The sequence below is a fragment of the Terrapene carolina genome, unplaced genomic scaffold (genome assembly GCF_002925995.2).
Source record: "Terrapene carolina triunguis isolate 2854851 unplaced genomic scaffold, T_m_triunguis-2.0 Scaffold629, whole genome shotgun sequence".
In the NCBI taxonomy this organism is placed as follows: domain Eukaryota; kingdom Metazoa; phylum Chordata; order Testudines; family Emydidae; genus Terrapene; species Terrapene triunguis.
In genome coordinates, this window is record NW_020664980.1 from 671,836 (window position 1) to 743,924 (window position 72,089).

Sequence of the window (72,089 nt, forward strand, 5' to 3'; positions counted from 1 at the left end):
GTTGCTCCTGATTGTATCTGAAAACTCCCCTCTCGTTCCCTGAGCAGGCTCCAGGTGGCGGTGGTGGGTAAGCGCTTTCCCGGCTGCCCTGTATGACTCCAGCGGATTTTTTTCTGCAGCACTTGCGGCCATGCACTGAAACAGCAGGTGGTGCCAGATTCCACATGGAAGCTGCTACCCTAGTATTTGTGTGTGTGTGTGCGCGCGCGCTGCGGGCTGGCGCTGCTCTCAGCACTCCACTCCCTGCTTCGCCGTCAGTAGCGTTTGGAGCCGGGCGTCTGCAGACCGAAGCGCTGTCCCTTCAGCACCACCTTCCTGCGCTGGGAAAAGCCCAGTCCTGCACAACTCGGCCCGATCCTCCCCAATAAAGCGTGGTTTGCAGTAAGTACAGGGAGATTTGTGGCTATGGGGGAGGGGAGGTGTTTGTTGCTGGTGTGTGTTGTGTGTGTTGTACAACATCCCCGGTGTGCCTGTATAGCTTCACCACCAACAGCCGACAATGAGAGCTCAGCCTGAGTTGCATTGTGCCACAGTTTGGGGGGTGTCTGTCCCGCTCTGACAGGGGCTCAAGCTTGGGGGGGTATATTGAAAATCAGAAACCCATTCTCATATAAATATTTTGTCTTCTTTAAACAAAAATAGCCTATAGGAAAGCAGCCTCCAGCCTGTAATAGCAGCCCCATCATCTGATTAACCACAGGACAAGGGGAAACATGCCAGTTTCAGCAGCATTCTTTTCTGTGCACTTTTTATGTTGTCTGCTAACAAGGATTTTCGTAGCTCTAGACACCAACAATATACGCGATGAAACAAATACTGGGCCAAGTTTATCCCTGGTAGAAGTCCATAGGCATCAGTGGATTTACAGCAGGGATGCATTTGGCCCGTGTGCGAGGGCTTTTTGCAACGCGGTCCTGATCTGCAACAATATTTGTGGTGTTAGTGGGATTGTGAGAGGTTTTTATTTGGACTCACTTTGGGCCTTTTGAGCAGTTTTTATTTGTTTAATGTACCTTAAAGTGAAGTTGTTCCAGATTTGATATGCTTTGTCTCTAGCAATCCAGTAAAAAAGCCCAAATGAGCAATGACTGATATGCAGAATTCAACAGAGCAGTGTCAGACAGAATCCTCTTCTCCATCTCCTTTCCCCTTCGCCCATCCCCATCCCCTTGTAACATCAGTCATCTTGATTTGTTTTAGGTCTGGAAAGTGAGGTCCAAGAATGGTGAAGCTGGGGAGTAATTTGAGTGACAAGAACAGCAAACAACCATCCAATGAAGATGGTTTTCAGACAGTTCCTTTGATCACACCCTTGGAAGTAAATCATCTGCAGTTCCCAGCTCCAGAAAAGGTAACCCCCTGCCCCAAACAAACACAAAAAAACCTCACAAAGAGCAACCAGGTCTCTGCTTTTCACTGCCCTGTTCCATTACTGGTCTCTAATGGGCATTAAAACGCAATCCTTCTACCTTATCAATGCAACACAATAAAAAAGGGTTTTCTTTGTTGGTGTTTTTTTTTAACACAACAGACTGACACATGCAAACTAGAAAATGTTTCCTTGTGATTGCAGGTTGGGAAAAGGCTTAATATATTTTTCCTAAAAATGGCATTAAAATTAAATAGGAAAAGGCTTAGAATGCATCTGAACAACAAAAGAGGCATCATGTGAGCAAGTGAGTCTGCACCTGCATTGAAAGTGATGAGATGATAATTGTGTAATAAACAAAAGTTGAAGGGTATCTCATTTTAATTACGCAAATCAAGATTTGTTTTCTTAACTGTGGCCTTTCAAGGTCCATTTGATTTTAATTCAATTTGATGTATCTGACTAGAACAACTGAATTCCCCTACAGAAAATGTGGTAATGGGTCATTCCATGTATTCTTTTTTCCCCATTGGCTTCTGTGAGGGAGCAGCTTTTTCTCCTAGCCAATCAACACTCACAGAATTTAAGTGCTGCACTAAAATGTTCAAAAATGGGCACCAGTGATTGGATGGTGTTTATCAGCTGGTTTCTTTTAAGGTACTGTATGTACTATGAAATCATTTTGTCTGTTTATATACAGTGATGATATATGTCAATAATGTTACAAGGAGATAATGTGGGATACCATTAGGATATTCACAATGAGATCAAATGTCCAAGAGATTCCACTGTCACTGCTCCTTTTGAAAAAAAAAAAAAAGGCTTGCTGCAGTGTGGTGCCTAGATAGCACAGCGATAAATGCCATGTCGATACAAAAGACAGAGTGAAGGAGTAAATCTCATGGGATAATGATAGCAGCAAAATTATATATAGAAAATACATAACAATGTGTGTGCATATATTTCTAGTACATACACATATGTTACATATTTATATTTGTGTGTTTATATATTTTATATACATATAAGCAGATTATTATTTATTTATTTTCTATAAAGAACCATATATATATATATATCAGAACCAAATTAATTGACACATGTTGGTGGAAACCAGATCCATGCCAAAATAGGGATAATGGTCTTGATTCTCCTTCCACTTGTGCTAGCGTCAATGCACCGGTGTCAAGTAAGAGTAACATAATTGAAATCAATAAAGTGATGCTGATCTGAACTGGTGTAAATGAGAGGATAAACTGGCTCTTTACCTCTAGTGCTGATAAACAATCTGAAAATTAATAACAAAATAACTAAAAATGATTAACATGATTTTTCAGAAATGTCTGAGAGGCATTAGGGGAAATCAAGGATGCATAAGAGCAACTCATTTTGATGCTACCACAAAGCAGCTGGTCAAGTTCAGGCACTAATTGCCATACAGTGTGGGGTTTAAATCGCTCAGGTAGTGGCTACCACCTGTAAAATTAAAAAACAACATTAAAACTGATGGATTGATAATGAAAACTCTGATGATTACCATATTAAAATTATCTGTTGGTGAAAACCCATTGTAATGTATTGGTCTAAATGGATTCCCAGGCACTCTTTCTGTTTAAATGAATGTGCCAATAATGTGTATTCATCTCCATGCACATGTAGTTACTACACTTGTTAGTTGTGGCTCATACCCCTATGTCTTTTGTCCTATCCTTGCCTGAGGGCTGGAGCACCTGCCAAAGGACAAAGGCCCTGATCCAAAGCCCATTGAAATCAATGCTATTGACTTCTATGGACCTTGAGACAGCTTTTAGGCGTATTATAGCAGGAGTTAGCAGTAACAGAAAATCTGTTATAAAAAAGGAGAAGGTGCTAAAAATCCCCAACAATCCTTGTTACTTTATTATTTATAGGACAAATCCTGAAGGGTGAAAGTCACTCCATAGCAGAGGGCCTTTGTAAGGCCCTATTAATCAGCTGAACCTAAGGTAAAGAGAGTGGGGGTTAAGTGGTAAGGGTGAATTCCACCTTACTCAGTGTTTGCGCAAGCAAAACTCTCACTAACTTCAGTGAGACATAGAGCCTGAGGAAGGACTTGGGTTGGCCTATATTTATGTTTGAATTTGTTTTGCAATCAGGGAGCAGGAATGTTTTCGATTTTATTTTAAAGGGAATTTTACTTTCTGTCTGTAACAGATGCAGTCTTGCCATCTGTGGATTATGGCTTCTGAGAGTCAGAACATGAGCCAGGCTGGCTTTTGATGCCTCTTAAATGAGTGGTCAAAGGGGTCAAAACTAGTGTGCAGTGGGGGCTTGTGCATCAACAGACAAAAAGTCACTGCTCTCCTCTTCTTAAATGTAAATCAGTTGCTGCTTATTTTTAATCACAAGGAGCAGTGTTCTAGACCTCTGCCTTCCTTTGTTTGCCCATCAGTGCCATTAATCTTGCCAGTGTAACAGAGAAGGATATGTTTCGGCATCTTTCCTTTAAGTGAAGTCCTGAAAAACTTCTTTGGTTAATAAGCTCGCCTGCTATAAGTTCTCCTTCCTGAGCTTACCTAGGGTACTATAGTTATTCTCATGTAGGGCACCACAAGTTCTAAGGCTGACCCTGAACTCAGGTCATTGTGCACAGCTTGCAGGAAATTGAGGCTATTTTCAAAGCTGATGGGATTTGGGCACCCAATCCTGTTCAGACTAAGATTGGATGTCTTCCTGGAAGACAAGCATTAGCCAAGCACAAGTTATTGGGCTCAATACAGGGCTAACTGGATGAAATTCTATGGCCTGTGTGACACAGGAGGTCAGATTTGATGATCTAATAGTCCCTTCTGGCCATGAATTTCTTTCCCTCCCAAATTCAAGGGGTATCATGGTTTTGTGGGACTACATAGGTCAGCTCTGATGCTGGAAGAAACCTTTCTCCTTGGCAGGAGCAGTACATTTTATTTATCTGTCTTGCCAATACCAAGGCCTCTCAGAGTGAGAGACTCTCCATTATTAATAATCCTGGAAAGTAGTATTTTAAATTTTCATGATTTGCACTTTGCACCACCTGAACTGTAATATATTACATGTGCCTTGGCAGTGAAGTGGGAATTACATGAGGGCTGTGTGTCCTTTTCTAAATGAATAATTTAAAGTTTTCACAATGCCAGTTATGTTAAATGTTATTACTCATTTCTTTGGGGAAAATGCAGAGCTTAAGCACAAATATAAAGTGGCAATAAATGATATTACATTTAGCCACGCAAAGAAAAGACTTAGAATTCATATCAATTCATTTTCTGAATCTCCTACTTCATCTTTTACAGGAAAATCAGATTTTTAAAAGTTACAGTAATAAATGTCATGTTTTTCCTTGTTACATTTCACATTTACCCCGCTCCTGCTTAAAACAAATGGTCAAATGGTTTTTAATTTCTTTCTTTCTTTCTCCTTCATCAATTGAACATTTGGAATTCCCAACATTCTCTCTGCTGTTTATTCCCCCCCCCCCCCCCCCCCGGATGTAGGTTATAGTTTTTAACATGCACACATAGCATCTGATCTGTTGTTCCTCACCTCAATATACCCATAATCTGCCAAAGCCAACACACCATTACGCACAAAGGGCTTGATTCTGGACTCATTGCTGACAAAGATAATTTTGCTTTTGACTCTAGTGGGATGAGGATTAGGCCCAACATAGCAGGTGCATTTAGTTATAGACCTCTGTGACTGTTTTAATACAAGACCTCATCAGCCAAAATTCTGCTTGTATGCAAGGATGAATATTACCCACAGGAAATGGAACTGCATAGCATATATGGCTCATGCCTACCTACATTGTCACTACTTTTAAAGGCCTAATAAAAACCCATTCTAGAGGGTTATTATTGATAGGTGTCACAGAAGAAATGTGTTTTAAGGAGGGATTTGAATGAAGAGTGAGAGGGTGATTGGTATTCATGCACAGTATCCAAACATGTATGCTTCATGAAAGGATGCACAAAGATAAGAGCAGGGAGAAGAGTCATTTAGGAAGGAGGTTTTGGCAGAACTTGAGTAGCAGAAAGAGGAGTAGGAGAAGCGGAGGGCAGAGATGTCTGTGGGAACTGTGTGTTGCAGGACAGGAGCAGGTGCAGGAGACATTGCAATGCTTCAACAAGGTGTGAAAGGTGATAGGAAACCAGAGAAAAAGAGCAGATTCTGAGGTGACCTAACAGAGGTTTCAGATTATTGAAGCAGTTGAGAGGTGACATTTTTCATACTGGTCAAGATGTCAAAAATTAGGGGGAAATAATTCAAATATTAGGAAATGAGATGTAAATATGGCATTTAAGATTAACTAAATTACACAAAGGTTTCTATGGAATAATGGCCATTTGTCCTCTACCTAGAAATAGGGCCTGGAAAATCAGTGAGTTTGAGCTCACAGAATTCCCTAAACAATGTTCCATTTGAGGAGCAGAATTTATTGCTTCTGGAATGGGCAGGAAACTTGGCCTTCTGAAGACACAGACTGCTTGACATCTGCAGAGAATATCCATGGATCTTGGGACATCTTTCGAGAGATGGGTCATTGGCATGGTGTCTCAGTACCCCCCACACTGCTTCTAAGCCTTCCCCGCCACACACAGAATAGATTCATTAGGAATTGTGATCCCATGAGCTTCTGTAACTCATATTGCTCAAGTGATACTCTTTGTCCCCTTCTAGAGGCTGATCTTTATAAGAGGCTAATGAGGATGCTGCAGCTGTCAGCCAGTGGACTTGGTTCTTTAGCTCAAGAGGCAGAGGTTCATGCTTTTAATGGGAGAGTTCCTGGGTTTAATCTCTGCTGGTGACCCATGGTGGGCAGTAGCCATAATCCCACCATGTCCTTGCCATAAAATCCTCCTTTATTTCAATGTGTGGAGGGTGATCTTACACTGCAGTATCCCAATCGGCTTAAGGGGGGCCATGCTATGGAGAGCCTCCGTCTCCCTGGTCTAACTTCCTAGTTCCTGATTCCACAGCATACCAAAGGCTTCCATGTGCTCAGATGGAGTGTGCCTTGGAGCCATTGCTATCCCATAATGTGCCACTGTCCAAGCTCTGCTCCACTTAGCTTTCTGTAGTGGGGGAACCTGAGAGAACATGGGGTGTTTAGAGTAGCAGTGTGGTCAAGTAGGTAGAGCATGGGCCTGAGAGTCATGAGAGCTGGTTTCTATTCCTGTCTCAACCATTGACTTGCTGGTATGACTCAGCAAACCACTTCCCCTTCTCTGTTTCTAATTCCCAATTTGTACGATAAGGAGAATGATTTATGTGCTGTTATGTAAAGCTCTATGGATGAAGAGCATGACAGGCCTGGTAAGCATTATTATTATAAATTGCTGAGTGATGGTGACTGAAGCAATAGTCTTAGGCTCTGGTCCATCAAAGCACTTAAGGATATGTTTAACTTTGTACATTTGAGTAACCCCATTGACATTAATAGGACTACTTATATGTGGTAAGCACATGCTTAAGTACTTTGCTAGAGTGGGGCCTTAAAGACTGCAAGAGATAGCTAGACTTTTTTCTGGAGAAGGGGGTGGGGTGTGGCAGACGGGATCCAAAGAAAGAGAAGTGCTTCCATGTTGGGTTTGGCAGCTTTCTCCTCTTCCTAAAATGTCTTACAACCCATTTACAAACTTCATTTTGGAAGCAGCTTTCACAGGACAGTTCTACCATGGACACGAAGTGAAGCAAATACAGAATACTTTATTTCTGTCCTCTTTATTGCCTTTGCTATAAACAGCATCGTCCCTGTTTAGATGCAAGATGGGGCCTGGCTGGGAAATGTAGTAAGGGATTTGTAAACAAGTTATAGCAGCAATATCATTTTGCCTAAAGATCCTCTGAGTTGGCATTTGTCTAGACTCCACCTAGGGCACAGAGCTTGAAAGGGTCACAAAGCCTATAGATAAAGGTATAGCCAGCAGTAAAGCTACACTCTGCAACATTTCGGTGGGATGAACACCGTGTGTGAAGTTAAGCACATTTGTAAGTCTTTGCTAGATCGGGGCCTAGGCGAACACACACAAAGGCTGACAAGTGTTAAATGGTACTTATTCAGCAATTGCAGAGGCTAAACTGATCCCACTGATTGATAGGCTGAAAATTATTTTTCAGTATGACATCGATGTGCATGTTGCTTTACAAAATGGATAAACATGGATCCTCTGCCACAAACGGCTTAAGCCCAGATCCTCAAAGGAGCTTAGGTGCCTAACTCCCATTGATTCCCATTGATTTAAATGGGAATTAAGTGCCTAAATGCCTTTGAGAATCTGGGCCTTAGTCTAAGATGCTGAGCTGCAAGCACAGACCCTCGTGACCATGCTGAATCCTACTGAAGTCGAGGCCAGAATGGCAGAAGGAAATGAGAACACAGGGAGGCATGTGAAAGAAAAATGAGAGACAGGACTGTGTGGCTTTATGGGTCACTCGGGAGACTAATGCACGTTGACAGGGTGCAGCGAAGACATTATTTATTTCTCTAGCTAAATGAGATTTTGAGTGAATGATTTTTGTGTTATAAATGCACAAAGGGCCATAGTTAAGAAACCTCCTAAAAGAGTGGTAACCCGGTGCAGGGCAATGCTCTCTAGGGAAGTTGCCTTCCTCATAACAGACCATTTCCACTGTAACTTCACCAGAAAGAAGCAAGTAGGGAGCCTGGGAATTTCTTTTGCTTCATTTTGTATTGAGATCAAATACACTTTGGGGCCCAATTCTCTATTCCTGGTGTCAGTTAGGAGTAACTGTTGGAGTCAGTGGAGTCAAACTGTTGTAAAATGAGTGAGGAAAGAATGAGGCCCTCTATATTTTCTGTGTTTTATAACAAATAACTGGTGAGATATACGGTGCCTGATTTTTAATTCAAACAATGGGATCCTGGTCTTATGATGGAACTGCTTCAAGGACATGTACAAATGAATGATCTCTGATTACTGTATTGATTGTGGAGGTTCCACTGTGGGGATTTTTTATTATTACATAGTTCTACAGCCATTCGGCTGTAGATTCTTAGAGAGTCTGCTGCCATTTAGAGAGAGAGCGAGAGAGAGAGAGAGAGTGTGTGTTCAACAAACAAAAATTATAAAAAAAAAAAATCACAAAGAATTTTGAATAAACAAAAATCACTCCATTTCTAAACCGGCAGAATGAAAATGATTTTCCATTTCTTTGTGAAAAATTGGTACCATGTTTCGACCAGCTGTAGTTTAGACCTGCTCCAAAGACATCACTATAGAGATAGATGCAGAGAGAGCCATATTAGGCAGCACTTGGTATGGTCTGTGGGAGGATTTCCCTGTGACGGGTTGGATCACAGAAACCCCTTTGGGGCTGCCAACTGATGTGCCAAGACTACTTCTGCCCCTGCTTTCCTGCCCTGGCAGCTTGGGACTTCAGTGCCCTGCCTGGTTTGAGCCAGACCCGCTAGCCTGCTGCAAACCCAGATCCAGGTCTGAACCACGTCCCCTAACAGCTGTAGGCTTAACTGAAAGCAGCTTAAGAAGTGTTCCTGTTTTTAACACTTAGATGCCCAACTCCCAATGGGGTCCAAACCCCAAATAAATCCGTTTTACCATGTATAAAGCTTATACAGGGTAAACTCATACATTGTTCGCCCTCTATAACACTGGTAGAGAGATATGCACAGCTGTTTATACCCCCCCCAGGTATAAATACATACTATGGGTTAATTAATAAGTAAAAAGTGATTTTATTAAATACATAAAGTAGGATTTAAGTAGTTCCAAGTAGTAACAGACAGAACAAAGTAAATTACTAAACAAAATAAAATAAAACATGCAAGTCTAAACCTAATACAGTAAGAAAACTGAATACAGATAAAACCTCACCCTCAGATGTTTCAATAAGCTTCTATCACAGACTGGATGTCTTCCTAGTCTGGGCACAATCCTTTCCCCTGGTACAGCCCTTGTTCCAGCTCAGGTGGTAGCTAGGGGATTTCTCATGATTGCAGTCCCCTTTGTGCTGTTCCACCCCCTTATATTGCTTTGGCACAAGGCGGGAATTTTGTCTCTCTGGGTCCCCCCCCCTTCTAAATGGAAAAGTACCAGGTTTAAGATGGATTTCAGTTCCAGGTGACATGGTCACATGTCCTGTGAGACCCCAAGCCTTCATTCCTCCCAGCCTGACTCACAGGAAGGCCTGCCTGCCAACAGAGCCATCCACAGTCAATTGTCCTGGTTGATGGGAGCCCTCAAGATTTCAAACCACCATTAATGGCCCACACTTTGCATAATTACAATAGGCCCTCAGAGTTATATTTCATATTTCTAGTTTCAAATACAAGAGTGATACATTTATACAAATAGGATGACCACACTCAGTAGATTATAAGCTTTGTAATGATACCTTACAAGAGACCTTTTGCATAAAGCATATTTTAGTTACATTATATTCACACTCATCAGCATACTTTCATAAAATCATATAGAGTGCAACGTCACATTCCCTACCACCTGATGGAGCTCATTCGTATTGCTGGATACTGCTAATCTAACCCCAACTGGGTGATTTTTTTCCCGTGTGACTGGGCACTTGGTGAACAAGGTGTTAACTTCAGCTCAACGCTCAGCACCCCTTGCATTGGCTTTAAGAATGGTTTAGGACTAGAGTGGGGAGATTACCCTTACAATGATAGGATCCACACTCAGCCTATGTCTTTTTTCTGTCTAGTCACCAGCTGCCTAATCAAGATACTTTTGGAGAGCAAATATTTTACCTTTGGAATGTACCAGGTTGTATGTAATAGAAGAGCACTCCTAAATGCCTCTGTTACAGCTCTACCACACCCCTGCGAATTAATCTGATCAGTGGAGCAATTAGGGCCCCACTCACACAAAGGTTAACTGCTAGAGCAACTAGCAAAGGGGGCTCAAATAGTTTCTCTGATAATTGAGGACTGGGATTTCTTTTCTTCCTCCTCCTGAAAAGACTGTTACAAAATGGTGCAATGGACTGTTCAGTAGGTAGTATGGGCCTGGCTAGATTTATTTTCAACATCACACTTGATTCCTGGTTGTAGCTAGCACAGTTAAACCCTTATTATGGAGAGGTCCTTGGCTGAAGTAAAGCCGTTGAGTAAGAAAACCAGGATGAATAACAAATGTGCAGGAAAAAATATAAATTATACATAGAAACAAGTAAGGTTCTTAATATTTTATTTTCTAACTTTATAGCTCTGCATTGAGGCCTACTGTCCGAGCATAAGGGAAAACCCTCTTACCTATCATTATGGAATTTATCTACACACAAAATCTACATGAAACAAGTGAAAGGAATTTGAAAGAAGTCAAAGGGATTAAATTGAAAACAAATCAGACACTATGGAAGGAAAATGAACACTGTTGCATTACTTCTGCATTGCTGTCTGCAATTACATGAAAAAATATACGCCGCTGGAAACAGCAGAGTGGAGGGGATCTGGGTATTGTGGACGGTTGGTTTAAAAATAGAACAAAAGGTATTTTCTGAGCACAGGTGTGCAGGTGCTTATAGGTAGTACTCTATAATCTACTGTAGAGGCTTTACAAAGGGTGAAAAGGAAGAGTGGGAGTTAGGGCCCAATCTGGTGTGGGTTCGAGCATTCTCAGCTCTGTTTTGGCCAAAGCCTGAGAGCCTTACTTATTTTTAACCCCATTCTTACTCAGGCACATTCACACTAACTTCAGTGGGAGTTTTGCCTGAGTGATAACTGAGTAAGGACCACACAGGATTGGACCCTTACTCTACTTAGGGTGACCAGACAGCAAGAGTGAAAAATCGGGACGGAGTGGGGGGTAATAGGCACCTATATAAGACAAGGACCCAAATATCGGGACTATTCCTATAAAATCGGGACATCTGGTCACCCTAACTCTACTCTCCACTGCATAGAAGATGCAGTGTCACTTCAAACCCACCAGGCCAAATTCACCCCTGGTGTTGCTTCACCAAAGTTCGTGTAGTGCTGCCAGGACTCAGTTTGGGCTCACTATATTCTAAAAGGCTATTTTAATATAAATGTGTTTGAATCACTTCTTCTGACTCTTCTAAAGGCTGTTGTGATTGCTACTGTAGCAAATAATATGGAAAGGGATATTATTCAAGGGTATAAATATTAGCTATTAGCTACGTGCTTTGCATTTGAACCCACAGGGTGGTTTCCTCCTTTTCCAAGTTTCACATGATTTAAGTACAGAAGGAGAATCCTAGGGACAATTCCTGGACCAAATTAGGCTTGATATTCTTCATTTTACAATTACTGGCCAACTTTCTTCAACAGCTTTTTAGGGATTGCCAAGAAATTCCCATACTTTGAATGACCAAGTTCCTCAGAGTTCCAGAATTTTGTTCCTCACATGTGTCTTTTGCCTTTTTGTGGAAGCCCTCCTTTTAGAAACTTTATGTGCCATTTCTCTCTCCAATAGTGTTTTAGGGTTTTTTTTGTTTGTTTGTTTTGTTTTGAAAGGGATGGAGATGACATCTTCTCTCAATAGCTGTCAGGTTTCAGAGTATGTCTGTCTGATCTTCTATTGGCCAACTCTAGGTACAGTCATGTGTTCAGTGTGTAACATTTATTTTGGTGAGTTTAGTACAAAATACTTTATTTATCTAGTTATTCTTCCTAGATTTATAAAAAGGTTCAATATATCTCAAAGTTGCAGTGTTATTAATTTGACATTGTCCCTTTAAAAACCTGTAGCTATAGCACCTTGGATTATGTCTCATCATTCTTAAAAGCTAAATAGGAACAGGATTGGTCAGCACTTTATGTGAGAACTTTTCAGGAGAAGGTGGAAAGTGATATTGGTGGCTCAGGGCCTAATTGTGAGTGCTCAGTGCCTCACAGATTGGGCTTTTAATAAGTTATGCTCTTTCTTTAGAGGGGCTAATGGGCTGTGCTGTTGCAAGTTCTGTCATTTGGGTGGGATATAAAAGTTATGTCTTTGGTCCTGTAGCTATTAAAGAGCAGAAGTGATAACCTCAATGTCCTAGCACAACGTAAGTGATTATATATAGTCCATTGGAACGCCTTTTGCAGATTCAATTGGATGCGGTATTCTTTACTGTTGTGTAGTGCTGCAGTTAAATAGCTAATGTTTCATCTCAGAGGTGGCTGCATTTCAATGATGGATGAAGTTATTTTATCTAATCTAATCTATTTTACCTAGTTCTCAAATTGTATTAATGTTTGTAACACATTTGAGAGTGGCCAGTGAAATGGCATATAGAAAAGCAATTTATTTAAGATAACAAAAATGCCTACTTTGCACTTAAAGCTTAAAAGCGTTGACATTTTTCAGGTGATTGTGAAAACAAGAACAGAATATCAGCCTGACCAGAAGAACAAAGGAAAACTCAGGGTGCCAAAAATTGCTGAATTCACAGTCAGTTTCACTGATGGCGTAACAGAAAGATTAAAGGTAAGAAATGGTCATTGCCTGCTACCTTAAGATGTCAGCTTTATATATTGCAGAATAACTGATACAATGCAACAGTGAAAAATCTCAAAACTTAATGCTGTACTCACTGCTGGGGGCAAAGAGAGTTTTGCCTTTATAAGGATTAGGCTTTGCAGTGTTGTTGTAGCACGTTGATCCCAGCATATTAGAGAGACAAGGTGGGTGAGATAATATCTTTTATTGGACCAACTTCTGTTGGTGAGAGAGACAAACTTTTGGCTTACACAGAGCTCTTCTGTAGGTCTAGATTTAGGCTGTTATTTTAGGAAAGAACACAGAAATAGCCTAGAGAAAGAGTTAATTTTGAGATTTCAAACATTTTTCCCCTCTTGAATCATGACCAAATGTCAAAATCTCAAAATTTTTTGCAAACTGACAACCCCAAAATGTTTTGGGTTCAGGTCAATTGAAACATTTTGGTTTTACATTTTCTAAATGTTTTGTTTCTATCTTTATCTTTTTAATTAATACTTTAAAAAACTATAATGAGCTTACATTTTGAAACAAATCACTCTGAACCAAAAAAAAAATAATTTCAATGTTTCAACACTTTTGAAACTTTTCCCCCCAAATTTGGATAAACTGAGAAATTTGTCGAAACGGACCCTTTCAGCGAATTGACATTTTCCAATGTCAAAAAAAAAGTCTTTTCAAAAAATTACCAACCAGCTCTACTCACAGCCAAAAAAGAGCCCCGTCTGGTGAGGTACTGAGTGCCCTCAACTTTCCTTGACTGCAGCTGAATTGGGGAGGCTTAGCTCCTCCTAAAATCAGACCCAAAATGTGGCACAAAAAACATTAGAGCTGCTCAGAGGAAATATTTCAATTAAGCAATACACAATATGGAACACAATCTTATAAGGTCTGATCCCGCGTCTAGTAAGGTCAATTACAATTTTGTCATTAACTTAAATTGGGAACAGGATCTGGCCCCAAAGGGAGAAGACTTGTGTCTGGTCCAACAGTCCTTGTCCCTGAAAAGCTAGGACTGGGCTTGTAATAATGTAAGACTTTGTTCAATTCCTTGCTGTAGGTTTCTGGATGTTATGTCACATGCACTCTCTGCAGTCCATTATTTTGCCCAATTGCACTTGTTTCCATAAGACACTGAGACATGAGTATCTCAGCAAAGTCTGAAACTAAGAACAATGCAGACTACAAGTAGAAACACAATTTTGTTACAGCTATCCTCACTACCTCAGGAGACAAACATCACTTTGGACATCCTGGTATGTCAAAATGTAATACACAAAAACACGATCCAATACAAATCAGTTTAATTGGTCTTTATTGCAGTTTGGGACTTGATGGTTCAGCTTTCTAGAATGTTCAATTTTTTTAACAGCATTTTTGTAAAACACTGTTGAATTGTTTAATTTCTGCTTTTAATCAACGCACCAAGTAGCACACCTGGGTAACTCCATTGATTTGATCTGGTACATTTCAATCCGTGACTCATTTTCAAGTGGTCTATGAATAAATGTTAGCGGTCTCATTTTTTCAGGAGGCATGTTGCGCTTTGATCTCAGTTAGTTACATCGGGCCATATCATGCTGTTGATTTTTACTGCATTGATATTATCAATGACACAATTGCCTAGAACTTTTCATACCCATTTTCCACCAATGGTGTCACTGCAGTGGTCCCAGCAACAGTGTAAATGCTACTATAAACAGGGCTCAGGAGATTAAAATTCCGGGTCATGGAAACCACAGCATACATATCCCAGTGTGCATTATGTAAACCAGCAGTAGAAATAGATACTGTACCCAGGAAACAGATTTATGGAGGAATAAAATACAGCATCCTGTTTTCAAGATGTGCATTGTGCTAGAGCAGTTGTTCTCAACCTGCGGCCTGTGGGCCCCTTGCAGCCCAATCAGCACAATGCTGCGGCCCATGTGACATCCTCAGGACCATACAGGTAGTATTGGATGCAGCCCACAAAACACATTGTGGGCAACATATGCGGCCCACAATGGTAAATTAGTTGAGAACCATTGTGCTAGAGGCACCTAATAAATGGAATTGTTGTCATTACTGTAAGTAACTATGTGCTACCATCTATTTAGAGCTCAATCCTGTAGTCCTCAATCTGGAAACAGACAATGCAAGATCAGATTTTAATTCCATCCAAGGATCTGGCCCTATTATTTAAAAAGAAACCAAGAACATTTGATCCTTCTGTTTTACACATGTGGGAGGTCCATGATTTATTATAATATATGGTTAAAAATATAGTCCGCCTAAGCGTATAAGTCTTGTTTCATCTTCTCCTGTTATGGGTTTCTTATTTTTCCAATTACTCAGTCCCCTGGCCTGCTTCTATAGCTCAGATCCTCCTCTTGAATTTTTTGTGCTCTCATCTTTGTATTTCTGGTCCATCTCTTTCCCTCCCCTTGCCATCTGCTCTTGACCTCTTCCCCACACATAGCGTAAGTAGCCTGGCCAAGAGACTGGCCATGGGGAAGCAGGCTGTGATACCAAAGCCCATGTCAGACACATCAATGTAAACGTTTAAACTGGCTTTCCTTTTGTTGCACTGGAGGGTTGCTGTGGACCCACAGCTTTTCCCATGCAGCCTGGCAGTGCAGCGGTTTCTTTTTAAAGCTATTTCCTTTCCCTTAAATCCATATGATTTTCATTTTGTACTTTTCACTGTCACTTATTAATCACTCAGTGGATAAGACTATAAATCTCTACCCGCCTGTTTTTCATGAGGCTTCCACGTATTGTATTAGGTTTGTGGTATTATTTCCTAACCAAAATGAGCTGAGATAATAGATTATATTTTATTGCTTTTGTACTGGATTTTTTTCTATTATGCTTCATTTTTACATGGGTGCATGTTTTAGGAAAGTTATTAAAAATACCTCCCTCTGGTTATAGGCAGGTCTATTATCTGATACTGATGAAATCATTTTGCATTTGCTTTCTGTAAGAGAAAAGCACAGTAAATGCTTAACTTTTATTATCTCAGTTTTGGCTAAATTTTTAAAAGGTTTTTTTCCTCCTTCTTCCTTCCTTTTTTTTTTTTTTTCTCCTAAAGACCATATAAGTGAGATCATCATTTTCTGTTACTGGCTAGTTGCTCTGTACAGCATTCCAGTGAGTGATGTCTTGGAAATATCATCCACATGTTCTCATTAATGGGCCAATTAAAATTAGAGTATTTGTATACACGTGAACCAGATTCTCAGTTGTAAAACTGGAGCAGAATCTGGCCATATGTTTCCTAGGCCAAATGAGTCATCCTATTGATTTCAACAGGATGAATGGGGTGGGGAAGGTGAGCGAGCTGTGGGTCAACAGCTGATGTGTGTGAGTGGGGTGAAGGTGAGGAAACAGACAAGAAGGTAACCAGGAGATTGATCTCCTAATGCTCATGTACATGTCATTTTACTGTTGGATTAGGCACTCGGTAAATCAAGCGTCAACTTTAAAGGATAAGAAATGAGGTGTCTTGCTTCTTGCTTTCCCCCCTAAGGGCAGTATTATCATCAGTTCAGCCAGAAATAAATGTTTTGATAATAAGGCAAAGTGAGACTCTATCATTAATAACCATGAGTGGAAAGAAGCTGCTGGAATTCCATGTGTATGATTGTTACCCACCTGCTGCTGCTTCTCCCTCTGCCTCTTAATGTTCCTTATCTAGTGCAGAGGTTCTCACAACAAATTTTTTGGTGGCCTCAGAGTGTGGCCACCAACACTTGCTGGTGGCTGTGCTGACAATTTTTCCTAAATACTTAATTAACTTTAGGAAAAACAAATAAATATGCACATATACATGTCCAAATCATTGTAATTTATTTATGTAGGGTTTGTTCAGACTCTGTAATAAAAATAATTTACTGTTGTCTCTATTCTTTACTGGACCTACACAGAATAGAAACACAAATAAGGCGCTTTGCATGTTGTCTTTTTGTTGTTTTTTCTTTTGCTTTGTTGGTTGCACTTTTTTTTCTTCTAAGACTTGCTAGCTGGTAAGTCTTCTGCTGTGAAAAGTGATATTTGTATGTTTGTTAATATCACTTTTCACAGCAGACTTACTCAGCCCCGGCAAGCCCTGGGACAAGTTTAAGTCCTGAATGGGGAGGTCGGCAGGGAGGCAGCGGGGCCAGGGACAATGGCAGGGGTGGTGAGCCTGGGGCCGGAGCCTGGAACCTGAGCCTACCACCACGTGGACAGAGCCTGAAGCCCCGCGGCCGAAGCCTGCCTCCCCTATCCCTGGAAAAGTGGGGAATTCACCAGCTGCCTGCACCTCCAGAGTATTTCTCTCTGGAGGGGGGCAGGGCCCAACCTGGTGGCCGTGGGAGAGGGGCCACTGCTTTGCCCCCCCACCCCATCAAAGCCCAGATGACTGTGGCCGCAAGGAAAGGCCCTGGTGGCCACATGCGGCCACAGTGGTCGCATTTGAGAAACACTGATCTAGTTTGTCAACTCCTTTCTCTGTGTTAAATTCCTCTCTGCCTTTGGTCACTTTGGTACGGGAAAGTTCACAGGGAAAGGAGGAGGTTTTCTGAAGGTTTTCATTTTTTCCGAGCCATGTAGTTACATCACACAGAACTTTTTTCCTTCTCTGGGGAAGTTTCAGGACCATATGTACATGACAGTCGAATCCTCAGATGCTCTTTATTTTGCCTTACTGGATATCTTTTATTGAAGACGCTAATAAATTATTAGACAACCCTCTAACATGAGCCTGCCAAAGTCAGAATCGAAGCTTATATATGTGTATCTTTCATCCATCTAGAACAGTACAGATCTGATCTCTTTAATTATCATAAAGTCTGACAGCAGCAACTGTCCCCAGGCGATGATTCTTATTTCAGTCTTACCTCTTCCTGGAATTTTCGATAGTTTCTGTAGCTTGTCACTTCTAATCTATGAGATTGTGTTTCTTTATAGCTCAGTACAGTGTGTCCTGGAACTTTGACCAATTAGGCTTATTCTTCGGCTACATGAGTCATCTCATCCATAGTTTGACAAATGTTTAAATAGCTATGTGTAGACAAGTTACAAGAAAATGATGTTAAAATAGCATTAAGGTAGAGCTGTCTATACACAAAAGGAATTTCTTTCCTTATTTTATCCTTTGCCCCTCCAGAGAAGAAATGACAAAATGTTTCTAAGCCAGTTGGCAGTGGTTTATGTGTCTTATCCCTTCTGGGCTGATATACGTTTATAGAGTGCCTCTCTAGGAAGTTTTTGAACTAGCTTAGGCTGCTTTCCCCTCAGTCTGTGATACTGAGGTATTCCCAGCCCTCCACGAGATCCCACAGGTCCATCAACGAGGGGTGGGGTGAGGATATAGTGATTACTTTGAAATACATAGCAATTATTTGCCACGCGGTCAGAGTTGTGCTTATTACTATCCCTTTGGTTAGGTAACAAAGCCATGGTGCAGTAGATCAGATCCAGTAGTTAAATGCATGATCATAGAGGTGCCTTACGGCCCTGCCAAGACAGTGTATTGCTTTCTGGAGAGTCAGAATGGATCCAGGCCTAGCTATATCAGGTGAGGCTCACCTCTTCTATAGCCTATGACATTGCAGATGATGGCTTCTGAGAACAAGCTGGTGATGTGCTAATATTGTACAGTAATTCTGAAGTGGCCATGTTTGCATCTTTCTACCAAACTCAGGACATGTCAAATGCTTTTCTGGTTTCAAGGCACATTATTCTTTGAAGGTTTTTGACTATTCAGAAGGGCAGTGTCTCCAGTGGTTCCTTTTGCCTTTCTACCTTTTCAACCTTCCAGTTAATATAGAAGTCTCTGATTCAGTTACTGTTTGTACCCCATCTCCTCTCTCCTTTATTACAAGCAAGTAATTTCACTGTGTGACCAGTGTGACTTCAGTAATCACTAAACTCTTTAAAAGCTGTGGAGCACTGGCCTTCATAGCTGAGTGGTTTAGTGCATCAGTTGCGGGGACGGACTGTAGATACCATCTATTGCAAGTCTTCCACATTTCTTTGCTTTTTATGGATCCTCCTCTTGAGAAAGCTAAATTCATTGGTCTCCGGACATTGAAGTAATAAAACCACACTCTTGTATCTAACAGAACAAGGTTGAGAGTGGATGGATAGGGGAGAAATTAAGATATTTCAGATGTTGTTTTCTTGTGAGCAATTTATCTAGCTGGAAAATCAGTTGCACGTATTGCTTCACTAAACAAGATTGGAAACTTCACCCTTTGCTATAAGGTAGCGAGATCCATTTTCAGAGTCACTGGCTGTGTAATCCTTTCCTTTTGAGAATGCAATCACAATGCATTTCTTATCACTCCAAATCAAAAAAGGTCCAGAGATTGCTCGGAGGAAGGTATTTCTAATATGCAGTGGGATTAATGATTCAACTCACTTTTCAGCAGGTTCCCAAAGTGCAATGGAACCCATTTAAATATGCCTGTTACCTGAATATACATACCAAAGCAATGAGTTTCCTCTGACCCAGAGTCAAAGAAGTGAAATGAAACCACAGAGTCTATTTCAGAGTCATGTTTATTCACTAAAAAGTAAATTGCAATAAAAGCTTTTCCCTCCAAAGGAGAGAGCCTGGGTGCCTCAAGCCAAACCCTGCAAGGCAGACGATGTGATAATCTCTTGCTAATCAAAAGCGTGCATCTATTTAATGCCTTTGGCTCAGAATTAAGACTGGCTTTATATTATGGATTGATGACGGGGCAGGGCCAAACATTCTGCTAGTATAAATGGGGGCAGCTCCATTGACATCAAAGGAGTTTCATCTACTTACACCAGCAGAACATTTGGCCCCTCCATGTCCAAGAGGTAGGTAGATTTTGCAGTGCAAGCACACTCATCTTGCAGGCACAGCATTTCTTAAGGAAAGAAAGAGTGATTGGCTCATTCTCCTATTACAGTGAATGGGGGAGTTTTGCCATTGACTTTAGTAGAGGCACATTTGGGTCCAGAATCTTTATTTATATATTTCTGTAGCTGAAATCTGCTGAGATTCCACCAAGAGTTTCTTACACTGCGTGGTGTAAAGAATTTGCTGTGTGAATTTTTGCCTGCCAGAGGCATGTCATCCAAATTATTGCACCTTGATTTGTATGTTGATTTTGTAACATGTTGCATGGTAACGTGGACAGATGGATGGATCAGCTACACATCCCTCCACGCATTTTTAAAAGGGCACATCGCCATTGCATCTGGGATACCAAGCATGGTACTCTATTGTTCTCCCCGGTGAAATTCTGCTCTGCTCTGCTCCCTCAGAGGTGTGGCTCTCCCACATTGCCCTCCCCCGCAAGCGTGTCATTCTTCCACCTCCCCTGCCGCTGGGTGCTGTTCTGCAACACTCCCAGTAAGACATTGACCTGCCATGCTCTCCATGAGCATCTCCATAGGATGGGAATGAATGTGCTCTGCTTCTCCATACGTTGCTGTTCTCCAACGCTTGCCCACAGGGTGCTGGTCTCCCACTCTTCCATGTAAGGCACCACTTTTTCACATTTCCCTGTAGGACTCTGCTCTGTGCTGATATTCTGTTCACTAACCTGCAGACAGATAATCACTTAAAAGAAAATGGTCTGGTGTGTGTCCTTGTACCCATTCACTGTAGAGCTGTATTTTTAAATAAAAGGATCCTTTAATTACTAAGTTGCCACAGGGCAGCAGTTGGATGGGGGGAAAAGCTTGTGTGCGGGAGCTGTGCAGTTTCCCCTACTTCTTTTTAATAATAATAATAATTAATAATGATAATTAATAACAAAGTTACCATAGCAACTGCCACATCACGTATCAGATATCTTTGAGATGCAGGATGCTGCTGAAAGATCATATTACAGTCCCTAATGCAAATGGTGCTTCGAGGAGGGAACATGCTCTAATAAACAGAGATTTTTCTCACTTTAGTGATAATTGTTAATGCAACTGGGTTATTCTTTCCGGGCTGCACACTACGCATCGTGCTCTAATGTTCTTTATCTTCCAGGAAAGCCAGGGGCAAAATGAAGAGTTACAAGTGGAGGTGAATGGGTAACATGAAGACAGGGGAACAGCCGGAGTGAGTGTGATAGGAGTGAAATGCAAGCTGAAGTGAAAACTTGTTGTTACTCGGGGTACATTCAGCATAGGTAGTGGCGATGTGCTTTCCTGATTGCTCAGACTGTATAGAATGTCCTGGGTCTCATTAAGTTTCAGGATATTTCTCTGTTAATCTGAGCTGAAAAACTTGAAATGTTAGAAGGTTTCGCTGCTTAGTTATCCATATTCTTTAGGAGTACTCATCTACTACCAGACTTAGCTGCCTGTCTTTGCAGATAAACCTCCTTCCCCAGCAGGCTCTGACTCCCTTCTACTCTATCTGACATGGTGTTGTCTTAGGGGAATTGGATGGTTGCCTGTTCACTCTCTCTGGCATATTCTTTGTGATGGGGAGGTCCCCAACGAATTTGAGTCTTCTTAAGAAGGTGACTAGGTGGCCTTTTCCCCGGGGCTCCAGCCTTAGGCTTTCTTCTAGGATGGCCAGGAGGAATTCTCTTTCACTCCGGTGTGATGGCTTACAGTGCCTCCTTATTGAGTTGGCTGATTCCATCGGCCTCTGATCCACTTTAAGCTAGTGCAAACTAGATCTCGTGCAGCTCTGGGATGAACTTACACTCACACTCAAGGCACATGTACAAGGAAATAAGAAATGTTGCTGATCTCCTTTTTGCCTGAGACCAGCCATCATTCTTCCCCTCCTTTCCCCCGATTGTGAGGGGGACAGAAGAAGACTGGCATATGTGTCCCAGTTAGGGCTGCCAATTTTCTAGTCGCACAAAACCGAACATCCTAGCCCCACCCCTTTCCCGAGGCCCCAGCCCCGCTCACTACATTCCCCCCCCCCCACAGTGGCTCACTCTTCCCCACCCTTACTCACTTTCTCTGGGCTGGGGAAGGGGGTTGGAGTGCAGGAGGGGGAGAGGGCTATAACTGGGGGTGTGGGCTTTGGGGTGGGGCCAGAAATGAGGGATTCAGGGTGTTGGAGGGGGCTCCAGGCTAGGGCAGGGGGTTGGGGTGCAGGGAGGGTGAGGGCTCTAGGCTGGGGTGCAGACTCTGGGGTGGGGCTGGGGATGAGGGGTTTGAGGTGCAGGAGAGGGCTCCAGGTTTTGGGGGGAGCTCAGGGTTGGGGCTCGGGGCTGGGGCTTACTTGGGCAGCTCCTGGTCAGTGGTGCAGCGGGGCTATGGCAGGCTGCCTGCCTGCCCTTGCCCTGACACCGCGCTGTGCCCTGGAAGCAGCCAGCAGCAGGTCCGGCACCTAGGCGGGTGGTGGGAGGGGGCAGGAAGCTCCGTGAGCTAGTCTTGGCTGCAGACACTGCCCCTCCAGCTCCCATTGGCCAGGAACCGGCCAATGGGAATGCGGAGCCAGTGCTCAGTGCGGGGGCAGCCTGTGGAGCCCCATACCCCTCCCCCGTCTAGGAGCCGGACATGCTGGCGTGGCGTAGTGCGGTGTAAGGACAGGTAGGAACTAGCCTGCCTTAGCCCAGCAGCACCGCCGACCGGACTTTTATTGGCCCGGTTGGCGGTGCTGACCGCAGCCACCAGGGTCCCTTTTCGACTGCGTGTTCTGATCGAAAACTGGACACCTGGTCACCCTAGTCCCAGTCATTCTCACACCATGCACAGAGACAGAATGGTTTAGCCAGTTGTGGCAGTGACAATTCTAAGCTTTGAAGATGAGTTGAATGGGTGTTTGTGACTCACTCACTAAAAAGTAAATAACACCACTTTTCATATGCTCAGATATGTTAGCCTTATATAGTACTATCAGTCGGGCAACTTTCCATTTGTCTGCATATCCATTTTTCCATATGAACACTTCCAGCTAACACCTAGCTTCCTGTTACAAAAAAGCCAAGCCAGGAACACCCCCATAAAGGTTCCGAGACTAAAATACACAAAATAAACACATTTTGATTTGACTGGATTCTTAGATAGAAATAATTGGGGGCCGCCTTACAGACAAAAGAAACATAGGTCCTTGTATCAAAAGTAAAAACCCAAACAAACACAAGAGTTTACCTCATTTTCATGCCCATATTCTGCACATAAATTCTCCTGTACCAAAGTAATACTTAAATACCTCAGATGTAGTTCCTGCTTTCAGTAAACATGAACAAATTAATCAGCTGAGCAGATTTAGCTGAAGGGTTTTTTGTTTGTTTGTTAGCGGAATTTTGTGGGGGAGAATGCAATTTCTGTTCAGACAACATGTATGTAAATTGACAACACTGAGATCAGTGGGACTACTCACATGAGTAAGAGTTTGCTGATTTGGTTCCCTGAATCTGCATTCTCTGCAGAAACAATGGAAATCTCAATTGACCCTTCACTACAGTGTCACAAATACAGTACAATTCCTGTTTGGGTTTATGTTAAAGGCGAGGGTTTCTGAGACTGGATGGGAGCCCACACAGGGTACAAATTGTAGAACATAATAGCAGCTTCAGTTTAGTTTGAATAATTTCATTAGACGGGGTCTCTTTGTCTTTAACAACCAAATGTAATATTTCCTTCTGGTATCTTCCCCTGGTTATGGCCCCTATTTGTAGAGTAATTTTCTTGTCAGCAGCTAGGGTGGAATAAAATATGTTTGAGGCTGGCTTAGTTTTTTTGCACTATTATAGCAAGCGAGAACTAACGTAATGAAAGGGGCAGAGATGTTTGTTGACCCGAAGCCAAGGCAAAGTTTGTTAACTCTCGCAAAGTGCATTTCAAGTGCTGTATCCAAACCTCAGAATGCTCAAAATTGGACAAGGGAAACACTTCACCCGAGCTTTTCTGTACAATTTCATTCTACTTATCATAAAGCAGCACAGGCTGCTGACTGAGCCTGGAATAGAACTGAGCTCCCTCCTGTTAACACTTGCAGGCATATTAAACATGTTGGCCCAGATCCTCAGTAGGTGTAAATTGGTGAAGCTCCTTCGAAGACACCAGCTGAAATTTTTTAAAGTAACATTTGTATTTTAATACAGTAATACCGTACTCATTTAAAAGAAAAGAACTTTAAATTCTCCTATTGCCCAGGGGACGCATTTGTGGCCCAGCCAATTTGTAGTAAATGCAGGAATGTCTCTACACTATGTACTATTGTGATGTGCCCACATAATAAGCATAGTTTTGTGAGAGAAATGGGTGTATTGGACCATGAATGCTGGTGCTCTATTAGTTTTATTTCCTGACCCATGATGACACATACAGATATGGAAATACATTTTAGTACCTCAGCCTTCTCAAAGGAAAAACTTATCAATTGATTTTTTTAAACCACCAGGGCGCCCCAAACAAAAGCGCTTTAAAATATGCAAGAGTGGCCTTTGATTTCATTTCAAGTGAAAAGTCCACTGGCTTGGGATGGGGAAAGTCATCTCATGCATTTAAATGTAACAGCTCGATTGTTCCAAGGATATTTAAATCGTTAAATCAAGGCCTCTGTTGCTGTGGAGGATGTGCTAAATGTCAGAGTTGCATGCAAAATGGAAATGTAAAAAGTGACAGGAGCACAAACAAACAGGAAAAGAAGCTTAGAAGAATATCACTTTGTGATTCAGCCCAGTGAAACAATACTGAGGCTGCAAACCCTGCTTAGGTAATTGCACTGTCCACACATGGCTTCAGCAGGTAAGTTGTGTGAGGTTGCAATTTCTCAACTCGAAAAAACGGTGCACGAAGCAGCGGAGCAGTCAGATTAAACTGATTTGAGGCATTTAGACATGGCCCCAAATAAGGGGTAGTGCTAGGTGCATTGCTCCAGGGGGCATAATCAAGCAAGGATTATGCCTCAGGGGGTTCACTTAAACTAGGGGAATTTTTAAAAACTGGTTATAGCCTTAATGTAAAGCTGCTTTTAGCTAGTTTAAGGATACCTGATCAGAGCACCTTAAACTGAGTCTAAAGAGTGGGGCACGTTCTGTCTTGTGCCAGAGCTTCACTCAGTGCAGGAGAGGAGGAGGCAGCATCAGGGAGCAGGTGCTAGTGCCCAGCTCTGAGATTTGCCATTGGTGGTGGAGTGGATCTCTGCTGCTCCCCCACCAGGCTCTCTACCACTTGTATTGTGCTCCTACTCCTGTAAGGGCGTGGGGGCAGAGGCACCAGGCTTGGGTATGGCTCATTTGTGTCAGTAGGGAGTTCCTCTCTGAGTAGGGCCTTCTCGGCTGGCAATTTGTGGACAGAATCCAGCCCCTTGGCATGTCTGAATTGCACAAAGGATTCAAATCTCAGGAGAGAATCTGGTTTATTGTCTCTAACCATTTTAAAAATCAGTTTAGCTGATCAGGTTTTAACAGCAGTTAGAAAACTTCCCCAGTATCGAAAGGTCCATAAAGCTCTGGCATCATCTCTCTCTGGGAACAAGAGAGCTCTGCACTCTTCTAAGCCAGGCTGTCATTAAATGCATGCTCCCAGCAGTGTTGGCCAGCTCCAGAACTGTGATTGTCCCCTGCCCTTTGTGCAGGGTGAGCCAGGTTGTTGTGGGGAGGCTCCTTGTGTTATCTTCCTACTCTGCGCACCTCCGCACCCAGTCCCCATGACTTTTAATCCAGTGAATGCTTCTGTATGGCTTTCCCACTTAGTTATTTAGTTTAGTTTTGTTGAGTATCACCAACAAATTTGCAGGTTATGGCCTGGTTTTCAGCATTGCGGAGCTCCCAAAAGTTCCCTTAGGCCAGTGGGAGTTGCAGGTTCTCAGCATCTTAGAAAATCTGGACACTGCCTACTAATATCAAATCATACACACATTGGGCTGAAAGGGACCTGGAAAGGTCATCTAGTCCAGCCACCTGCACTGAGGCAAGATCTTGTAAACCTAGACCATCCCCAACAGGTGTTTGTCCAACCAGTTCTTAAAAACCTGCCACAACGGGGATCCCACAGCCTCCTTGGGAAGTCTACTCCAGTGCTTAAATACCCTTATAGTTAGAAAGTTTTTCCTAATATCTAACCTAAATCCCCTTTCTGCAAATTAAGATGATTACTTCTTGTCCTACCTTCAGTGGACAAGGAGAATAACTGATCACCATCCTCTTTATAAGAGCCCTTAACATATTTGAAGACTGTTGTCAACATATTCTCCATTCCATTATCCAAGTCATTAATGAAAATATAGAATAGTACCAGTGTCAGGACAGACCCCTGCAGAACTCCACTAGATACATTCTCCCAATTTGACAGTGAACCATTGATAAAATTTCTCTTTAAGTATGATCTTTCAACCAGTTTTACACCCGCCTTATACTAATTTCATCTAGACCACATTTCCTTAGTTTGCTTATGAAAATGTCATGTGGGACTATGTTAAAAGCCTTACTAAAATCAAGATATATCACATTTACTGCTTCCCCCCATTCACTAGGCCAATATCCCTGTCAAAGAAGGAAATTCGGTTGGGTTGGCATGATTTGTTCTTGACAAATCCATGTTCCTTTTTACTTATGACCCTTTGTCCTCTAAGTGCACTAATTGTTTAATAGCGTGTTCCAGTATCTTTCCAGATATTGAAGTTAGACTGACTGGTCTATAATTCCCCAGGTCCTCTATGTTCCCCTTTTAAAAGGTTCAATGTTTGTTCTTCTCCAGTCCTCTATGAAGTGGATTATGGTGTTTTATGGGGAGAACAAAATTAACATCCAATAGGGTTATCCCAAGGCCCAAACACCATCTAGGTGCTGTTTAGCTGTGCACGTCAATCTATCTTAGGTACATATATGGTCCCACTCACTGTAGTGTCTGAGCACCTCCAATACCCCTGTGTGGTGAGGAAGTACTATTATCCCATTTTACAGATGGGAAGTGGAGGCACAGAGAGGCTAAGTAACTTACCCAAGATCACACAGACCATCTATGGCAGAATCCTAGGCTAGTGTCCTGTCCACTAGACCATTCTTCCTCCATATGTGATAGCCACCATTTTGGCTGACACACTGCGGATTGAACTAAGGACCACAAAAATTAAATGCCCGAGCTGCTACAGTTTGATCTAAAAAGGCAAGACTCCCTTGATGGGGCTGTAACAGACTAAGATCCTCTGTGGATTGGGAGCAGAGGGGGACCTGTTAAACATACTAACCAGTAGGTTATGTATTCATCAGACTCTTTCACCTGATCAAATTAATGTTGTTCTCTTACTATTCCTCAAGTGCTAACTGGGAGGAGCTCCTTTCCGAGTGGGTTTGAAATTGAAAACGGTGATTCTGTTTTATACACCTGATACTGCAGCCCTTATTCATGTTAGCAGATCCCTGGTAGGTTTGGGTCCTCAGTGAATAAGGGTATATGAGTGGGAGTATGACCTCCATGTCTACAGTAATGAATGCTGCTGACAGCTTCACCATGCACAATCCAACACAATATAAACAGGGAAACCAGAGAGAAGATTAAATTCTTGAGAGCGTCCAGTGAGAGATTGAGTTCTGTCAATCAAAGGGTTGGGAGAGAGACATTTTGTTGGTGATGCATCACATTCTCTCTTGCCCTCCCACTGCATTTAAAAGTGCCTTTGGTGAGCTGAGGCTTCTACAGTCAAGTCCCATATGCAATAAAGGGAATGAAATGTCATGGATGAGACATTGCACAACATGATGGGATGTTATAAGATGCTCATAATGAAAGGTCAGCAATGGAAGGAAGTGTCCTTGTACAGTAGTCCATTAATTGAATAACCTACTCATATTAGTGATTTAGAAAGAAGTCACTTCCACTCTTGCTCAGCACCTTTTTCTGAAGGTCCATTTATAAAAACTGTGCGCCATGTGTTAACTGGGAATTTGGATTAGAAAATAAAGTCATTACAGTTGGCATTCCTGAGCAACCAGCATGTGAGACTGGAAAACGGAGTTAAATTTAAGAAGAGAACTTCACGGTTTGATCATTAAGAACCCTAAATCTGACCTTGGCTGCACTTGTGTAGCTTGCATTGAAATCATCCTGTCCTCTGCACATGTCACCATGTATCTTAGCAAATCAGCACTGGCACTTGACATAAGGCGTAGGATATGTTACTGCGTGCTTCAGCCATATGGAAGGCCACGATTGAAACCATCTAACAGTGACTGATAAGCTTCTGCACATCAGTGGGATTTGCAGCATCTTGGTGCCATTGCTGGGTTGATAAGAGGGCAGAAAGGACTCATTTTTGTCGGAAGGAAAAAAATCAGTTATTTTCTGCCTGATGTACCTGCAGTAAGCTATTTCTTTTGGGTAACAGAGGAGGAACTTTCTAAGGCACTCAATGCAAAATCTTGTAATTAAAGTGGAAATTAATTAGCGTTCAACATTTCAAGCCTCTCCATAGAAAATGGAATTTTAGAACTTCCATAAGAAACAGGGGCTTGCAAACTGAGCAACATATTTTCCGTTCAGGGCCTTTGACTTAGCACAGAAATGTGTCATACAGACCGCAGCTGGCACCATGCACATCTAAAGAGATCTGAGGCTATTAGTGCCTAAACAGGCACTAGAAATTATGTTACATGATGGAGACTAGCTAATGTAATTGAGCCAGCTAGTTATTGTGTACATAATTTAATTATTTGACAAATTGCTTGGAATCACGGCGTTCTTGTTCCAAAACCCGTGCTGTGCTCACAGTATTACAAGGCACAGGGCATGGGCAGTTATTGGTGGGAACACATATCTCAGTAGATGGGTGCTTCTTTCTTAAATTACAAAATAAAGGGCGGTATGGCAGCATTAGAGATTGTGGAAACCAGAGTGGTGGAGCCAGGAAAGGAGTCAGAGAGGACTTGACTGAGATGGAAAATTGGTACAGAGATGGTTGATGTTGCTTCAAGTAGATATGCTTGCTATTTTAGGGGATAATGTCATGGACATAGTCTCCTCCCCTTTCGTTGGCCCCACCCCATAGGATCTGCGGAGCATTTGCTGGGGGGCTTCCACAAGATCTCAAGGGATGTGGAAGAATGATGGAATAAGCTTGGCACATTTTCCCATCCTCTTGCATAGCCCTGTGTCCTCTCTGCTCACAGAAGCCAAAGAGAAGGTAAAGATAATCCAATCTTACGTTTCATGACATAAGTTGACTGCCATAGCGGTCAAGAAGGCTATTTTCCTCCTTGCACTGAAAATTGGTTAGATTCATTTTGGGGGATTTTTCCCTTATTTGAACGAGCTGGAACCAGATCAGCTGGACCAGAGGTCTGATTCTGTATACCGAACTGTATATTCCTAAACAGCACCCAAGCAAATAGGAAGAATCAATTGTGCCCCTTCTTATTTTTTTTAGTCTGATCCTTTCTTCCTTTCCTTCTCAGAGGCTTCATATAAAGCAGGAGTAAAATGCAGCTTTTAAAAAATCCTGATAAATGCAGCCAGATCAGTTTTCGCTTACAGAGCCGCTCAGATCATGTGACCAAGAGCATGATGCTGGCCACTGGGTAGGTGGTTTCTACGTGATTGGACTAGATGTTGTATTAAAATCTAATTATCGGCTTGGAGAAGTTATGGGATGAAGGAAAAAAATTACACTCCTAAATTTTTCAGCATTGACTGTAAATCCTTGTAATGAAATCATCCTGAGTTTATAGCGAGATGTCTTCATAGCCAAAAACTTCCTACTGACTAGAAGAAGCTCTGGGGATTGGTAACAATTGATTAACAATTTTTTGTGTGTGTTTGTGCAGTGAACGAGGTTGTCAATTGACTTCATAGATTTCCAAATGGAATGGCATTAATTTGTCCAAAACTCTCATATGGGAAGAGACTTGTTTTTTATTCGCATTATGCCCCTTCTGTTAAAATTATCTTGGCAGAAATCCTGCAGATCTAAGTGCTGAAAGTTCCCCTATATAGATTTGTTGTTCTTGCATAAAGGGAGATTCTCATAAAAAAATTAGCTTTTCACTGCTGGGATTTCATGTGAAATGTCACATTAATTGCCCAGTGCTGAGTAATGTCATATACTCAGTGTCTTGAAGAGTTGAAAGCTCTGCTTCTGTGGTGGCCTCATTCCCTGGAAAAGTGGATGTGACGAGAGAGATTCAGAGCAGGGTACAGACTAGTAATACTAGGAACTATTCTGCAAGGGATCGCAAGAGCCGTGTGGTCTCCAAAACCCACTGTTCCCAAATCATTCCCACCATGGCTAACAGTACCAGGAAAAAACATGCAGAATTTTCCTTCCCACTTATCCCCCTCCCAGCGACTCTTCCATGGAGGAATGTTGATCTTTCCCCAGGAACTGAATTCTGGTCTGCTGCATAGCAACACGAAGCTCTATGCACTATGCTGGTGTTAACTCATTTATCTGTGATGCTTCAAAGGCTGATTAATTCTATAGGTGGCAATTTCTATTAATGGCCATTGTTCCTTCCTAATCTGACTAATCTCTGGGCTTTCGTAAACACAAGATTCTGAACATCTGGAAGGGTGTAGGGAATAGGATATCTGTTTGCAAGGTTTAGAAAAAAGTTCTCTTGGTAGGTATATCAAATGGCAGAACAGGTGTTAATAAAGGCCATACCTTCCTCACACGAGTGGAGATGAGTGAATATGTTTTTCTGCACATTTTTGTTCAGATTTAACAGTGAATTTGCTTCAACCACATTTAAGCTATGTGATCATGTTTTACTAGAGGAGCATAGGATTTGCCGTACAGATCAAACCAGTGTCCATTTAAACCAGAATACTCTTTTGGTGGCCAGTGCCAGATGCTTCTGAGGAAGGTGGAAGAAGCTCCATAATGGACAATTATATAACAACCTGAATACGGTTAATTACTGGTTTATGTCTTAAAACATGTTATTTTACCCACTATATTTTCTTGATCCTAGTTTATGCCATTGTGGATAGTATCCATATCAATGTCTAATCTTTCTTGAAATCTTATTAAGGGTACACCAGTGATATCTTGTGGTGTGAGTTCTATAAGTATTTACATGTTGGGTAAAAAGAATTTCCTTTAGTTGTTCAAAAATTGTAGCCTTTCCATGTCACTGGACCATTATATATTTTGTATCTCTACTCATGCTGATTAAAAAAATTATTAAAGAAAGTGCATTTGAAACGTGACTATAAGAGCTGCATGCAGTGGTGTTGTAGCTGTGTTGGTCCCAGGATATTAGAGAGACAAGGTGGGGGAGGTAATACCTTTTATTGGATCAACTTCTGTTGGTGAGAGAGACAAGCTTTCGAGCTTACATAGAGCTCTTCTTCAGGTTACAAGAGGAGCTCTGTGTAAGCTCGAAAGCTTGTCTCTCACCAACAGAAGTTGGTCCAATAACAGATATTACCTTCCCCACCTTGTCTCTATAAGAGTTACAGTCATCCATTCAGGAATACAATCATTGTTACATGACGTGTGTGAAAAATCTGTAACTCCAACACAGCTTGGATGTGAAATGGTAGTAGTGAGCAGTCTGTGTCCAGGGCCGGCTCCAGGCACCAGCCCAGCAAGCAGGTGCTTGGGGCGGCCAAGGGGAAGGGGCGGCACGTCAGCAATTTGGAGGCGGGTCCGTCTCGGAGGGAAGCACCTGCCACCGAATTACCGCTGAAGAAGAAAGCGGCGCGGTGGAGCTGCCGCCGATCGCAATTGCGATCGCGGCTTCTTTTTTTTTTTCCCCGTCGCTTGGGGCGGCAAAAACAGTGGAGCCGGTCCTGTCTGTGTCCAATCCATAGAGTAAAAACAACATTCAACAAATATTTGCTTGCTCAATTCAAACAGCGCATGCATTTGAGGGAAATCCATACGGAGAGAAAACTAAATTGTCTGAACAAATTCTTCATTGTGAATATCTGCACAGCTCTACATGCTAGTAATCCTACCAGGTTTCATGAAGTTACTCACTGGAGTAAGGCGAGCAGGATTTGGCCCGTACTTGGTATTTCCAGTGAGCTCAAATTTCCTAAGTCTCTAAGACCCTGATCATGCAATGAACTCCATGCAGGTGAACAGCTGTGCCCAGCTGGAGCCCCATTGCCTTCAGTGGGGTGCTGCACCAGCCCAAGGGCCAATCCGCAAGAGACCATTGCAGAATCAGGGCCTATATAAGATGCCAGGATGACTCGCAAACCCCCACGCCCATTCAAAAACAAAAGATAAGTAGCCTGATTTTCAGAGATGCTGAACACACTCAGCTCCTGTTGATCTCAGTTGGGGCTACAGGAGCTTAGCACCTCTGAAAATCAGGCCAAAAGATGGAAGAAGCCACTGAGGAAAAGGCAAGGAATAAAAACATAAGAAATCTTGAAATGTAACTGGTTATTAACAGAATGCCCTGCTGTTTAAATCCAGCAGTATTCTGGGTTTTGCTTTTAAATAAGGCTTTTCACTGTGACTAAAGAGGGACAAAGGGAATTTTTGGTGAAAAATCATGGGCAGCCAGCCCTGGAGACCAGACACAGTACAAAGGATGTTCAGACTCATGGTATGAGAGCCAGGTTACCAGAAACACCACCACAATTAGATATCATCTCACTACAGTAAACCCAATGGAAATCTAGAACGGCTTGTTTGTATTTGGAGGCTTGGGATTCTTTAGCTTTTACACAGGATCTTGGGAAAATGAAGCATTTGTTTTGTATTTGGAAAGGGAGGAGGGAGAAAGTGAATTTAGACATTGATCCAAAGCCTATTGAAGTTGATGGGAATCCTTTCATTGATTTCAGTGGCTTTGGATCAGGCCCTTAGTTTCCAGGGAAATTCTGTGTGTGCGCGTGTGTGTGCGCGCACACGCACACATGTGTGCATGTGTTTTCTCCTACTTCTATTCCAGTAGAGTGATCTCCTGCCAAGAACCCCTTTTCCAACAGATTTTTGGGATACACATGTGAGGTGTGTGACATGCCCCAGGGTACAACCTGGACTGTGGAATTACTGTGCCCTCTTAATTCTCTGACTCAGGGTACCTCTCACACTGCTTTGCTAGTGACAAGTAGCCTCTTCAGGCTTTGTTCTCACACAGCCATTAGCATGTGAAGGCATACCCAAAATTACACAAATACTCTCCCAGGCCACTCATGAACTGAATACAGGGAGACCCCCGGAAATTCCCCCAGCCTTGCATCCCAAAAATGTACATCTTACACTGCTCAAGACCTTCTTGATCAATGCAAGCTCATTCATTGGTTCGCCACTACATCAAAGAGTAGCAGACATGCACCAGCCTCTGCAACCTGAGCAGACCCCGCAAGCACTTTAGACAAACTCACTGGTTGAGATTAAACATCAAAATAAGTTTATTAACTAGCGAAAGATAGATTTTAAGTGATTATAAGTGGGATGCATAAAGGTTAGAGTTGGTTACATAAGAAATAAAAAGTAAACACGCATTCTAAATCCTAAACATTATCAGGCTAAACAAGATTTGAATCAAACAGGTTTTCTCACCCTACTGGACATTGCAGGCAGTTTTCAGTTCACAGTTCATACTAATTAGAAAGCCTTCTAGTTAGGATCATCAGTCCCCCCACCCCTGCAATTTGAGACTTTTCTTTGTCTTCCAAATGGTCTTGCTTTCAGGTGTCGAGATGGGGGAGGAGAGAGAGGCCCCATTGTGATGTCACTGTCCCTCATTTATACTTTTCTCCAGGTGCTGGAAAAATCCATGCAGTGTCATGGGGTTAGGCAGCCCCCATGGTATAAGTGAGTTGCTGACCATCCTTCATTATGAATTGCAAATTTTTGCTTGCACCTTTGGACTACGTGAGGTTTGGCACATAAGGCCTCTGTGTTTACAGTTTTTTTGTCCTCTCCGAGGGGGTAGTCTGTGGGTGTTTCCCAGCCTCGCAACATTTCAGTAACAAACATGTAGCAAAATCTCATAACTGCATGGACACTGATGATACATTTCAACAGGACAGTAGTGGTCACTAGATTATGACTTTTCCAATGAGACCTCACCGGGCATACTTTGCACAAGATGTATCATAATTTGGTAAAAGCAGTGACCATAATAGTGTAGACTGTTTCACCGCTGGTCAAAAACTTCTCCCATTAGCCCAATCCTACTGCCACACATGACAGATTCATGCCTGCAGTGCTTGTAGGTTTTGTCAGCTCAGTACATTTTATTTCCCCTAAGTGAATGTTTATATTGCTTTGAGACTGCTGAGGTTCATGGTATTCATTTTTTTTAAAATGTGGAGGTTTATTAGTTATTGCAGCCATGTGATTCTTTGGTATTTGAATGTTAATGAAACTTTGTATTTTCTGAAATAACTAAGGAGCTGGATCTTAGCTCAGGCTTGGCAATATATTTGTGGGCGGATTTTTTCTTCTCTTTTCCCCCTAGGTTTTAAAACCTTATGTGACATTTCATCCCAGATCAATTTTACATTATGTATCATCATGTATAATATTGTGTCACACTGTAATTTTGCAAGTGCATGAAACTGCAGCAGAGAGGAAAGTGGGCTCATTTACGCAAGGGAGGGAGAGAAAGGCTAGTACAACTGCCTGGTTCTAGGAGGTTATGAATTGGGTGTTAGCATTTTGCTGTTACAATAGAACGTGTCTAAGGAGAGCCGATTGTCATGAGAGGCTCAATTGGCAGAGAGGAAAGGGACTGGTAATGTCAGATTATTAATGATTTCTCATATAGCATATACATTAACAGGGCCCCAAAGAGCTCAGATACTGAGATTGGTCTTTCACCCTTAAGAAAAACAAGTAATTTGACCACCTTAGCTGGCTCAAAAGGTTAGAGAGGGACTTTGCCTCTGCCATCCTCATGGCCAGTTTCCAATGTTAGTCTCTAGACTTGGGAGATGATGATCTCACAGTTTTGGGACTATTCCCCCACTCCCATTCTCTTCTGAAGCGGCAAATTAGCCCAGATACTAGGACTGGGCTTGAGAGAGCCTGGTTGGTCTGCCGTGTAAAAGGAGGGTATTGTGCTGTAGACATGGGAGGCAGAGACTGAATGGGCTTTGATGTAGTGAAAGTCCAATGAATGATACTATATCCCTGGTGGGGAAGGTTGTGGGAACTGAAAAATAGGTCAGAGGATGAGTAACCTCTTGCTATGTAGAAACAGCAGGTTGGTTTTTTGACAAGTATGGTTTTCTTAGGTGTATTGATGCACATATTCAGTGTAACTTTGTGTCCTTCTTTGCTCTTACACTTACCCTGATCCCCCATCAGTCCCCTCCAATCAACCCAGAGTAACAGGCTTGGCAAGATTCCTGTGCTATACACTGCAAATAGTGCAGAGCAACAGCGCCATATAGTTCAACACTTCATTCTCAGGACTTCTAACCAGCATCCAGGGCTGCCCTCCAAACACTCATATTAGCATAGCAACATATAAGTCTTGCCGTAGTGCCATCTCGCCAACTTCCAAGGGAGCTCAGTCACCATCATTATCAAACTACCCACCCTCAACACACTGGCAGTTGTGATCATCAGAAGTGCAGGAGCTGTTGTAATGCCGTGGCTTGCCAGAGCTGGGATTTGGTGATTTTTCAGGAAGTGCTGTAAGAGTGATGTTTTCCCAAGCCTCTTGCTGGAGTGGTGGGTAAGGGGAAAGTGGTGGGTTGCAGATCTTTAGTGGATGAGAGTTTTTCTCAGGATACACATCTCTTGAGTATTTATTTGGATGTGTTTTTATTTCAAAGGTACCGGTAGTACTTTTACATTGCACCTGCAGAATCTGACAGGCAATTGAAAAAGCCAGTTAAACAGATTAGATAGTAAGCTTTGGGGCAAAGACCATGCCTGCCTCTGTGTTTGCACAGCACCTAGCACCATGGGGCCCTTATCCTGATTGGCTACTATGATGTCAACCTTTTCTATGCTGCGTCTTCCTTTTCCACCCACTTCCTTCTAGCTGGGATATAGCCCAGACCCCTCCTGTTTAGCAATATGAAAAGGGCAGAGTGGCTGTTTCCTCCAGGCTGAGAATATCTGGGCTACCAGAATATGAATATCAAATAAATTCCCATTGAAATTCATCTGCAAATCCAATTCATCATATAGTAAAAAGAGCCAACATCTTCATAGCTGTGGGTAGTATTTTTCATGCGAATGTGCTGCGTTTCTACCAACCACCCCCGGTGCAGTACTGAATTCCCTACAAGTGATATTTGATTAGGGCTGGCAATAAGTATCTGAATCTCACCCCCACAGACACCTTGTGCTTACGTGACCCTCTTTTCAGCACATCAGGCCTTAAGGGGAAGCTTAGGCTATGTCTACACTACAGAATTAGGTCGGATTTATAGAAGCCGGTTTTATAGAAACCGGTTGTATGCAGCCGATTGTGTGTGTCCCCACCTAAAATGCTCTAAGTGCATGAAGTCGGCGGACCGCGTCCACAGTACCGAGGCTAGCGTCGACTTCCGGCGCATTGCACTATGGTACCTATCCCACAGTTCCCGGAGCCTCCGGCGCCCATTGGAATTATGGGTTGAGATCGCAATGCCCGGATGATGCAAAGCAGTGCCGCGAGGGGTTCTGGGTACATTGCGTCAGGCCCCTCCCCCGCCGTCACAGCAACGGCAGACAATAGATTCGCGCCTTTTTACCTGGGTTACCTGTGCAGACAACATACCACGCCAAGCATTGAGCCCGCTCAGCTCAGCTCACCGTCACCATATCTCTTCCGGGTGCCGGCAAACGTGGGACTGCATTGCTAAACAGCAGCAGCAGCTTACTGCCTTTTGGCGGTAGACGGTGCAGCATGACTGGTAGCCTTCATTGGCGATCTGGGTGCTGGCAGCTGTGGGGCTGGCAGCCGTAGGGCTGCATTGCACCAGCCCCTTGCCTTTTGGTAGAAGATGGTATATTACAACTGGTAACCGTCGTCATCGTACTGCAGTGGCTGTCGATCATGGGCACCCGGGCAGACAATGATGGTTATCAGTCGTAGTATGCTATTTTCTGCCAAGTGCCCAATATTGTCTGCTAAGCACCCAGAAGAGGCCGAGGGCTATCTGGGTGCTGGCAGACATGGGGCTGGCAGCCGTGGGGCTGCATTGCACCAGCCCCCTTGCCTTGATGATGATGGTTATCAGATGTATTATTCGCAGGATGGGGCAACATTGCTATACAGCAGCAACCCCTTGCCTTTTGGGCAGAAGATAGTATATTACGACTGGTATCCATCGTTGTCATACTGCAGTGGGCATCAGATCGTGCAATAGACCTGAAGGCTTACTGCCAAGCGCCCAGTATTTGCTGCCAAGCACCCAGAAAATGCCAAGGGCTATCAGTCATGCTGCGCCGTCGTCTTAAGATGTAAAAAATAGATTTATTCTCCATTCATTTGCTTCCCCCCTCCCTCCTGCTAAACCCAGGCTTTTGAGTTCAATCTTTGGGGGGGGGGCATTCTGTGTGACAGTTGTTTGTGTTTCTCCCTGATGCAAAGCCACCTTTCTTGATTTTAATTCCCTGTACCTGTACGCGGTGTCACTCGCCCCTCCCTCCCTCTCTCCCTCCCTCCCTTCTTCCCCTGGTCCGTCAGATACTACTTTCGCGCCTTTTTTCAGACCAGACGCCATAGCCAGCACTGGGATCATGGAGCCCGCTCAGATCACCGCGGCAATTCTGAGCACTATGAACACCACGCGCATTGTCCTGGAAAACATGCAGAGCCTCCTGGACATGCCAAAGCCAAACCAGGACCAGCTGAGGAGGAGGCGATTGCAGCGCGGCGACGATAGTGATGAGGAAATTGACATGGACCTCTCACAAGGCACAGGCCCCAGCAATGTGGAAATCTTGGTGTTACTGGGGCAGGTTCATGCCGTGGACCGCCGATTCTGGGCCCGGGAAACAAGCACAGAGTGGTGGGACCGCATCGTGTTGCAGGTCTGGGACGATGCCCAGTGGCTGCGAAACTTTCGCATGCGTAAGGGCACTTTCATGGAACTTTGTGACTTGCTTTCCCCTGCCCTGAAGCGCCAGAATACCAGGATGAGAGCAGCCCTCACAGTGGAGAAGCGAGTGGCGATAGCCCTGTGGAAGCTTGCAACGCCAGACAGCTACCGGTCAGTCGGGAATCAATTTGGAGTGGGCAAATCTACTGTGGGGGCTGCTGTGATCCAAGTTGCCAGGGCAATGAGAGACCTGGTGATATCAAGGGTAGTGACTCTGGGAAACGTGCAGACCATAGTGGATGGCTTTGCTGCAATGGGATTCCCAAACTGTGGTGGGGCGATAGACGGAACCCATATCCCTATCTTGGCACCGGCGCACCAAGCCACCGACTACATAAACCGCAAGGGGTACTTTTCAATGCTGCTGCAAGCCCTGGTGGATCACAAGGGACGTTTCACCGACATCAACGTGGGCTGGCCGGGAAGAGTACATGATGCTCGCGTCTTCAGGCAGTCTCTTCTGTTTCGAAAGCTGGAGGAAGGGACTTTCTTCCCAGACCAGAAAATAACAGTTGGGGATGTTGAAATGCCTATCGTGATCCTTGGGGACCCAGCCTACCCCTTAATGCCATGGCTCATGAAGCCATACACAGGCAGCCTGGACAGCAGTCAGGACCTGTTCAACTACAGGCTGAGCAAGTGCCGAATGGTGGTGGAATGTGCATTTGGCCGTTTAAAAGCGCGCTGGCGCAGCTTACTGACTCGCTCAGACCTTAACGAAAAGAATCTCCCCATTGTTATTGCTACTTGCTGTGCGCTCCACAATATATGTGAAAGTAAGGGGGAGACATTTATGGCGGGGTGGGAGGTTGAGGCAAATCGCCTGGCCGCTGATTACGCGCAGCCAGACACCAGGGCGGTTAGAGGAGCACAGCAGGGCGCGGTGCGCATCAGAGAAGCGTTGAAAACCAGTTTTGTGACTGGCCAGGCTACGGAGTGAAACTTCTGTTTGTTGCTCCTTGATGAACCCTCTGCCCCTCCCCCACCACCCTGTTAACTCTACTTCCCTGCAAACCAACCACCCCACCCTCCCCCACTACCCTCCCCCCTTCGAGCACCACTTGCAGAGGCAATAAAGTCATTGTTGCTTCACATTCATGCATTCTTTATTAATTCAGCACACAACTAGGGGGATAATTGGAAAGGTAGCCCGGGATGGGTGGGGGAGGAGGGAAGGAAAAGGACACACTCCAATTTAAAACTTTAAAACTTATTGCTATGGAAATCATCTAGGGTGGAGTGAGTGGGTGGCCGAAGGCCCCCCCACCGTGTTCTTGGGCGTCTGGGTGAGGAGGCAATGGGACTTGGGGAGGATGGCTGCTGGTTACAGAGGGGCTGTAGCGGCGGTCTCTGCTCCTGCTGCCTTTCCTGCAGCTCAACCATACGCAGGAGCATATCACTTTGATGCTCCAGCAGCCGGAGCATCGACTCTTGCTTTCTGATTACAAGTTGACGCCACCTCTCCTCTTCAGCCCGCGTTTCAGCACGCAACTTCTCCTCTTCAGCCCGCGATTCAGCACGCCACCTCTCCTCTCGCTCATATTGGGCTTTTTTAAAATCAGTCATTGACTGCCTCCACGCATTCAGCTGTGCTCTGTCAGCGTGGGAGGCAGTCTGAAGTTCAGTAAACATTTCGTCACGCGTCCTTCGCTTCCTTCTTCGAATATTCACTAGCCTCTGCGAAGGAGTAAGATTTGCAGCTGGTGGAGAAGGGAGAGGTTGTTAAAAAAGATACATTTTAGAGAACAATGGGTAGACTCTTTCACGTTAGATTTTGCTGTTCACAACATCACACAGCACATGTGCTTTCGTTACAAGGTCGCATTTTTCCTCTTATATTGAGAGTCTCCTGGTTTGGTGTGAGAGATCACTCACGCAGTGCCAGGACACAGATTTCAGCTTGCAGGCAGCCATGGTAAGACATATAGTCTTTGGGCTTTTTTAACCTTCTTAACATGTGGGGATGGTTTCAAACAGTTCTGCCCTCATTTCCCATACCAAGCACCCGTGCCATTTAAAATGGGTTTGCAATGTAAAAGGAGGGGCTGCGATTTCAGGTTTAACATGCAGCACAAACCCAACTAACTCCCCTCCCCCTCACACCCAATTCTCTGGGATGGTCACTTCAACCCTCCCCCCCACCGCGTGGTTAACAGCGGGGAATATTTCTGTTCAGCAGACCAGGAAGGGGCACCTCTGAATGTCCCCTTAATAAAATTGCCCCATTTTAACCAGGTGACCGTGAATGATATCACTCTCCTGAGGATAACAAAGAGTGATAAGGAATGGATGTTGTCTGCATGCCAGCAAACACCGGGACCATACGCTGCCATGCTTTGTTATGCAATGATTCCAGACTACGTGCTACTGGCCTGGCGTGGTAAAGTGTCCTACCATGGCGGACGGGATAAGGCAGCCCTCCCCAGAAACCTTTTGCAAAGGCTTTGGGATTACATGAAGGAGAGCTTTCTAGAGATGTCCCTGGAGGATTTCCGCTCCATCCCCATACACGTTAACAGACTTTTCCAGTAGCTGTACTGGCCGCGATTGCCAGGGCAAATTAATCATTAATCATTAAACACGCTTGTTTTTAAGCCATGTGTAATATTTACAAAGGTACACTCACCAGAGGTCCCCTGTGTGCCCTCAGGGTCTTGGGTCAGTTCGGGGGTTACTGTTTCCAGGTCCAGGGTGACAAACATATCCTGGCTGTTGGGGTAACTGGTTTCTCCGCTTCCTTGCTGCTGTGAGCTATCTATGTTCTCTCCATCCTCATCTTCCTCGTCCGCCGAACCCGCTTCCCCGTTTGCAGAGAGGGACTCATAGAACACGCTTGGGCTAGTGGTGGCTGCACCCCCTAGAATGGCATGCAGCTCCGCGTAGTAGCGGCATGTTTGCGGCTCTGCCCCGGACCTTCCGTTTGCGTCTCTGACTTTGTGGTAGGCTTGCCTTAGCTCCTTAATTTTCACGCGGCACTGCCGCGCGTCCCTGTTATGGCCTCTGTCCTTCATGGCCTTGGAGATCTTTTCTAATGTTTTGCCGTTTCTTTTACTGTTTCGGAGTTCGGCGAGCACTGCTTCATCTCCCCAGATGGCGATCAGATCCTGTACCTCCCGTTCGGTCCAGGCTGGAGCTCTTCTGCGATCCTGGGACTGGGACTGGGACTCCATCACGGTTACCTGTGCTGATGGGCTCTGCATGGTCACCTGTGCTCTCCACGCTGAGCAAACAGGAAATGAAATTCAAACGTTCGCGGGGCTTTTCCTGTCTACCTGGCCAGTGCATCTGAGATGAGAGTGCTGTCCAGAGCGGTCACAATGAAGCACTGTGGGATAGCTCCCGGAGGCCAGTAATGTCGAATTCCGTCCACACTAGCCCAATTCCGACCCCCTAAGGTCGATTTTATCGCTAATCCCCTTGTCGAGGTGGTGTTAGGAAACCGGTTTAAAGGGCCCTTTAAGTCGACAGAAAGGGCTTCGTAGTGTAAACGTGTCCAGGCTTAAGTCGATTTAACGCTGCTAAAGTCGACCTAAACTCGTAGTGTAGACCAGGCCTTAGTTTGAAAAGTTCATTCTGGAGGGGGCTGTGGCTTAACTAGATTAGGATGCCAGAGAAGGCTGCAGAATTCACTGCAATCCTTGTGTTTGAGTCACCAAACAGTCACTCTAGCCTCTATCTTGCCTGGCCTCATTATCTCTCTACATTTCATTCTAAAACTCTCTAATTTAACAAAGGGATAATTAATCACTGCAGATGAGAGTATTCTTTCCCTCCCCTCTCTCCCCTTTGATTTGGAGTGGACTGAGTTAGATTCCGCAGGGGACATGTGACATTAGCTGTACTCTTTCCATTCAACATTCTTACAACATCCATTGAAAATGTAGCTTTGTATGTCTTGGCCATCGTAGGTGGCATTGCCAGGTTTACTGTAGCAGCATTTAGTATAAGTAATGGACCAGACACTGTGTGCTTGGGAATATACCTCACCATGTGGCACATCTTTCTGGAGTATTTACTAGGCCAGAAGATCTGTTCCTGATTTGCAAGCAATTCCAACAGCCTGTCTGAGCCCAGGTATGGATTCCTATCCTACTGACCCTGAGAACTGCCAGAGAATTAAAGCAGAATACAGTGTGATCCAATAGTCAGCTTTTTTTTTTAAATTGAACTGGATGGTGCTACTATAGATTCTGAATTGCACAAGCCTGTGCTTTATTGCATAGAGTAGCTACCTTTCCTGACAATTCTGTCTATTTTGCCATAGCAAATAGTGCTGTATTTTCTCCTTTCTTAACATCACCAGGCTACTGTGAATAGGTTAAGGGAGCAGCTTCTAGGAGTAGATACTATAGGTGTGCATAATTAGTGGGGGCCCTATAATCCAAATAATAATAAAGTATACAACTTGCATCATTGAAAGAGATCGATCTGAGTATGTCTCTGCGTCTCCCTTTGCCATAGTAGTAAGCAGGAGGGCAGAACGAAGCTAATTATTGCCTTTAACCCTTTGTTTCAGCAATTTCCTTACCCTAGGGTCCCACATTTGCTTCACAGAACACAGAATCTGTTCCTGCAGCAAGAGCCTTACAATCCCTCACCAGTGCAGGCAGCCACTCTGCAACCTTGGACAAGCATTAGGCCCCATTTGAGAAGCTGCTCCTGCCCTTTCCAGCCAGCCAAGCAGGTCGGGGAAGTGGCCATAAACGCTCTGCCTCCCAGGGGTTTTAAGCTTTAACTTCATTGCACTCCTCACCCCTGTCATCCCACAGAGCAAGAATGTGACCTCTGCTCTCCATAGTAGTGCAGTGGGCAGGGCCAGCTCCAGGGTTTTTGCAGCCCCAAGCGACAAAAAAAAAAAAAAGAAAAGTCGCGATCGGCAGCACTTCGGCGGCAGCTCCACTGCGCCACTTTCTTCTTCGGCGGCAATTTGGCGGCAGGTCCTTCCCTCCGAGGGATCCGCCGCCGAAGAGCCCGACGTGCCACCCCTTCCCCTTGGCCGCCCCAAGCACCTGCTTGCTGAGCTGGTGCCTGGAGCCGGCCCTGGCAGTGGCCTACATCTGAGCCCCAGGGATGATTATTTTTTAATGCCAATCCAGTCAGCATGATGCAACGGCCTTGACAGAACTGGGTAGTCATAGTATTGGCAGCACAAAGGCAGGTTGCAGCGCTGAAGCCTTGTTTTGCTTTCTGCTGCCCACCTGCTGAACCCCTGCTAGGAGAAGCAAAACCTTTGGGGGATTAGTGCTATTGCTGAGCTGGATGTTCACAGGGAAACCTGAGACCACGAGAATTTCCCCTGATTTTGGGTTTCATTGCAAACTTGAAACTCACATCCGATTCGTTAGAAGGTCGGGGAGCATTTCAGGGCCCAATCCAGGTCGCAGTGGGAGATTTGCCTGATTTAAGACAGCAGAATCAGGTCCTCTGAATGAAGCTGGTAACTCCATTTCAAGAGAACCCGGGTGGTTTGGAGAAAATGGCATTGCACCAGGCAAGCAGAATGGCTCAGGTGGGGTAGCACACTCAGGCATGGGGGAACAGAACACTGAGTTGGGTCCAAAGAGGAGCACTGTGTGTGCTATCGTCAGTGACCTAGCCAGGAGCCAGCAGCCACACAAAGGGAAGAGAAGCATTGGCCTGATCACCACCAGATCCTCAATCTGCCTGAGCACACTCCCTGTGATCATCACTATACAGGACGTGTTAGCTGGTCCTTTGCCTGGCTCTTAAAACAAAGGGCTGGGTCACCATTCTGCAGCTATGAACGGTAGGGGAAGACACCCCTTTCCCTCCCACCAGGAAATCTAGGCAGAATTTAACCATGTAACATCAGGCTGAATGTAACTTAGAAGGCATAGAAGTAAAGTGTGTCATGGAGACTTTATTCTTGTTACCCACTCACCTGCCCTTGGTAAATGGAAAAAATAGGATCTTACCAGGGCCAGGAGGCAACCTTGGCTACAGCTGGTTAGACAATGAATATTCCCCCAGTTTGTGACCTCTGATTGACACCAGCGGGCCCTTATGCAGATACTTTCTATTGATGCCAAGATTAGAGTGTGAGAACACAAAGCCTTTTAGAGCACTAAATCTCCTAGCGAATATCTAGAAATGTGTAAGGGATTAAACGTCGAAAATGCAACATCAAAGGTCTTGGGTCGAGGGGGGAAGCATGACAAAATTCAGGGATATTGGATGTAGCACTCATTCAATTACTACGCTTAGTTAAATACAGCACAGGGGAGTGAAGACTGCAGGCCATTCGAATGGTTGTTAATATATGTCATTTAATTGTGAGATTGCTCATATGCCATTTTAACATATGTAGAGTAATATTATCCCTCTTTTGTAGGTCACTATTCTCATAAGTCTGGCTCTTGCGTTCCTTGCCTGCATAGTCTTTCTTGTGGTATACAAAGCCTTTACTTATGATCACAGTTGCCCAGATGGATTTGTTTATAAGGTAAGAGATTCCAGCCAGATAGATTCTATCATCTCTGACAATTCAATTGACTTCATGGTCAGAGTCTAACAGAGCATTTACAAGAATATGTTGAAAAGTGGTCAATGTTTTGGAAAATGTGAACTTCCATCTGCTTCCATCATTTTATATTGTAATCGTCAGGATTAGATCTCTGTGAATGCCACAAACAAATGTTCCTAAATAATCCCTCATGTTTTGGAATGAATGCACTGCAGCTGAATTTTGGGTTTGCTTCCCACAAACATTCAAGTGATTAAGTTTTTCTGGCATAAATGTTCATGCAAGGCAAATTTCAATGGTGCATGCACGAGCGTCCACTGATACTGATTTTGAAATTTGCATGTGCAAGTATTTGAGAGGCATGCTTTTGCACCTCGTCCAGTAGGCCAACAGAAACAAAACCATGTGACTTATTTGACCAATCACAGCTAACCAACAGAGTTTGAATATCAGATAGTCATTGAGAACTGGTTGCTCAGTCCACAGAGTTAAAAAAGTTTGCAAAACGAGTCATTGACTAATTATTTACAGTGAATAAATTCATAGAGGTCCTAATTCTTTGGGGATATTCTATGAACAGGAAAAGAGGCTCAGTTAATCAATATATTGTTCGTTGTAAATTATTCTCTTAGTGTACATAAAATCAGAGAGGAGATGAGTCATGACTTTTGAATTCTGAATGTGAATTTCCTCAGAGTTCATGCACTCTGGATTTAGTGTTCTGCTCTGGTCTTGCCCCTCTTTAATCACACTAGAATGGGGGGTGGGGGGAGAAACTGGATGGCTCAGGGGCATGCTAATTATAAATGGGGCCCTTCACCTCCATGTCACCACTATCAATCTGAGCAGGTTGGACCAAAGGTTCTTACAATTTGTTGGCTCTTCTGTGGCCTACACAAAGCAAATTGGTTTTCTCAGTACAGTTCTTAGTGGACAAGGGTCCACATTGCAGCAGTAGAGACTAGTTGGCAGCCTCAGCACAGAGGAGAAGCACAGAAAGGGCCATGGAGACTGAACTGGCCACCCATCTCTAGGGCTGGTTTTCCTGCAGGTCAGAGATAAGGCACGGCAGCAGGGTAGCACATAAGAAGCTTACATTGCTTCTGTCTGGCCTGTATCTGTTCTATGGATTAATAGAGAACGTCAGTCTGCAGGGCTGTCAATCCAACGCTTTGTGAGCTAACCAACGTCCTCTTCCAGTACCGCTGCCAGATGCCTGATCTTAGTGCGTTCCAGTGCCGTGCCAGAGCAGCAGGATCCCCATTCTGTAATTTTGGTTCTGTTTCACAGAATGAAACCAGTCTTAATCAGGGCTGCCAATTCCAGCAGCTTTTGACATCTGTTGACCCCGTCTCAGTGCCCTGTGCTATCTAATGTTTCTGGGCATTCCCCAAGCTATTTGTCAATGGAGGAGCACATGTTTCCATTGGCGCAAGTAGCCCAATTGCTATGAACCAGTGAGATGAGTCAGTCATCCACGTGAGAACCAACTGGGAGTTTAAACTAAATGTTAAGTAATGTGACTTTTACTTACTTGTCCTGCTTTTTCCCTCTCTCCAGCATAAGAGATGTATCCCAGCCTCCCTGGATGCCTATTACTCAGCACAGGATTCCAATTCCCGGGGCAGATTCTATACTGTCATAAGCCATTACAGCATGGCTAAGCAAACCAGCTCACGGTCTGTATCGCCCTGGCTTTCTTCGGGATCGGTAAACCATGAAGCCAAGGCTGCCAAGACAGAAGGCCATTAAAACTACTCAGTGGTGACGGGAGGGGTTGGGAGTAGGGAAACAACACCGTGTCTATGAAGTATCGCTCTGCCTCAGAGGGGGCGCTGTGCTAACAGCCCGACAAGAAGAAATGAAACTCAAGTGCAGGAGTCATCTCAATTGATATTTCTTTTTGTGCATTGTTCTCGTTGATTTGTAACCGGGCCAAGCTCTTGTACAAAGGCATGTTTGATGTTGACTGTAACTTTACGATGTAAAAATATTTTTAAAATCATTGCTTAAATATTTGTTAGAAAAATAAATGAAAAAACAAAAAAAGCAAATTCAGAAAACAACCAGAGAGGATGGAATCAAGCAAAGAGAATCTCCCAGAAACTGTATCTTTGGTAGAAAGTTGTGCCCCTAGAGCAGTATATAATGGAAGAACACTTGAATACCTTGTTTGACATGCAGGGGTAGAGGGGAAGTCTTTTACAAATCACGTCACTGGGCAGTTAAACTTGCCAAAGCAGGGTCCTTCTATTGGCAAACTGAGCTGCACAAAATACAGTATCAGCATTAGTTTGTGGCTAGAGAAGTACACACGCATGTGTGTGCAGTCTGAGGCCTGAATTAAAAACAGAAAGATCTAGGGATTTGGAATACACAGTCATGGTACTGGAGATCTTCAGTGGGTTTGTCAGGATTAAGTGTTTTGGACATAGAGCAGGAGAAGGAAGCTGTTGTGTTTAAATATCTTCAGCACAGGACTGGGAGTCAGGCTCTATTCCCAGTTCTGCCACAGATTACCTGTGTGATCTTGGGCAAGTCACATGGGGCCTGATCCTTTGAGATGCTGAGCACGTCTTTGGAGAGCAAAGAAACAAATAACTTCATTGTAAATCTAGGATGCTTAGCACCTCACAGGAGAGGGTTAGCATTTTAAAGGATCAAGCCCCCTCTGTGCCTCATTTTCCCCTGGTCCTTATTCCATGGACACTACTTATGTGGGGATTGTGAGGGTTTGGTCTGTTGGTGTGTAAAATATTTGGAGAGTTAATGATAGAAAGTGCTATCAAAATTCAAAGTATGAGTTGACTTATAAACCCGTGAACATAAAAACAAACCCCAAGCCGAGTCCAGCCCTGTACAGTGTTCAAACACAGCCCAGTGTCTAGCATGTAAGTTGATCTGAGCAAGCATGTCTGTTTTGTAAGACTTGAGCAAAAGGAATTTTCTTTTCCAGAGCTGCCACCCAAAACATAGCAGCGTGACAGTTAAAATACGTGTGATCGCAGTCAGCTTGAGTTCAAAAGAATAAGCACCAGGAGTAGGACAAGACAGATGTTTGGGTTTGGAGTTTAAGGTTTGCATTTCACCAAGCCTGCTGATCAGATTTGTGGGTATTGCGGGCTAGAAACTGGGAGCCAAACCCACTGGGCAGAGTTTTGTCCTTCATTATGCACAGACAGCTCCTAGGGGTTTGAACGGGACTAGCCTGGTGTAAATGGGGGCAGGACTGAGCTGACAGGAGTCATGATAAGCAATTGTATAGTATAGCTAAACTGTAGTGCCAAACCCCATCGTCTGACTCCCCCCCCCCATATTTCACCTGTAAATTCATTTCTCACTTGAAATGTACAAACCCCACCACAGAAAAATCAAAACTCCGACAAACGACTGGACAATTTATAATTTTGTGGTGTGCGTTTTGTCAGTAGGTAGCAGAGACTGAAGTATTTTTTGGTGTAATTCTTGAACTTTTCTGACAGGAAAAATAAAGCTAGATGTGTCTGAGAGTCTCAACTGCCCTGAAGGGTTTCTTTTGTCTGTGTCCTGCTGTCATGCTGTGAAGAGGGAGCAGTGGGAATGTTTGTGTGCACGGACCTGCTGGGTGTGGTGGTGGCAGAGCCGTCTACTCTGTATTGGTGGAGATGGAAACGTTTGGAGGCTTCAGAGGTCGTTCAGAACTCACTTGCATTTATTGCTGGTGGGAGGAACCTCACACACTTTTATTTATTTGTTTGCTTGTTTTTCAGCTGAAAAAAACCCTTCAAAACAAGAGGGGCTTGAATCCTTCTGGCTTTACTGTGGGTGCATCTACTGGATCATCTGATTCTCAGTTACATAAGGCCCCCTTTTCACTGCTCTGGCAAAATAAAAGGACAGAAATATCACCTAGGACTGCTGCAGCCTGCATGGAGCTGGCATACGGGTTCAATACCATCCCTGATCCTAGTGTAGGGGGCAAGTCAGGGACTATAGGCTGGAGGTGGGGAATAGAAAGTGGGGAGCAAGGAGGGGTTGTAGTCAGAGTACACTGTGCTATGGCTATTCTTTGCTGGGCCCTGGGAAGGATTGTGTACTTTAGAGCAGCCCTGTGGCTACTCTAATTTACACCAGGGTTGGGTATGCTGCCAACTGCTTCAAGTTCAGGGAAGGAGAGCACAAAAACATAAACAACCTCCATCCCACTCACCCTGTCCTTCTAATTTCTGCCCCAAACACAGAAAGGAGGAAACTGAGGATAGGGTACAACAATCTCTACAGGTTTGAAAGATATTGCCCCCATTTTAAGTATGGAGAACGTTTCTCAGATTGGTAGAATCTTTCAAGGAAACTTTGTCAGTAGTGTACTTTGGCCACCCTTCCATGGACACCACGGAGACTGTGGTCTATGGATGTACTGCTGTATTGGGCTCAATAATAATTAGCAATGTTACAAGAGAATGGTACATGAAACCATACATACACACATTACAAAAACTAGAGACGGGCTGTACTAAGAGCCTGGATCTGGCACCCCTGAACTTTGGATCTATAGCCAAACTTTGTGGCTTGGTTTCTAGCAAAAACATTTCCTTAAATTCACCCAGCAGCTCTTTGAAATGGAATGACACTGTCTTTAAAGTTGCTAGTTTCTGCAGGCTCATGAAATGCTTTATAATGTTCCAATAAAACCTCTGGATGACTTCCCTTTTTGAAAAGCTCGGTTGTGAAATTGAGCCACTGTAGAAGAGGAATCACTGGTATTATAGGTCACCACAGAGAACCTGTGAAATGCATTAAAAAGGATATAGTGCTCTCTTCCAAACGGAGTCACATCGTAATTTGACTGGTATTTCTATTGCATCTCTCATGGTAATACCTTAGTCCGCTGTTTACTTTGATCAAAATCCCAGGAATCAAATTATGTGTATTCTAGGGTGGAAGGTATAATTGGATAACTGAGTCAGTGGTGATAAAAAGTTTTTATTTAATAAAGGAAGAACCAAAATTGTATATGGAACAGAACAAAAAAGGGCTCAAGGGAGACACAGGGGACAGTAAAAGACAACTACAGCTAAAAGTTTAATCATTCAGCTCATTGCCATTGACACGATTACCACGGTCTATGTTCAAGCTGCAATATAAATTCTAAGTTCAGCCACTTATTTTAGTCACAGGAATGGGAAGAGACTCGATTGCAATTGCAGCATCTGTCCTCTTGTGTTTTAAACAAAATGTTTAAAAGCTGCCACTCCTTTAGTTTCAGGGGCTGGTTAGAGCATCTTGCTCTGCCGGGGTCAATGGGCTCTCCTTGTCTCAGCACCACACCGCTTGCTGCCCTTCATGAAGTCCAAAGTTCCTAGCATACACCCAGTGTCTCTGTAGAAGGGTGCTTTGTTCTGGGGAAGACCTCCTATGAAAGGACTAGGCCTGCTTTAATTTGTTATGGTAACCTCCACTGTTGTATTTACGCACACAGTTATTTACCTGGGGCATATTATCAGCATATCTGATGCTGCCAAAGTAGCACTGCAGTTACTCTTATCAATAAACCTGGACTAATTGCCTCCTGGCTAAGTCAGCTGCTCAATATATTCCCCTTCCTGCTGCTTCCTCCATTTGACTATTATTTTTGTGTGTGTTGATTTCTACACAAAATCCTCATTTCTGGGCCCTCTCTGCTCCATGTCCCCAGGCACCTTGCTGGCTACTACTGGGGGGAGGGTCAAATCCTCAAACAAAAATCTTCCTCTGTGTGGGCCTTCAGCCAAGTCTGCCAGCTGTTTGCTGACCCCAGTGATCACAGGCTCAATCAGCAGGAGGTGGCTCAGGTTTAGCATAAGCCCAATTTCCTGTGAAGTGTCTAGATTTTGGCTAGCAGGGCTCTTACTCTCTCCTGGAGAAACAAGAAGTGGCTGCCTCTGCAGTTCTGGGGAAAGCTGTTGGTTACTGTTTTCCAGAGGGAACTTAGAGACAAGTACCTCATTTGATAGCAAAAGGTATTTGCAGTATCTTGCATGAGGGCCAGAAAAGGTGGAGGAAAATCAGATGTACCTTTAAAAATGAAAATTTCCCACATACCCTTCTTATTCTCACTTGTTTTGTTTTGCACGTCTACCCTTGAAAGCTTTTTCTAAAGTTTGCAATAGTATTCCAAATACTAAGTTTAAGGGGCCTACACTGAAATTTCTATAGTCACATTTTATATGATTAGTGTTTTTAAAACACCTGAAGTATTATGGTCAAACTGGATTAGACTGTTTATATACTCGATTTTTGTTTTTACAAAATGGAAAGACAAAATGACAAGGGAAAAATCCTCTATCCCTCTTTTGGCCTCAGTAATTTTTAAACACCTTGCACTGTCAGTAAGGCTGAATTCTATTCCTTTCAGCTGTATTTCATGACTATGTAATAAAGTCAGAGTTCCTTAGTATTCACCTCACCTGCTGCTGTGGGCAAGTGTCCTTCAAAGAGGCCTTTTATCCCCCCCCCCCCGCCCCCTTGGGCTTCTGACAGGGAGTGTGCAGACAAGTTAAGGTAAAATTATCCTTCTGCCAAAGAAGTTGGATGTTACTTTACTCAGGATTGTCACTGATGAGAAATCCATGTGATACTATCAGGGATAATAATCCTTTGCAGGTTCAAGTACAGGAAGGAAGTGAACTCAGTTAATAGCATTATGTCCTAACTCACACTCACTGGCCAGAGTCTTCAAGAGGATGGACAGGATTAGTGCTGAAGAGGCTTTTGTCCTGCAGTAGACTGAGTATTAATGGCAAAATCAAAGGAGATAGAAAAGGCACAATCTTTTACAGTAGGTCATTCAGTCTATCTTTGCCATGCCAGTGCCTGTTGTTCCACTCCAGAGATGACTGCATTTCAGTGGTAAGTAAAGGGATCCCTTTATGTTGTAATGAAGTGGCTAGGGTGGACCTGCACAACTGTCTTCTACTGATGCAACGAGAACTGCCCAGCTGTGTGAAGGGTGTGTCATAGGACCTAGTCAGCTAACAGAAATTCTTCATTAGCGCAAGTGGCTGAGACCTGTGGATCTGAAGCACAAGAATCCCTGTGCACTGACCTTGTAAAGATGCAAGTGGCCATGGTGTGTGCTCTAATGAAAACCCTGAAGATTTAGGTGGCCATTCTTAAGACTATTTACAGCATTTTGCTCACCTAATTTTCAAAGACTCAAGTGATGAGGCTTCTACTGAGCCATCTACGAACGATGATGAAATTATTATCCCTTTCCTGCATCTATTTCATGTGAGGACTGATCTCCAAGCACAATCTGCCTTGCCCTGGGTGTGAAAAGTCATTGAAAAATAAATTCTATTAGAATCTGCCAGGTACCTACCCAAACTTACAGGGTTCAAAGAGCAGAGTTCACGCTGTAGGTAATTGTGACACTCCAGTAAACCTGGCTGTCTAGTAAAGTTATTATACAGTAAGCTTTCATTTGACATGTGCCTCATTGTAGCACACACTATCCCTAGTACCCAAGCCAACCTTATGTGAATGGGTGGAGGTAGTGGTTCAGCAAGACAATAGGCTTTTTGGAGCAGGGACCCCTGTTTGTTCTGTGTTTGCACAGCAGATAGCACAGTGTGGGTCCTGGTCCTTGACTAGGGCTCCGAGATGTTAACACAATATAAATACATTTTAATAATGAGGATTAACACTGCCTGCCAAGACATGCACTGTGCTGTGGCAATCAGTCGTACCAGCTTGTGCTGCCAGAGCCCATCAGACACGGGTAAGTACTTCGGTGTAAGACCTCCAAAGAACACCTGGCTCCTGCAGGAACCGGGGGTGGTTATTCAGTCATTGGTAATCTTCCCCCAGAGTGAGTATTCAGCTACTGCTCCAGGATGCTTTATGGGTGCTGTGATGTCTTTTGAGTGACCTATATAACCAAGGTCATAAAGATCTCAAGGCACTTTTCACAGAAGTATGGGTTTTATCCTGGCTAACTACCAACTCAGGTAATTACATCCTCCTCGCAGCTTCAAATGGAAATATTATACTTCATGTCCTGCCTTAAACTATTGCACAATCTTGCAGTGCAGTTGAAAACGGTTGCTGCGTTTCACCCCAGTGATGGCTGCATTTCAACAGCAGGAAAAGTGAGTTCTGTGTATAGTTTGTATGCCATGTTATTAAAGCACTTTGGGGTCCTTTGGGATGAAAGGCAATTACGTAAACATAAAACCATTATCTGTAAATGCAAAGGGTCAAAAATGCCCTATGGAAATGTATTAGAAACAGCTTCTTTTTTGGTAATATAAATATAGCATTTGGCAGGGTTAATGGACCAGCTTATCATGTGAACAAGATCCCTAATCCATTTGGAGAAAAACGCTATTTTTATAGTAGGGCTTACAAGTACTTGACCCAATTAGTTCCCGTTCAAGGTTACAACTCCCAGGGTTTGAATTAGGGCAGGTCACATCAGGGCAGTGACCCAACACTGTCCTGTGTCTGCCATCTTGTTCTCCAGAACCTGGGCATTCATTTAAAAGGAAAAGTACGTCTCTAGCTGGCACGATTTCCAAGAAAGCCTTGGAAAAGTAAAGCAAGTGTAACCAATGCAGAGAGATCTGTCAGCATCTGCAAAGCATCAGAAACAATAGCGGCTCTGGCCATCTCAATGGGGTCAACTCAGATGCCTCATGATGATATTTTAAATAGCAACTTTATTAACTGTTTCACTGTTGATCAAAGGATGTTAGAAATGAGAGGGAGCATCACAGATCTACATAATCTACTATGAATTGCATCTCATTTTGGTACCGGAAGTGTATTTTTTTCTTCGTCTGACTCATGGAGCCAAAGGGGAGGTACAGAGTGTGGGGAGCATCTGAGCCTCTCCAAGGGGGAGCCAATCCCACAAAGGCAAGTGACATGCCGAAGACTCTCAACTAGGACCACCACCTTAGAGCAGCTGGGGTCGGGTTGGCTCTGGTTGTGGATGTGAGTTAAATGGCTTCTGTAGTAGCTCCGGCTCCTGCCTTTGCTGAAGTCTGTCTGCAGATTCAGGCAGACATTGCTGCATCCATGACACTTAGGTCTAGTTTTAAGCTTTTCTTGGCAACCATGATGGCTGGAAACTTTTGTTGTTATTGTTTTAAATGAAAACTGAGGTTATGTCAGCACATGACTCTGGGAGCCGGGGCTCTGTTCTGTCTAGGCTTGAATCCAGCCCTGCCTAAGGGTGTATCAGGACCCTGCTGAGAGAGAGAACCACACCTGAGTAGCCCAACAGAATATGCATGATCACATGTTCACCATCCACCCGCTCTGCTGTGAGTGGCATTTCGTTTTGCTATCTCAAGTGGGTGGAACTTGGCTTGTGGATGGAGCATGGGAGTACCATCAATTCCTTCTCCCACATTTCAATCCCTGGCAACTGCAGTCAGTGTTGGTTAGCTGTGTTTTACCTCAGGTTGGTAGGGACTTGGAAAGTATTTTGTTTTTTGTAGACAAAAAAACTTCACGCGAATCCTTTAGAAGACATTTTGCTGTCACTTTAAATTAGTTTTCATAATCATTGGAGAGTTAAGATATACCAGTACATGAAAACCATGATAGCATTGGCTTATACTATTTATGCTTGTCATACGCCATCATTTAAATGTATGGCGATGATAGGCCACAACCTTAGCTGGTGTAAATTGTCCTAGCTCAGTGGAGCTTATGCCAGCTGAAGCTCTGGCCCCATGATGATAATGTTTTGTACCCATACAGTGCCTGTCATCCGAGGTTCTTACAACAGTGGATAGATATTATTCCCATTTACAGATGGGTAAACTGAGGCTCAGCACAGGCCAGATTTGGATCCCTTTGCTCACACTGATACTATAATTTATTATTTGTATTGCAGTAGCTCCTAAGAGTGCCAGTCATGGATCAAGACCCCATTGTGCTAGATGTGGTACAGACACAGAACTAAAAGATGGTCCCAGCCCCAAAAGATTTACAGACTAAATAACTAATGCCACAAGTAGCCCCTTAGAAGTCAGTCAACGAACTTGTAAAGCAAAGTGCTACTCACTGTGATCACAATCTGGTGCACAGCAAGTAGTAGAGCTAGGAATAGCACTCGGTTCTCCCAGATCCCAACACTGTTCTATCCCCATGAAACATCAAAGATCATTCTTCACCATCACAACGTTTCAATTGACAGTGAGGTGATAAAGTAGCACAGTAGAAATCATAACAGAGCTCAACCAATAAATTAGTAAACTAGACTGAAAAGTATATAATTCATTCTTCTTCAAAAACTGCAAATCTAATTTAACCCTCCCCCAATGGGTTAACAAAGAGCTTGTTTAAAAATGTCTGACCTAACCTTTAAAAAGAGACGTCGCTTTCTTCTCTTCAGACTAAGTAAACAAAGGGGGGGGGGGAAATATCTATATTCTGTTTTTTATGCTGCACCATTGTTTTCTGGATTTTTTTTCCCCCTGCCAGATTCAATCTCTGTGGCCCAGACGTGATGGTCTATAATATTAAGAGGGATATTTTTTTTTCTTCTTCTCTTTCCAGTAACATTTTGGATTATTTGTGTTCCAAGGAGAAGGTTGTTGACTTTCATCTGGAGCCATATTAATAATTTGACAGACAGACAGAGCAGGGGAAGAGGCAAAGGGGGGAGAGAGAGAAATAAAACATTCAGGTCCTTGCAACAGCTGATATTAGTAGGTATCAGAGGCTGCTTCTGTAAGAAGTTTGAGTCCCATTAAAAATGCAGAAGGATTGGGAACCCTGGAGTATTCTATCAGTTAGTCCGACGGAAATAAATTAAGGGTGGCTTACTTTCTTTGGATAACATGTGAAAGGGCATTTGGCCAACCTGTTACTGATCCATTTGTCACACACACACACACGCGTGTCCAAAATTGGAAGGAGACATCTGAAGAAAACACCCATCCCCATTATTATATTAAAGGATATTGGGCCATCTGCAGAGTGCTATAGCCAAGTCTCTGAAATGGATTTCCTGTTACCAGGGAGTCTTACAGCTATTTTTATGGTATTGATTTTAAAGCAGCAGGCATTATAATGTTTCATTCCCTCGGGCCCCATATATGGTATTACCATATGTAACAATAATACCTAGAGGCCCCAGCTGAGATCAGGGTGGGCCCCACTGTGCTAGGTGCTATACAAATACATTGTAAGAGAGATCCCTGCCCCAAGGAGCTGACGTTTTAAATAGACAAGACAGCTGTATGAGGGGAAACTGAGGCACAAGAGGGGGACGTGGTTGCCCGAGGTCACACACCAGGACAGTGGCAGAGTCAGAAATAGAAGCCTGCAGTTGTAGTTTACAGCCCTATCCACTAGAAAACACTGCCTCTCTAAAGTATATGACTGTTTAAACAAGAAATAGGTATCTATGATCTATTTAACTGCCTGATTACCTTGGTACCCAAACACCTATTCCCCATATGTTTTGTTATGGAATGTGTGCCTGAGTCTTTAGTGGCACTTGAACACAAAAGCCAATGTGGTTTACATGGGGTTAGGAATCCATAGGCCTGTTTCTCTTCTCTCACCATTTCTACAACACCACCACTGATCTCAGTAATTACTATGCTGGTGTGAGTATGATCAGCATCAGGCCCATGAGTTCTAAGCCTTCCTTTGCCAACTGATTTGCTGTGGGGCTTTGGGCAAATGTGTTTCCATTCCCCACAGCTGTAAAACAGGTCTCACAACACCCCTCTGCCTTACGGGATTGTGGGGAGCGGGGTACAGAGGGTTCATTTATTAGCAGACTTAAAGAGCTTTGAAGATGAAAAGTGCTAAGTATTGTTTTTATTATTATTCTCTTCCACAGGCGGGAATGCCCCCAGCTGAGCCATGGTGCTGAACGTGCAGAGGCCCTGTCAGTTCATATTTTGAACTATCCTGGGAGGCTGGGCTTTGTGCCGGCAAATCTGTTTCAAAGTGCAGCTCACCCCAGTGCTAATGATGCATGATGATGCTGGAGTTGTCCCTTTGTTGATGTATACGTTCTTTGCCATGCACTTAGGAACCAGCCAGAAGGAGGCAGAATGGAAGGAGTAGAAATGGCTTCATTATCTCCCTGTTTGCTGTAAGAGGATGTCCGGGTGAAATGCTGTGCTGTGCCTCTAAGCCCAGGACTCTCACAATCAGAAGGGAGGCTATGGCGGCTTTAAGCCACCTTTGTGCCCTTCTGATCCAGGATTGTTCAAGGTGCTGCAGAGCCTCCTTGGGTAGTATAGACAGCCTTGGAGGCTGCCTGTAATTTCCAAAGCATTTTGTGCTATAGCCCAGCCCTGATGTGCCCTCCCAGCACCCATACCAGGGCCTGGAAAGGGGGGTCCTTGGACAACAGCCATACGGCTGTCCCTGGAGTGCATGTGCAGGGGAATCCTCCCCCATCTGGAACCACAGCTTTTAGGGCCCCTTGGCACCTCTCCAGGCTTTTTTACCCAGTGTAAAAGGGCCAGAGCAGGGGTGAGAATCTCGCTCCTGGCGTTTAGATGCTCAGAATGTTTTCCATTAATAACACGGATTATTCAGAAAAGGCTGAATCCTGGAAATCCGCCCCAATAGCCAGGTGGGATGCCAGGGTTCTCGGTGGGATTGGAAGGAAGACTCTCGCTCCTTGATCTTCTCCCTGTCTGCTAGAGCAGCTCCCTGCACCTGCAGTGTCCCTTGTGGTAGACCTAGGACTTGGTTGAAATGAATAATAAGTGAAGGTTTCCTTCACTGAGGCTGCTGGACACAGACCGATCCTGTGGTTCACTAGTTCCCTGACTGATGGCCTGGGCTGCTTAATGTTCCCATACAGGGTCTTCCTAAATCCTGGATTGAACCAGACTGTCATGGAAGGGATTGGTGTCTGCATCCCCCTGCTCCACTCAAGGTAGTGGCTGGTGGAGTAATGTAGAATGCTAGGGTGATGGAAGCAAACGTTGCTGATTGACTGAGCCTCCTCCCCAAATCCATCCCCTTGTCTCTCTGCATATGGAGGAACTGTACCTGTTTCTCTCCGTCCGGGGACCTCCTTACCTGGGGGCCAGCGGGCAGAATTTATCCCAGAAAACAAGGCTGAGGGAGTTATTTGCTTTAGTCCAGGAGTCGGCAACCTTTCAGAAGTGGTGTGCCGAGTCTTCATTTATTCACTCTAATTTAAGGTTTCGCGTGCCAGTCATACATTTTAACGTTTTTAGAAGGTCTCTTTCTATATGTCTATAATATAGAACTAAACTATTGTTGTATGTAAAGTAAACAAGGTTTTTAAAATGTTTAAGAAGCTTCATTTAAAATTAAATTAAAATGCAGTGCCCCCCGGACCGGTGGCCAGGACCCGGGCAGCGTGAGTGCCACTGAAAATCAGCTCGCGTGCTGCCTTCGGCACGCGTGCCATAGGTTGCCTACCCCCGCTTTAGTCCTTTGCATGATTGGCGATCCAACATTCTGCCTTCTTCTCCTTAAAACACCTTGGACTTGACTGCACTGTCACTGCATGGTAAATCAGAAGTAAGCTCCATTGAAATCAATGGAGCATAAACACAATGTAACTAAAATAAGAACCAGGCCTTTACGATAACTGAACTGATGCATCAGTTCGGAAGGTAGATGACATTCAGAAACACTTTACGTTGCTGCTTACTCCCAATTCTCCCAACCAATATTCCACCTGATTAGAATACAGAGAGCTTAATTACCTGTAACAATTTGTCTTTGTTTATTAAAGTAAATAAATAAAAGGGGACAGAGGAGATGGAGTAGCCTGCTAATTGGTTTTGAGTTGCTGGGAATTGTTTTGGTATGCTACTGTCTGACAACCAGCAAGACTGTACTGCACATGTACTTTGGTGTTGCAGCCAGTCCTCAACACCAGAACATCACTCAGCAGTACAGTAATTAACAGCAAGATGCATTTCCCCCCACTCTCGACAATAATGAGGGAGAATCTAAATACAGCTATGAGGGTTTTTTTCCCTTCTTCTGCTGACAAATAAAAATTCTGTTGTGAGACTTAAAACCAAACAGGACTAAGGCGAGAGGCCTGGGATGGTGGCCAGACCCCAGGACTGCATCCAGGAACGTCTGAGTTCTAATCTTGGTTATGACACTCAATCTCCATGTTACCTTTAACTTCTCTGCCTCAGTTTCCTTATGTGACGTATAAAGATAACTATTCTCCTCTACCACACGGGATTTGTAAGGAGGGTTAATAAATATATAAAGCATTATGAAGATGAATAAAAAACCAGAAAATGTAGTGAAGTGAGCCTGGTAGCACATCATTGGATGCCACCTTAAGGTGGAATGAAATAATTGGGACATAGGTCCTTTTAGGAGGGGCAGGGACCAGATTATTGCCTGCCCAGCAGTGTGCACAATGTGACACACATTTGTATAGGAAAGTCCTATAGAATATAAGAAAAAAACCCTTTTCTACAGGTGTTTTGGACCATCCTATAGAATGTAACCGAAAATTGTATCTCCTCATACAGAGTTCTGTAGGGTGGCTCAAAAATGTATAGACAGAAGTGTGACGTTGTGCAGTCTATATGGTTTTATAAAAACATGATAATAAGTGAATATAATGTAACTGGGATAGTTTTATAAAAATTTGATAAGTGACTATAATGCAAATGGGATATGCTTCGTGCAAAAGGTCTCTTGTAAGGTATCATTACAAAGCTCATAATCTACTGAGTGTGATCATCCTATTTGTAGAAATGTACCACTCTTGTATCTAAAACTAGAAATATAAAACATAACTCTGAGGGCCTATTGTAATTATGTAAAGTGTGGGCCATTAATGATGGTTTGGAATCTTGATGACTCCCATTAACAAGGACCATTGTCTGCAGATGACTGTGTTTACCTGTGAGTCTTCCTGTATATGTGTGTGCTGGCAAGTGAGTAATGAAGTCTTGCAGTGACATGTGATCATGTCACCTGAACTGGAATCCATCTTTAACCTGGTGCTTTTCCAGTGAGGGGGGGTGAAAACCCAGAGGGACAAACAGTTCCCGCCTTATGCAAAAGATATAAAAAGGGGTGGAAGAGAACAGAGAGGGAGAGGAGCCATCATGGAGAATCCCCTAGATAACACCTAAGCTGGAACAAGAGCTGTACCAGGGGAAAGAATTGTGCCCAGGCCTGGAAGGTGTCCAGTCTGAGAGAAACTTACTGAAGCATCTCTGAGGGTGAGATTATCTGTATTTAGTTTGATTAGGCATAGATTTGCACATTTTATTTTATTTTGCTTGTGACTTACTTTGTTCTGTCTGTTACTACTTTGAACCACTTAAATCCTACTGTCTGTATTTAATAAAATCACTTTTTATTTAGTAATTTACTCAGAGTATGTATTAATACCTGGGGGAGCAAACAACTGTGCATATCTCTCTATCTGTGTTATAGAAGGCGAACAATTTATGAGTTTGCCCTGCATAAGCTTTATGCAGGGTAAAACGGATTTATTTGGGTTTAGACCCCATTGGGAGTTGGGCATCTGAGTGCTAAAGACAAGCACACTCCTGTGAGCTGTTTTTGGGTAAACTCGCAGCTTTGGGACAAGTGATTCAGACCCTTGGTCTGTGTTGGAGTCAGACAGGAGTGTCTGACTCAGCAAGACGGGGTGCTGGAGTCCTGAGCTGGCAGGGAAAACAGAAGCAGGGGTAGTCTTGGCACATCAGGTGGCAGCTCCCAAGGGGGTTTCTGTGATCCAACCCGTCACAAGAAGAGATTATTTAGTTAGTTGAGTAGGTTTGTACTGTAACTTTCATGAAAGCTAATTGTTTTGTTCCCTGTTCAGTACTATAGGACTTTTTCATAGGGGGAAGTGACAGAGGGTAGGGTATGTAAGCAGCAGGATGGTGGCAGCAACCTGTGAGCTACATAGCTATACTTGGCAAGACACAGGGGCTGGGGGCTTCTGGTTTGTGACCAAAGAAGCAGCACAGGCTGTAGAGCAGCGGATGTAGGCCCATAAGGCAGAGGGGAGGCTGACAGACAATAGGGAGACCCATGACTCCGGAGGCAGATCCTAGCTCATGCCTAAGGCTTAATGTCTCTCCCCCTCCCCCCCAGAGAGGGATGGACTTGAAGTGGCACCCTTAAGGACAATGGCAGCTTTGTACTTTCCTATTGGACAGCCTATCTAGGGGCTTAATGAGGAATTATTCTGTACATTCAATAACTACCCACTCAACCTTTGTTCCTAGGGTAATATTACCCTTTGTTTCCTAGCCCTAGTAAAGATTGCCCCTTTACTAGTAGCTGTTTATTGGGACCCACCAAGGGCTGGAGCCCAATGTTTGGAGGATCTGCTAAACCTGTCTTCTGTCTTGTGGTACATATAACATGGTAACAGCCATCAGGAAAGCAACAACATACCATGAACTCACAGTGACACACAGTGAAGTGAGGGGTTGTCTGTGCGTGCGAGAGAGAGATTCTGAGGAACAACCCTGCATGATCTGGCTGAGCTAACAGAATGGTCTCCTCCCCTCCACCCCATGCTCTAATTTCTAAGGTTCTATGACAAGGACAATGTGTAACCCACACACCTCCTGGGTGTGGTGTTCTGTCCCATCTAGTGGCACTGAGACCACTTAGAGAGAGATTAATGAATCTGCTCTACAGCCTTAGCTAAGGGCCATATGGCTTTTAGCTCATGCAGTAGAGGCTCATGCACTAAGTTGCAGAGGCCCCAGGTTCGATCCCACCCACCAATGACTGGGGGCTGTAGGCATTACAAATAGGAAGTGCTAAGAATCTGGAGTCCTATGTTGCCTAAGTCAGTAACCCACAGTTCTTCCCCCCCCCGCCAAGAAACCTGGGCCATTAGGGAAACCGGTGTAAACAACCCTGCCAGCCCTATGGAAGACTGTTTGTGTAATATGAGTCACAACCCCTATCTGGTGGCTGGACTTTGTCCTCACCCACAACTATTTCACATTTGGGGACAATGTATACCGTCAAGTCAGCGGCACTGCTATGGGTACCCGCATGGCCCCACAGTATGCCAACATTTTTATGGCTGACTTAGAACAATGCTTCCTCAGCTCTCGTCCCCTAACGCCCCTACTCTGCTTGCACTACATTGGTGACATCTTCATCATCTGGACCCCTGGGAAAGAAGCCCTTGAGGAATTCCACCAGGATTTCAACAATTTCCATCCCACCATCAACCTCAGCCTGGACCAGTCCACACAAGAGATCCACTTCCTGGACACTACAGTGCAAATAAGCGATGATCACATAAACACCACCCTATACCGGAAACCTACTGACTGCTATACTTACCTACATGCCTCCAGCTTTCCTCCAGACCACATCACACGATCCATTGTCTACAGCCAAGCTCTAAGATACAACCGCATTTGCTCCAATCCCACAGACAGAGACAAACACCTACAGGATCTCTATCAAGCGTTCTTAAAACTACAATACCCACCTGCTGAAGTGAAGAAACAGATTGACAGAGCCAGACGAGTACCCAGAAGTCACCTACTACAGGACAGGCCCAACAAAGTAACAGAACGCCACTAGCTGTCACATTCAACCCCCAACTAAAACCTCTCCAGTGCATCATCAAGGATCTACAACCTATCCTGAAGGACAATCCTTCACTCTCACAGACCTTGGGAGACAGGCCAGTCCTCGCTTACAGACAGACTCCCAACCTGAAGCAAATACTCACCAGCAACTACACACCACACAACAAAAACACTAACCCAGGAACCTATCCCTGCAACAAACCTCGTTGCCAACTCTGTCCACATATCTATTCAAGGGACACCATCATAGGACCTAACCACATCAGTCACACCATCAGGGGCTCGTTCACCTGCACATCTACCAATGTGATATATGCCATCATGTGCCAGCAGTGCCCCTCTGCCATGTACATTGGCCAAACCGGACAGTCTCTACGCAAAAGAATAAATGGACACAAATCAGACATCAAGAATTATAACATTCAAAAACCATTAGGAGACACTTCAATCTCCCTGGACACTCAGTAACAGACTTAAAAGTGGCAATTCTTCGACAAAAAAACTTCAAAAACAGACTCCAACGAGAAACTGCAGAACTGGAATTAATTTGCCATCAAATTAGGCCTGAATAAAGATTGGGAGTGGATGGGTCATTACACAAACTAAAAACTATTTTCCCCATGCTAATTTTCCCCCTACTGTTACTCACACCTTCTTGTCAACTGTTTGAAATGTGCCACCCCGATTATCACTACAAAAGTGATTTTTCCTCCTGCTGATAATACCCCACTTTAATTAGAATTGGTAAGGGAACCCCCATCTTTACATGTATTATGTATATATATATCTTCCTACTGTGTTTTCCACCCCATACATCCGATGAAGTGGGTTTTAGCCCACAAAAGCTTATGCCCAAATAAATTTGTTAGTTTCTAAGGTGCCACAAGTACTCCTCGTTGTTTTAACCCCTACCCAAGTGTATTTAAATCTGCCTGCCTTCTGCTGCATACAATAAAACGACTGCAGAGATAGCGCCTTAAAACTGCCTTGAGACAAACAGGGTGAATTTGGGTAGTTGGGGAAGAAGGAGGAGAGAGAGAAAGCAATTGAAAAACAAGCAGAACCTGTCTACTGAGAATTCCAGTTCAACAAAACAAACGGTCTCTTTACTGCACCTACTTAGAAACAATTACACACAAACCTTTACCGCTACAAAGCCGGAAATGCTGCTGCTATTGGTAAACCTTGGGTTGTTAACGCTGTATCGATTCTGTAAGTGTGTGTGTGTGTGTGTATGCGTGTAGCAGTCCCAAGTCAGGAATAAATATACTGAATGTTATAGTTATACAAGGCAAAGGAATAGCCTGATACACTGGGTGCAGGCCTATCTGGCTGCTGTTTGTATTTCACGGTGCTATTTTTGTTCCAATTTCAGTGCCCTAAGGGGCCAACTTTCAGATCTGAGAACTTAAATCAGGATGCCCAAGTCCACATTTCAGTTCCTAAATGACACTTCTATAGGGCTAGATCCGCCCCTGCATTAAGGCAGCTGTGCACCGCTTCACCAGAACTAAGATGCCCCAGAGCTGGCTCCCCAGCTTCAGGGGGCTCTCCCCAGTGCAGAATGATTGCTGTGGCTCCTGTGTGAGTGCAGGGGGTGTGGCTGGTGTTCCCCCACTCCCTGGAGCGCCCAAATTGCCATTACGGCTGTGTCCCTGTTACCCTTGGTGATACTGACAAGAATAGGGTTACCATATTTCCACACAGGGCCGGCTCTGGCTTTTTTGCCGCCCTAGGCAAAAAAGCCACCCGCCGCGCCCCCCCCCGCCCCCCAGCGCGGCAGGGGAGGGCGCCGAGCCCGGCCGCGGGCCCGCAATCCCTGACTGGCCGGAGCGCCGGGAGGAGGGCGGAGAGCCCAGCCGGGGCTCTCCGCTCTCCCCGGCGGCCAGAGCGCCGGGGGGATGGCGGCGAGCCCGGCCGGGGCCCTCTGCTCTCCCCGACCGGCCGGAGTGCCGGGGGGAGGGCGGCGAGCCCGGCCGGGGCCCTCCGCTATCCCTGATCGGCCGGAGCACCGGGGGGAGGGCGGCGAGCCCGCTGCGGCTCCGCTCTCCCCAGCGGCCGGAGCGCCGCGGGGAGGGCGGCGAGCCCAGTCGTGGCCCCGCTCTCGGGCCGGAGCGCCCCGCCACGCCACCCCCCTCCAGGCGCCGCCCGAAGCACATGCTTGGTGGGCTGGTGCCTGGAGCTGGCCCTGTTTCCACAATCAAAAAAGAGGACACTGGGGAGGAGCCCTGCCCCTGCCCTGCCCCATCCCCATCCACTCCCTCCCATTTCCCACCCCCTGACTGCCCCCCTCAGAACCCCCAATCCCCCTGCTCCTTGTCCCCTGACTGCCCCCTCCTGGGACCCCTGCCACTAACTGCCCCCCTAGGACTCTACCTGTACCCTGACTGCCCCGACCCTTATCCACACTCCCACCCCATATTCACACCCCCGCCCCCAGACAGACCCCCAGGACTCCCATGCCCTATCCAACTGCTCCCCGCCCCCTGACAGGACCCCCAGAACTCCCTACCCATCCAACCCCCTCTGCTCCCTGCCTGCCTCGACCCCTCTCCACACCCCTGCCCCCCTGAAAGCCCCCCCTGAACTCCCGACCCATCCAACCCCCTCTCCCTATCCCCTGACCAGGGCCGGCTTTAGCAAGAGCCCAGGAAGCGGGCTGCGCTCCGGCTGGAGCTCCGGCTGGGCTCGTGGGGCTAGGGGCCGGGCCGGAGGTGCTCGGCTGGGGCCGGGCCGGCATGCTCGGCCAGAACCGGGGCTGCTGCCTTGGGGCCCGAGCCAGGCTGGAGCCTCTGGGGCCGGGGCTGGGGGTGCTCGGCCGGCGCCGCTCGGCCAGGGGCGGGCCAGCACGCTCGGCTGGAACCGGGGCAGGTGCCCCGGGGCCTGAGCAGAGCCGGGCTGGAGCCGCCGGGGCCGGGGGTGCTCGGCCGGCACCGTTTGGCCGGGGCGGGGCCGGGGGTGCTCGGCCGGGGATGCTCAGCCGGCACTGTTTGGCCGGGGCCGGGCCGGCGCACTCAGCCGGAACTGGGGCCAGTGCCCCAGGGCCCGAACCGAGCCGGGCTGGAGCCGCTGGGGCCGGCCGGAGCCGCTTGGCCGGGGCCGGAGGGAGCCGCTCGCCAGGGCCGGACTGGGCCGTGCCGTGCCGTGCCTCCCCGGAGCCCTCGTCCTTGTGTCCCCTCCCCGCCCCAGCTTACCTGCTGCTGCCCGCCTGCCCCTGCTTGTTTTCAGACTTCCCGCGAACATCTGATTGGCGGAAAGCAGGGGATGGGGAGGAGCAGGGGGGCGGAGCGTTCAGGGGAGGGGAGGAGAGGGAAGTGAGCTGGGGGAGGGGTGGACAGCTGTGGGGCCAGGCGGCATGCTAAGGCTGCAGGGGATGGGGGGAGCTGGGAAAGGGCTTTGGCTGCCAAGCGGTGCTTGGCCGCCGCTTTTCGGTCTATAAATAGCCGACCGGGGGGAAATCCCGGACATTTTTAGATTTTTAGAAATCCCCCCTGGACGGCTATTTAAAGAACGAAAAACCGGACATGTCCGGGGAAAACCGGCCGTATGGTAGCCCTAGACAAGAAGCATAAGTAAGAGCAGCCTGACAGAGGTTCTTTGGCTACATAAGCCCTGTGGCTTGAAGCCTGAGAGTAAGGAGCTCCTAGTGACACCTGTTGGTGGACAGGGAGAAGAACAGCACAGAGTTGCTTGAGAACTCAGATGGACAGGGGGCCCATAGGGAAGGGAGCTGTCTGTTGCCATCTGGTATTGGGCAAATGAAAATAGCTGAATGGGCCAGGCCTCATTTGCATATCTGTGATGTGACAGTTTGGGGAATTCTGGTGAAAATTCAGTTAAGTTTTAAGTTTGGGAGCAGTAAAGCATTATTATCCCTGCTGGGTAATGAAAGGATAAAAGAACTGCACCCGACACGCCCGGGGTGAGGGGTCGCCCTGAGCAAAACTCCTGTCTGGCTCAGATGGGTAGAGAAGCCTGGGCAATGGTAGAAAGAGGTAAAAAGTGGTGGGTGTTGACTGTAGGAAGAGTTTCTCTACAGGCAAGAATACTGCTGAGGATTAGATATAGCACTAATTTCTCTTTGAAGACTCAGGGGAGCATGATAGTGGATGGAGTGAAGCGATATACAACGAAGAGAGAGTTTGAAGCTGAGTAATGGTGCTGAGTGGTTTGGGCTGAAACAGACAGCAGTAGTAGCTGCCTAGCTTGGAGTACTCTGGTGAGAGCCTCCCTTACCAACAGGACCAACAATGAAATCACTTGAGCTGGGTCAGGTGATAAGAGCTCCTGGAGCAAGCTAAGCAACATTTCCCCTAGGAGCTGGAGATGGGCCTGCCTGAAGTTTGGACTCTGTCAACCCTGGACAACAAACTGTGAGTGGGGAGTAGGGGTGGAAGAAGTGGCTAATGTGAGAATGCATTGCTTCAGTAGCCACTCACAGCCATGAGAGAGGGGTGGAAGTGAAGACTATTGACAAGACACCCTGCAGGGGGGAATCTTCTCTAATAGATATTGTTGGTTTATTAATTGCTGGCTTTCCCAAATTTATTCTGTGCCTTCTCCCTCTTAGCCCCCGCCCCATGAAGTTATTTGTTTTGGACTCAGTGCTTGTGAGGGGAAAGTATTGCCTATCAAGTGTGTAGGAGAGGTAAGTTAGTTTCCCCAGGTTTCTGGATGGGGCACAAGCTGGTGGCGTTTTCAGAAGGAACCCTTAGATAATTGAACCTGGCACTTTTTGCTGCTGACAACAAGTGGCAGAGGGGTTATACATTCATTATCTTTCAAAAATGGCTTTGTTGTTTTGATCTCCCTAACGTGGTATGAATTCATGAGTCAAAAATTATAAATTAGTGATGGGAAGAAACTCATGTGTGTGATAGCTCAAGTGTGACTGGCGAAGATGATGTCTTAAGATTGTTGCATTGCCAGGGAATGCCGGTTATCTGATTTATCAAACCTGCAAGTGGGAACAAAGTCTTCCTCAAAACACTTCTAAATTTTGCAAAGTTCCTTGATTGGAAAATAACATTGATATTTAACTGGCAAATTTTTGATTGCTTACTGTCAGTTGCACCTTTCCTTCTACTGTATAAAATGTAACGAATAAGGAAAGTTTCTGCAGTATGGACTTAGGCATTTAAAACAAGTCAATTTACTGTCTGGTGTGCATTTAAAACCAGAAGGCAAAAACGAAATCTTCAGTTATGTTACTATTGTATCAGGGCTGCCCTTTTATGTTGGATTTATCTGCTGTGGGTATTACTGTTATTTTCAGTAGAGAAAGTCTATCCATAACAACTTGTATAGGGACTAAACGAAAACAGCCTCATTACTTGCAGAGAGAGCCTTTTTCAGCATGTAATTGAGTAGAAGGATGGGGGGAAGTTTGATCTTGTTGGATGGGGATTCATGATTATTTGTGTATGTACCATATTTTGTGTCAGGGATCTACATGCTGTGTGAATAAAAGGTATCACAGTAACTTCAGTGACAGTCTGATGCCACAGCTTTACTGTGGTCTGATTGAAAAAAGGACATCTGGGGTGGAAAGGGAAATGTAAATGAAAGGTGACTCTCTGAGGGAGCATTGCTTATTTCCAGGGGGGCTGCAGGACATACTCGGCAATGTGCCGATATGACCTCCATGAACCTAGTCAGTTGCAATGCGTGTGGGGAAAGAGGCATGTGCAGAGTCTCTCTCACTGCTGGTAGAGCGTCTGTGTTATTTTTACTACAGTGTCTATAGCGTATTGCCTGCAGGGTGCTAGCGCGTGATATAAAATTTCAGTTTGAATTCTCATCTCTGGACTGTTTGAAAACCATTAGATTCAGCTTCCGCTAGAGAGAAGAGCATTGTAATTGAGATGAAATCGTCCTTTTTTCTGTTTACAGCATGTGTTCATTTGCCCAGGCAGAAACCATTTCCACTCTGCTTTCTGCTTGTTTCTAAGGTCAGTTCTTTATTTTCTTTTTCTGTATTGGTGGTTTATAATAAGACAAGGAGCTCAAGGCAAATAACATGTTTCAAAAGCAAATAGACACTCCAGCCAGTTGAGGATTCCTTCAGAGATATGGAAATGAGGAAGCAAAAGCCTGGAATCTGTGGAGAAAAAAAGCCCTTCCACTTCTGGGACACATGATCCTGAGAGGTGCTGAGCACCCTCACCTGGAAGGGGAGCCTGCTCATCAGCTTGCATAGGGCCAGATGAAGCTATTCCAATTATACCAGCTGAGGGTCTGGCCTATAATGTCTCGTACAAAGATCTCACTCAATGCTGGGCCTAGGACACAGCCTAATGTTTATTTTCAGTACCTTGATTAAGACATGTAGGCTGCAGTCCAAGTTCCATGCAGGTTACCTTTTATTAGCAGTTTTCCATCCCTCGAATCAAACAGGAATTCTCTAGGTCTTTTTCCATATGTTTGCACTGGTCCATCTAGCTGGCTAGAGGTCCTGGAGTCCCAACTCTACTCCCACCTTAGGATAAAAAGGGAGGGGATGGAGGTTATGCTCTCACTGGGGGAGCTCTCCTCCAAAGAAGCCATCTCTCTCTTGGATTCTATGTTTCTGGGAATACCACCTGCAGAAGGAGGAGTTACAAAACCCATCTTCCTAATAAAAGGGCCATTTCTTTTTATTTGACCACCTAGAATTTCACCCGCAGTTTAAATCCAGTTTTGGTTGGAAAGAGACTTAGTGACGTTCACTGAAGCTTTTGTGGGAACTATAAAGACAATGTATGGTTAACAAACCTCCCCATTCACTGCTCAGGTTCTGTGTTACTGTGAGATAACAGGAGATGTATAGGCATTATTGGATTAATTATCAGTTGACTGGATCTGTACTATAAAAAGCAACAGCTACTATATAACCCAGAATGACTGTGAGCATCTGCTGATAAATGGCTCTATTCAGAAATAAGAGGATGTTAGTGTCTGATCCCCTTAATGCAGGGCACACCAAGGCTATCAAATTTCTCCAAAAGTAATCCTACCTTGAGACTGCTGTAATGGAAAATTAGGACTGGTGAGGCATATAGAAGGGAATGGAGCTCTGGTGCCCAATGCTCTGAAGAGACAACATCCATAACATATGCGATCAGCTGGTGTTGTGTTCTCGTTTTTGCAATTTAAATTTGGTCTGGCAATTTCTAGGAGGGTTGAAAGACAAGCATTTCAGATCAGCTGTTTGCTGTCTCATGCTCCATGTGGAATTAGCACATAAAGTTTCCTGAGATGAACAGATACAACTAGTGTGTTTCTTTACAACTAGTTTGGGAAGGACGTTCATTTCACACTCAGTATAATCCCATTTACAGGCCTGCTCAAATTGATTTACCTTCATGAGCAAGGCTGCAAGGAGAACTTGGGCAAGGTTTAGCCCTGCACCAGTGGCACCTTTGTGATACAGAAAAAAATCCTCCTGGCTTTAAAGCTCGTGATCTCTCAGCCCTACTGGATCTGGAAATCGGTGGCCAGATTTTCAAAAGAGGTCAGCATCCACTAATGGGGCCAGGTTGTAAATGGGAGCTGAGCTCTTTTGAAAACCAAGCCCAGTAGCTTTATCCCACTGGAAAGAGAATATTCTCAGCTTCCCCGTGGAACACACGGCGTTCCCTTCTAACCTTGGAAGGGCCCAAAATCATGATCTTTTGTCAGGGGGTGAAGTCCTAGCCCCACTGAACTCTGTGACAAAACTCTTATTGACTTCAGCGTGGCCACCATTTCACTCATGATGTCTTTAGAATAGAGTTTATTTTAAATCTTTGTTAGATGTCTCAATGGCTCCCTCTGAGCCCTGTGAGACTGTGCTCGTGGTAACTAAGAAACCTGGCTTTACAGATGCAGGGATAAAAATAAATAGTACCAAGAATATTTTTAACTCTCTCAAACATTTTTCAAATTTGTTTTTCTGTAACATAGGTAGCATATCCAAGATACATGATGGAGTAAGGTGGTATAAAGGTATTAGCCTGAGTTTTGAATAACTCCCTTCTCACCAGTACTGAGTAATACACCCATTCCCAATTCATAGTGATAAACTTTTGTACCACCTTGCATTCCATACCTATTTGTCTCTCCCACCATATCTATAGCGATCTACATCACACAGGCATAATAGGCCATGCATCAATGGAGGATCTGGCCCTATATGTTTTCATAATTCACATCACTGTTTTGTTTTGTTTTTTACCTTGACTCTGCATTCTTATAGTCACCTGCAGGTTTTCCAAATTACAGTGTAAACTCTGAACAGTTGCTTCACTAGACTGGAGTAAGAGCTATTATTTTAATGCTACTCTATTGTGTTTCTTTCTTGGAGAGAACGGGAACTGTTTATGCCAGTTATAGCACTCTTTAATAGTCTTGTCCATTTTCAGCAATTTTCCCACTCTGGCAGCTGAGCAAACTGAAAGAAAATGATCTAATTTAGTGAGGCATAGAATAAAGAGTAACTGTATTTCTAGTGTCCATTAATATATTTTCTGCTGCCAGTATTTATATTTTGTCCAAATATCAATGAGAGATACTAGAATGGACATTTTTATCCCCTGCCAATTATACTAATGTTTAAGTTTAAATCTGTGATGCTCTAAAGATTAGAGTGAATCTTGTTTATTTAAAGGAACATTGATGAGGCCTGAAAAATGATCTTGTTTCCCCGATCTTGTATCTGTTTGCTAAGTTCATGTGACTTTTGAGTCCACCGTCCCACGTTTCATTCCTGAGGGAAAATAATCCCAGTTCAAGTAGCCAAGCATTCATGAACAGTCCTACAATAACAAAACTGTGTGCAGCTTAGCCTTCACTAGCACTGCTATAATAACTGAGAGATGGAAGAAACCTTTGGGTAAGAGGCTTTCATTTTCAGTCTGAAGCTTCCTAAAGATCAGTATGAACAGTGGAGGAAAAATAGGATTTTAAAACTGAGGAAGCTGCTTTGACAGTATCCTTTTCACATCACTTTTTCCAAGTTCAGAAAAGTTTAACACTTCCACCCACCCCTGGAGGGGTTTAGAAATGAGTGAAAGATTTTTTTTTTGTTGCCTTTGTTCTTAGTTGATGTGCCACATGACTGATATAAGACTTAATGTCTTCCAGCTGTTAATCAAAATGATATACAGGATATTAAAGACCATTTGTGCTGCTGTTAACTACAGGAGGCTCCAAATGCACTGGACCGCTGTCTTTTCCAATTAGACTCAAGAGAAACTATGTGCATGCAGTATTTCTATCCCAGGATAGCCAACTGATTCAGTGGGTCACAAGGGTTATGGAGGAAGGAAGCCCATTCCATTGAGCTCTGTGCTGTGACTCTGGTGCAGCAAAGAACTAGAAAAGGCAGCCGTGCTGTATCTGTTGCCCTCTTCACTGTCAATTCTTGCCAAAGAAAGCAAGGGGCTTCCTGCCCAAGACTGGCTCTGCCTTTGAGGCTGACAAAGAAGTTGGCTTCAAGTGGCCTTGTCTCTGGGGTGCTATTGTAGCCCATCCATACTTGATGGAATCACCCCACGGAAAAGCGATGTGGGTGTTGCAACACATGCTGCAGTAAAATGGCCACCAGAGTTGAAACTTAAAGGAGAGAAGAGGAAGTATGCCACAGCTCACATCTAATCTTCCAGATCGCTCACGTGAAATTGAAAGGTTTGTTGCATACATACAAGGGACAAAATATATCCATGACGTACAGCTATGGAAAAACACACTCAGAACCCACCCCAGGAAATGAAAAAATGATTACATTCTGGTAGCAGCTAGAGACCCTGACTCAGTGATGCTGGAACAATTTATATAGTGGGGGTGCTGAGAGCCTTTGAACCAAACTGTAAACCCTGTATATGATGGGAAACCACTGCTGCACCCCCAGCACCCCCAGTTCCAGCATCTATGCCCTGACTGAGATCATATCCTCACAGCGCTACACACACACACACACACACAGCAACTGACCCAAAGGGCTTACAGTCTTAATAGACAGACAAAGGAAGTCCTATTATAACCATTTTAAGACGGGGAGTTGTGAGACAGAGAGGTTAAGTGACTTGTGCAAAGTTATGTAGAAAGTCTATAGCAAAGGCATAAACTGAACACAATCTCTTCAGTCCCAGACTAGTGCCTTTGCCTCAAGACCATCCTACTCCTCCATGCTATAGTCAAACACCAGCACTGCACATGCTCTATCCTGCAGTCAATATGACACAGTGGTGTGGAAGCGCAATAAGGATGCTAAGTAAAGCCCTCAAAAACCAGGAAATGCCCAAGATAAGATCCTGCACAGCCCCAACTGTGCCCTCTACTTACTGCCTATGCAGAACAATACAACCTTTGAGTGCATTTTATCCCCCCCGCCCCGATCTCATTCA

The 72,089-nt window shown here is 44.5% G+C and overlaps 1 protein-coding gene across 1 annotated transcript; it reads left to right on the forward strand.

The window, feature by feature from the left end:
* Positions 1-294: 294 nt before the first annotated feature.
* NSG2 (neuronal vesicle trafficking associated 2) lies at positions 295-47,674 on the forward strand. The gene is made up of 5 exons (XM_024199388.2): positions 295-381; positions 1,201-1,351; positions 12,697-12,816; positions 44,051-44,161; positions 45,743-47,674. Exons 2-5 carry the CDS (start codon positions 1,223-1,225, stop codon positions 45,932-45,934), a joined length of 552 nt encoding a protein of 183 aa, XP_024055156.1. The 5' UTR covers positions 295-381; positions 1,201-1,222; the 3' UTR covers positions 45,935-47,674.
* The last annotated feature ends 24,415 nt before the right edge of the window (positions 47,675-72,089 follow it).

Coding starts and splice junctions, on each gene's coding strand:
- NSG2 (XM_024199388.2), top strand. CDS start 1,223: ATGGTGAAGCTGGGGAGTAATTTGAGTGACAAGAACAGCAAACAACCA. Junction 12,817..44,050: donor GCGTAACAGAAAGATTAAAG/GTAAGAAATGGT, acceptor CCTCTTTTGTAG/GTCACTATTCTCATAAGTCT. Junction 44,162..45,742: donor CAGATGGATTTGTTTATAAG/GTAAGAGATTCC, acceptor CCCTCTCTCCAG/CATAAGAGATGTATCCCAGC.